Source organism: Oryx dammah, unplaced genomic scaffold, assembly GCF_014754425.2.
Source record: "Oryx dammah isolate SB20612 unplaced genomic scaffold, SCBI_Odam_1.1 HiC_scaffold_18, whole genome shotgun sequence".
NCBI classification, from domain to species: domain Eukaryota; kingdom Metazoa; phylum Chordata; class Mammalia; order Artiodactyla; family Bovidae; genus Oryx; species Oryx dammah.
Genome location: NW_024070202.1, coordinates 750,618 through 822,706, shown reverse-complemented (window position 1 = coordinate 822,706; position 72,089 = coordinate 750,618). Strand labels below are relative to the sequence as shown.

Here is a 72,089-nt window from a genome sequence, read left to right as displayed (position 1 = left end):
GGCCCTGTCCCATGTTGAGGGGGAACTCGGTGTCCTTTTGACCTGCAGCAGGAACCGCAGGGTTCCTCTAGAGTTTCAATAGGTGAGACAGGCCTGCTCTTGAGGTGCTAGGGGAAACTCGGGATTCCTCTCGAGTCTAGATAAGGAAATCGGCCCTCATCTCGCAATGAGGTGGGGAACAGGAGGCTCTTCTTGCATTGTGGCAGGAAACTCGGAGTTCCTCTCTAGAAACGATGGGTACCTTGGGGAACCTCTTGAGTTGCGTAAAGGTTATGAAGCCTCATTTCAAGTTTCAAGAGGGAACTCGGGATTGCTCTTGAGGTGCTTCAGGGGAAAAGGGCCTCTTCTCTCATTGAGGAGAGTGTTTTTTCTCGAGTTGCGGCGGGAAGCTTGGGGTTCCTCTCAAGTTGTGAGGGGGACCTCAGGGAACCTCTCCTGTTGCCTCAGGGAAGTCAAATCTCCTTTCAAGTTGCGAGAAGGATAGGGAATTGCTCTCAAGGCACTGCCAGGAAATTGACCCTCATCTCGCATTGAAGGAAGAATCTCGAGGTGCTTCTCAAGTTGCAGCGGGAAGCTTTGGGTTCATCTCGAGTTGCAACGGGGACCTCTGGAAAACTCTCATGTTGCTTCAGGTAAGTCAGGCCTCCTTTCAAGTTCTGAGAGTTACCTCGGGATTTCTCTCGAGTTGCTGCAGGGGAATCAGGCTTCATCTAGAGTTAAGGCGGGAAACTCAGGGCTCCTCTCAAGTTGAGACAGGAATCTCAGGATTCCTATCCAGTTTCAAAAGGGGAGTCAGTCCTCCTCTCATGTTTAGGCATGAAACTCTGCTTTCCGCTTGAGTTGTAAAAGGGGTGTCAGGCCTCCTGTCGAGTTGAGGCAGGGAACTTGGGCTTTTTTAGAGGTGTAACAGGGGAGTCAGACCTCCCTTCTTGTTGTGAGGAGATATGTGGGGTTCCATTCGAGTCAGTCCAGAGGAATCATGCCTTATTTCAAATTGAGACAGAATTTGGTGTCCTTTTGAATTGCAGCAGAAACTGCAGGATTCCTCTAGAGTTTCGATAGGTGAGACAGACCATCTCTCAAGGTGCTAGGAGACAGTTGGGATGATTCCTGTTAAGTCAAAGCAGGGGAATCGATCCTCATCTCGAGATGAAGTGGGGGACATGGGGCTCTTCTCGAGTTGTGGTGGAAAACTCGGGGTTGCTCTCATGTGCTGATGGGTATCTCTGGGAACCTCTTGAGTTGCATAAAGGGAGTCAAGCCTCCTTTCGAGTTTTGAGTGAGAACTCGGGGTTGCTCTTGAGGCATTGCAGGGTTAAAGGGCCTCACCTCGGGTTGATGGGGGAATCTCATGGTTTTTCTCTATTTGCAGAAGGAAGCTTCGTGTTCCTCTTGAGTTATGATGGGGATCTCAGGGAACCTCTCATGTTGCCTCAGGGAAGTCAGCCCTCATTTTAAGTTTTGAGTGTCACCTCAGGAAATCTCTCGAGTCTCTGCAGGGGAATTGGGCCTCATCTCGAGTTAAGGCGGGAAACTCAGGGCTCCTCTCCAGTTAAGACAGGGATCTTGGGGTTCCTATCGACTTTCAACAGGGGAGACAGGAATCGTCTCATGTTGAGGCATGGATCTCCACTTTCCTCTCGAGATGTAAATGGGATCTCAGGCCTCCTGTCGTGTTTAGGCTGGGAAGTCGGGCTTTTTTGTAGGTGCAACAGGGAGTCAGACATCCTTTCTTATTGTGAGGGGATACCAGGGTTCCATTTGAGTAGATGCAGGGGAAGAAGGACTTATCTCAAGCTGAGGGGAAAGTCGGTGCGCTTATAAGTTGTGGCAGGAACCTCAGGGTTCCTCTCAATTTGCAATATATGAGACAGGCCTGCTCTTGAGGTACTAGGGGAAAGTCAGGATTCCTCTTGAGATGAAGCAGGGGAATGGGCCCTCATCTCAAGATGAGGTGTGGAATATGGGGCTCTTCTCCAGTTGTTGCGGGAAACTCAGAGTTCCTCTCTAGTAGTGACCCATACCTTGAATTGCATAAAGGGAGTCAAGCTTCCTATTGAGTTTTTAGAGGGAACTTGGGATTGTTTTTGAGGTGCTGAAGGAGAAAGGAGGCTCATCTTGTGTTAACAGGGTAATCTCATGATTTTTCTCAAGTTGCAGCGGGAAGCATGGGATTCCTCTCGAGGAGTGACAGGGATTTCAGGAAACCTCTCATGTTGCCTCAGGGAAGTCAGGTCTCTTTTTGAGTTGTGAAGGGGAGCACGGGATTGCTCTCGACTCACTGCAGGGGAATGGGGCCTCATCTTGAAGTAAGGGGGGAATCTCGTGTTGTTTCTCAAGTTGTGGCAGGAAGCTTTTGATTAATCTCGAGTTGGGACAGGGAACTCAGGGAACCTCTCATGTTGCCTCAGGAAAGTCAAACCTCCTTTCCAGTTGCAAGGAGCACATCGGGATTCCTCTCGAGTCGTTGCAGGAGTTTAGGGACTCTTCTCAAATTGAGGTGGGAATTTCAGGGTTCCTCTCCAGTTGTGGCAAGGATCTCGGGGTTCCTATTGAGTTTCAACAGGGGAGTCAGGGTTCGTCTCATGTTGTGGAATGGAACTCGACTTTCTTCTTGAGTTGTAAAAGGGGGGTTCAAACCTCCTTTTGAGTTTCGAGGGGGAACTCAGGATTGACCTCCAGGTGCTGCAGGGGAAAATGGCCTCATCTAGCATTGAAGAGGGGAACCTCATGGTTTTTCTCGAGTCGTGGCAGGAACATTGGTGTTCCTCTCGAGTCATGACGAGGACCTCAGGGAACATCCCCTGTTACCTCAGGGAAGTCAAGTCTCTTTTCAGTTGCAAGAGGGAGAGCAGGATTGCACTCGAGTCACTGCAGGGTAATTGGGCCATATCTTGCATGAAGGGGGAATCTCCTGGTGTTTCTCAAGTTGCGGGTGGAAACTTGGGTTCCTATCAAGTTCCAACGGTGACCTCAGGGAACCTTTCATATTGTGTCAAGATAGTCAGGCCTTTCAAGTTGCAAGAGACACCTCGGAATTCCTCTCAAGTTGCTGCAAGTGAATAGACCTTATTTTGAGTTGAGGTTGGAAATTCAGGGTTCCTCTCCAGTTGTGACAGGGATCTTGGGGTTCCAATCTAGCTTCAACAGGGGAGTCATGCCTTGTCTCATGTTGAGACATGGAACTCCACTGTCCTGTCAAGTTGTAAAAGGGGAGTCAGGCCTCCTGTCCAGTTGAGGCGGGGAACTTGGGCTTTTTTGGAGGTGCATCAGGGGAGTCAGACCTCCTTTCCTATTGTGAGGGGATACTCTGTGTTCCATCCAAGTTGGTGCAGGGGAATTAGGCCTTATCTCGAGTTGAAGGAAAACTGGTTATCCTTTCACCTTGTGGCAGGAAAAGTGGGGTTCCTCTCTAGTTTGAACAGGTGAGACAGGCCTGCTCTTGAGGTGCGAGAGGAAAGTCAGGATTCCTCTTGAGTCAAAGCAGGGGAATCGTCCCTCCTCTCGAGATGAGGTGGGGAACACGGGGCTCTTCTCAAGCTGCAGCAGGAATCTAGGGATTCCTCTCGAGTTGCGATGGGTAATTCTGGGAACCTTTTGAATTGCATAAAGGGAGTCAAGCCTTCTTTCGCATTTCAGTGAGGAACTCTGGATTGCTTTCAAGCCTCTGCAGGGGAAAAAAGCCTCATCTAACTTTGAAGGGGGGATCTTGTGGTTTTTCTCGAGTTGCGGCCTGAAGCATGAGGTTCCTCTCAAGTTGCAATGTGGGCCTCAGGGAACCTCTCATCTTGCCTCAGGGAAATCAAGTCTCCTTTCGAGGTTTGACGGGTGGGTGGGATTGCTCTTGAGTCACTGCAAGAGAATTGGGCCTTATCTCGCATTCAGGGGGGGATTTCCTGATATTTCTTGAGTTGTGGCACAAAGCTTTGGGTTCCTCTCTCGTTGCGACATGGTCCTTTGGGTACCTCTCATGTTGCTCCAGGGAAGTCAGGCTTCCTTTCCAGTTGCAGGGGACACCTCATGATTCCTCTCGAGTCCCTTCAGGGGAATGGAGCCTCATCTCGAGTGGAGGTATGAAACTCAGAGTTCCTCTCTATTTGCGACAGGGATCTCAGAGTTCCTATCTCATTTCAACAAGTAAGTCGCCCTCATCTTGTTTTGAGGCATATAACTCCTCTTTCCTTTCGAGTTGTAAAAGGGATGTCAGGACTCCTGTCAGGCTCAGGTGGGGAATTTGGGCTTCCTCTAGATGTGCAGCAGGAGAGTCAGGCCTCCCTTCATGTTGTGAGGAGATAGTAGTGGTTCCATTTGAGTTGGTGCAGAGGAATCAGGCCTTGTCTTAAGCTGAGGGGGAACTCGGTGTCCTTTTGATTTGTGGCAGGAACCACGGAGTTCCTCTTGGGTTTCAGTAGGTGAGAAAGGCCTCCTCTTGATGTGCGAGTGGAAAGTTGTGTTTCCAATGAGTCGAAGCAGAGGAATCGGCCCTCATCTATAGATGAGGTGGGGAACACAGGGCCCTTCTTGAGTTGTGACAGGAGACTCAGTGTTCCTCTCGAGTGGTGACATAATCTCGGGGAACCTCTTTAGTTGCATAAATGGTGTAAAGCCCTCCTTTCGAGTTTTGAGAGAGAACTCAGTATTACTCTCGAGGCGCTGCTGGGGAAAAGGGACTGATCTTACGTTGAGGGAGGAATCTCTTTGTGTTTCTCAAATTGTGGTGGGAAGGTTTGGGATCCTCTCGAGTTGCAACGGGGATGTCAGGGAACCTCTCATGTTGCCTCAGAGACCTCAGACTTCCTTTTAAGTTGTGTGGGGCACCTCGGTATTCTTCTCGAGTCACTGCAGCTGAATAGGCCCTCATTTCGTGGTGAGGGGGGAATCTTCTGGTTTTTCTCAAGTTGAGATGGGAAGCTTAGGGTTGCTCTCGAGTTGCTCTCTAGCCTCCTTTCAAGCTGTGATGGGCACTTCAGGATTTCTCTCAAGTTGCTTCAGGGGAATTGGGTTTCATCTCAAGTTGAGGCGGGAAACTCAGGTCTCCTCTTCAATTGCACCAGGATCTCTTGGTTCCTATCGAGTTTCAACAAGGGAGTGAGGCCTCGTCTCGATGAGGCATGGATCTCTGCTTTCCTCCCAAGTTGTAAAATGGGTGTCAGGTCTCCTGTCACGTTGAGGTGGAGAACTTGGGCCTTTTTGTAGGTGCAACAGTGGAGTCAGACCTCTGTTTGTGTAGTGATGGCATACCTGGGGTTCCATTCTAGTTGCTGCAGGGGAATAGGGCCTCATCTCGAGTTAAGGGGTAATCTTGTGGTTTTTCCCAGTTATGGTGGGAAGCTTGGGGTTCCTCTCGAGTTGCGACAGGGACCTCAGGGAGCCTCTCATCTTGCCTTAGGTAAGTTAAGTCTCCTTTCACAATGCAAGAGGGAGCATAGGATTGCTTTCAAGTCATTGCCAGGGAATAGGGCCTCATCTCAAGTTGAAGCAGGAAACTCAGGATTCCTTTCCATTTGGGACAGGGATCTTGGGATTCCTATCAAGTTTCAACTGGGTGTCAAGCCTTGGCTCGTGTTCAGGCATGGAACTCTGCTTTCCTCTCGAGTTGTAAAAGGGGTGTCAGATCTCTTGTCCAATTGAGGTGGGAAGCTGAGGCTTTTTTTAAAGGTGCAACAAGGGAGTCAGACCTCCCTTCCTGTTGTGAGGGGTACTCAGTGTTCCATTCAAGTCAGTGCAGGGGAATCAGGCCTTATCTTGAGTTGAGGGGGAACTTGGTGTACTTTTGACTTATGGCAGGAATCTTGGGGTTCCTCTAGAGTTTCAATAGGTGAGAAAGGTCTCCTCTTGAGTTGTGAGGGGAAAGTCGGGATTCCCCTCGAGATGAAGCAGGGGAATCAGCCCTCATCTCATGATGAGGTGGGGAACACGGGGCTCTTCTCAAGTTGTGGTAGGAAACTCGTGGTTCTACTTGAGTGGTGATGGGTATCTCTACTCTTGAGTTTCATAAAGAGAGTCCTATTTAGGTTCAAGAAGGAACATGGGTTTGTTCTTGAGGCGTTGCAGGGGAAAAAGGCCTCATCTTGCATTAATGGAGGAATCTTGTGGTTTTTCTCGAGTTGCAGCTGTAAGTTTGGGGTTCCTCTCAAGTTGCAAGGGCGACTTCAGGGAACCTCTCGTGTTGCCTCAACGAAATCCTTCTCCTTTCGAGTTGGGGGCGGGGGGAGCATGGGAATGCTCCAGAGTCCCTGCAGGGGAATCAGGCCTCATCTTGTATTTAACAGGGAATGCCTGGTGTTTCTTGAGTTACAGAAGAAAACTCAGGGTTCCTTTCGAGTTTCGATGGGGACCTCATGTAGCCTCTCTCCTTGCCTCAGATAAGTCAAGTTTCCTTTTGAGTTACCTGGGGAGCTCAGTATTGGTCTCGAGTCCCTGCAGGGAAATTGGGCCTCATCACACACTGATGGGGGAATCTCGTGGTTTTTCTCGAGTTGCCACAGGACTCTAGGTGCGATGGGGACCTTAGAGAGCCTCCTGTCTTGCCTCGGGGAAGTCTAGTCTCATTTCGAGTTTGAGGGTGAGCTGGGGAGAGCTCTCAAGTCACTGCAGGGGAATCCCACCTCATCTCATTGATCAGGGAACCTTGTGGTGTTTGAGTTGTGGTAGGAAGGTTTGCGATCCTCTCGAGTTGTGACAGGGACCTCAGGGAACCTCTCATGTTGCCTCAGGGAAGTCAGGCCTCCTTTCAAGTTCCAATGGGCACCTCGGGATTCCTCTAGAGCTGCTGCACAGAAATAGGGCAACTTCTTGATTTAAGGTGGGAAACTCAAGGTTCCTTTCCAGTTTCAAGAGGAATCTCGGGGTTCCTATTGAGTTTCTTCAGGGGAGTCAGGGCTCATCTCTTTTTCAGGCATGGAATTCTGCTTTCCTTTCTAGTTGCAAAAGAGGTGTCAGGCCTCCTGTTGAGTTGAGGCAGGGAATGTCGACTTTTTCTAGGGTGCAACAGGGGAGTCAGACCTCCCTTCATGTTGTGAGGGGACACTTGGGGTTCCATTCAAGTCAGTGCATGGGAGTCGGTCCTTATCTTGAGTTGAGGGGAACTCGGTGTCCTGTCGACTTGTGGCAGGTACTGCAGGGTTCCTCTCGATTTTCAATTGTTGAGACAGGACTCCTCTTGAAATGAGGGGAAAACTGGGATTCCTGTCGAGTCCAAGTTGGGTAGTTGTCCCTCATCTGAAGATGAATTGGAGAACACAGGGCTCTTCTTGAGTTGTGTCGGGAGACTCAGGGTTCCACTCGAGTGAAGATGGTTATCTGGGGGAACCTCTTGAGTTGCATAAAGGGAGACAAGCCTTCTTTCAAGTTTCGGTAGGGAATTTGGGATTGCTCTGGATGTGCTGCAGGGGAAAAGGGCCTCATCTCGCATTGAGGAAGGAATCATGATTTTTCTCAAGTCGCGGCAGGAAGCCTGGGGTTACTCTCGAGTTGTGACAGAGACTTCAGGGAACATCTCATGTTGCCTCAGGAAAGTTAAGTCTCCTTTCAAGTTGGAGGAGGAACGTGGAATTGCTCTCAAATCACTGCAGGGGAATCGGAGCTCATTTTGCTTTGAGGCAGAAATCTCATGGTGTCTCTCAAGCTGTGGCGGGATGTTTTGAGTTCCTCTCGAGATGTGATGGGAACCTCAGGGAACTTCTCATGTTGCCTCAGGGCAGTCAGGCCTCCTTTCAAGTTGCATGGGCCACCTCATCCTCTCAAGTCCTTGCAGGGGAATAGGGCCTCATTTTGAGATGAGACGGGAAACTCAGGGTTCCTCTTCAGTTGCAACATGGATCTCGGGGTTCCTACTCAAGGGAACCCTCCCATGCTCCCCCCTCGCAACTCGAAAGGACACTTGACTTCCACTTTCCTGAGAGAAGTCAAGTCTCCTTTCAAGTTTAGAGGAGGAGCACGGGATTTCTCTCGAGTCACTGCAGGAGAATCGGGCCTCATTTCACACTGAGTGGGGAATCTAGTGATGTTTCTCGAGTTGCAGCGGAAGCCTTGGGTTTGTCTCAGGTTGCGATGGGAACCTCAGGGAACCTCTCATGTTCCATCAGGAAAAGTTAGGCCTCCTTTCAAGTTGCAAGTGGCACCTTGGGATTCCTTTTGAGTTGCCGCAGGGGTATAAGGCCTCATCTTGATTTGAGGCGAGAAATTCAGGTCTGCTCTCCAGTTGCAACAAGATCTCGGGGATCCTATCGAGTTTCATCAGAGGAAACATTTTGAAGCATGGAACTCGGTTTTTCTCTCAAGTTGTAAAAGGGGTGTCAGTCCTCCTATCAATTTGAGGTGGGGAACTTGGGCTTTTTCTAGAGGTGCAACAGGGGAGTCAGACCTCCCTTTGTGTTGTGAGAGGATACTCGGGGTTCCACTAGAGGCAGTGCAGGGGAATCAGGCCTTATCTCACGTTGAGGGGAACTCGGTGTCCTTTTGACTTGAGGCACGAACCTCGGGGTTCCTCTCAAGTTTCAATAGGTTATACAGGCCTCCTCTTGAGGTATGAGGGGAAAGTCAGAATTCCCTGCAGGGAATCTGGGCTTCATCTCGAGATTAGGTGGAGAATGCAAGGCTTTTCTCAAATTGTGGTGAGACACTCGAGGTTCCTCTCGAGTTGTGACAGGTATCTTAGGGAACCTCTTGTCTTGCATAAAGCGTGTCAAACTTCCTTTTGAGTTTTGAGTGGGAACTTGGGATTGCTCTCCAGGGAATGCAGGGGAAAGGCCTCATATTGCATTGAGGGGGGAATCTCGTGGTTTTTGTTGACTTGTGGTTTGAAGCTTGGGGTTCCTCTCAACTTGCAACAGGGACATCGGGGAACTTCTCATAGTGCCTCAGGGCAGTCAGGACTCCTTTCAAGTTGTGAAGGGCACCTCAGGATTCCTCTCGAGTCACTGCAGGGGAATAGGGCCTCATCTGGAGTTCAGGCAGAAACCTCATAATTCCTCCTCAGTTGGAACAGGGATATCTGGGTTCCTATTGAGTTTCAACAGGGGAGTCAGGCTTCATCTCGTATTGTGGCATGGAACTCAACTTTCCTCTCAAGTTGTAAAAGGGGTTCAAGCTTCCTTTCGAATTTCGAGGGGGAACTCAGGGTTGACCTTGTGGTGCTGCAGGGTAAAAGGGCCTCATTTTGAGTTGAGACGGGAAATTCAAGATTCCTCTTCAGTTATGACATGGATCTCAGGGTATATAACTTTGCTTTCATCTCGAGTTGTAAAAGCGGTGTCAGGCCACCTGTTGAGTTGAGATGGGAAACTGGGCCTTTTTCTAGATGTTGCAACAGGGGAGTCAGACTTCCCTTCGTGTTCTGAGGGGATACTCGGGTTTCCACTCTAGCCGGTGCAGGGGAATCAGGCCTTATCTCGAGTTGAGGGGGACCTCAATGTCCTTTCGAATTGCAGCACGAGCCTCGGGGCTCCTCTGAAGTTTCAATAGATGAGACAGACCTCCTCTTGAGGTGCGAGGAGAAAGTTGGAATTCCTCTTGAGATGAAGCATCGGATCTGGGCCTCATCTCTAGATGAGGTGGAGAACATGGAGCTCTTCTCAAGTTGTGGTGAGACACTCGAGGTTACTCTTGAGTTGCAACAGGTATCTTGGGGATGTCCACAGCCTCCAGGGTGACCCTACCTTCCAGTCATATACCTAGAGTCATATATCCACAGTCTCCTGGGTAGAACACTCTCCCCAGACTCTGAACATGGAGTCACAGGTCCACAGTCCCCGAGTGACCACAACTTGCATGCCCTGCACCTGGGTTCTCACATCCACAGTCTCCAGGGTGAAACCTTCTCATGCCCTGCACCTGAGAGAACATGCCCACAATCTCCAGGGTGACCTTACCTCCCAGTCATGTACCTGGGGTCACTTGTTCAGTCTCCTGGGTGAGAACCCTTCCCAGAATCTGCACATGGGGTCACATGTCACATTCCCCGAGTGACCCCAACTCCTAGACCCTGTACCTGGGGTCACATGTCCAGTCTCCAGGCTGACACCAGTTCTCCAAACCTTGTACCTGAGGTCAAACGTCCACTCTTTTCAGGGACACCACACTTCACATACCATACACCTGTGGTCATACCTTCACAATCTCCATGGTGACCCCCTCCCCATTCTGTACCTGGATCACATTACCACAGTCTATAGAGTGACACACCTCTCCAGACCATGTACCTGGAATCACACGTCCAGAGTCTCTGAGGTGGACCACTTTCAGAACCTGCACCTTGGGTAACATGTCCGGAGTCCAGGCTGACACCCCTCTCCAGACCCTGCACCTGGGGTCACATGGCCACAGTCTCTAAGGTGATGCAACCTGCTAGACCCTTCACCTGGGGTCACATGGCCACAATATTCAGTGTGACACCCTCCCGACCCTGGACCAGGGGATACATTTCCACAGTATCTAGTATGACACTCCTCTGCAAAAACTACCTGGGCTTTCATTTACAGAGTCTCCAGTGTGTCCCTGCCCACAAGACTAACAAGGATCACATGTTCACAGTCCATGGTAATCCCACCTCCCAGAACTTATGGTGACCCCCTCCCAGACCATGCACCTGGGATCACCAGTCCACAGTTTCAGGGTGATCCTACCTCCAACACTTTACACCTGGGGTCACAGGTCCATAGTCCTCAGGTTTACCCCTCCCAGTCCCTGTATTTGGGCTTACACATCCATAGTCTCCATGGTGACTGTCGAGTCCAGCTCAATGGCATAGGTTCCTGAAAGCACGGCATGGCAAAAGAATGAGAAACATTCAAAAAAGTTACAGTGGAGATCAGGGAATCAACACCACCATGAGGTGAAGGTGCCCAAATTTATCACATGTCTGCTTTATTATACTTTGGGAGACTACCTTGTACATGCTTACAGGAGCACAGCAGGTCAGACGGCCTTCAGTGATAATCTTATGCAGTTAATATTTAGCATGTTTGTATCCTGCTTTTCTGCCTCAAGGACAAAGACCTAGGTGTTGCAAAAGGGCAAACACACTGAAACCATAATCAAAGAAAACTAGTTAATCTAATCACACTAGGACCACAGTCTTGTCTAACTCAATGAAACTTAGCCATGCCCTGTGGGGCCACCCAAAACGGGCAGGCATGGTGGAGAGGTCTGACACAATGTGGTCCACTGGAGAAGGGAATGGCAAATCACTTCAGTATTCTTGCCTTGAGAACCCCATGAACAGTATAAAAAGGCAAAATGATAGGATACTGAAAGAGAACCTCCCTAGGTCGGTAGGTGCCAAATATGCTACTGGAGATCAGTGGAGAAATAACTCCAGAAAGAATGAAGGGATGGAGCCAAAGCAAAAACAATACCCCGTTGTGGATATGACTTGTGATAGAAGCAAGGTCTGATGCTATAAAGAACAATATTGCATAGGGACTTGGAATGTCAGGTCCATGAATCAAGGCAAATTGGGAGTTGTCAAACAGGAGATGGCAAAAGTGAACGTGACATTCTAGGAATCAGCGAACTAAAATGGACTGGAATGGGTGAATTTATCTCAGATGACCATTATATCTACTACTGCGGGCAGGAATCCCTCAGAAGAAATGGAGTAGCCATCATGGTCAAAAGAAGAGTCCGAAATGCAGTACTTGGATGCAATCTCAAAAATGACAGAATGATCTCTATTCATTTCCAAGGCAAACCATTCAATATCACAGTAATCCAAGCCTATGCCACAACAAGTAACGCTGAAGAAGCTGACATTGAACGGTTCTATGAAGACCTACAAGACATTTTAGAACTAACACCCCAAAAAGATGTCCTTTTCATTATAGGGGATTGGAATTCAAAAGTAGGAAGTCAAGAAACACCTGGAGTAACAGGCAAAATTGTCCTTGGAATATGAAATGAAGCAGGGCAAAGACTAATAGAGTTTTGCCAAGGAAATGCACTGGTCATAGCAAACAGCCTCTTCCAACAACACAAGAGAAGACTCTAAACAAGGACATCACCAGATGGTCACCACCAAAATCAGATTGATTATATTCTTGCAGCCAAAAATGGAGAAGCTCTATACAGGCAGTAAAAACAAGACCAGGAGCTGACTGTGGCTCAGATCATGAACTCCTTATTAGCAAATTCAGACTTAAACTGAAGAAAGTAGGGAATACCACTAGACCATTCAGGTATGACCTAAATCAAAGCTCTTATGATTATACAGTGGAAGGGAGAAATAGATTTAAGGGACTAGATGTGATAGAGTGCCTGATGAACTATGGAATGAGGTTCGTGACATTGTACAGGAGACAGGGATCAAGACCATCCCCATAGAAAATAAATGCAAAAAAAGCAAAATGGCTGTCTGAGGAAGCCTTACAAATAGCTGTGAAAAGAAGAGAAGCAAAAAGCAAAGAAGAAAAGGAAAGATACAAGCATCTGAAGGCAGAGTTTCAAAGAAGAGATAAGAAAGCCTTCCTCAGTGATCAATGCAAAGAAATAGAGGAAAACAACCGAATAAGACTAGATATCTCATCAAGAAAATTAGAGACACCAAGGGACTGTATCATGCAAAGATGGGCTCAATAAAAGACAGGAATAATATGGACCTAACAGAAGCAGAAGATATTAAGAAGAGGTGGCAAGGATACACAGAAGAACTATACAAAATAGATCTTCAAGACCAAGAGAATCACGATGGTGTGATCACTCACCTAGAGCCAGACATCCTGGAATGTGAAGTCAAGTGGGCCTTAGAAAGCATCACTAGGAATAAAGCTAGTGGAGATGATGGAATTCCAGTTGAGCTATTTCAAATCCTGAAAGATGATGCTGTGAAAGTGCTGCACTCAACATGCCAGCAAATTTCGAAAACTCAGCAGTGGCCACAGGACTGGAAAAGTTCAGTTTTCATTCCAATGCCAAAGAAAGCCAACGCCAAAGAATGCTCAAACTATGGCCCAATTGCACTCATCTCACACGCTAGTAAAGTAATGCTCAAAATTCTCCAAGCCAGGCTTCAGCAATATGTGAACCGTGAACTTCCAGATGTTCAAGCTGGTTTTAGAAAAGGCAGAGGAACCAGAGATCAAATTGCCAACATCCGCTGGATCATGGAAAAAGAAAGAGAGTTCTGGAAAAACATCTATTTCTGCTTTATTGACTATACCAAATCCTTTGACTGTGTGGATCACAATAAACTGTGGAAAATTCTGAAAGAGATGGGAATACCAGACTACTTGACCTGCCTCTTGAGAAACCTGTATGCAGGTCAGGAGCAACAGTTAGAACTGGACATGGAACAACAGACTGAGTCCAAATAGGAAAAGGAGTACATCAAGGCTGTATTTGTCACCCTGCTTATTTAACTTCTATGCAGAGTACATCATGAGAAATGCTGGGCTGGAAGAAGCATAAGCTGGAATCAAGATTGCCAGGAGAAATATCAGTAACCTCAGATAAGCAGATGATCCCACTCTTATGGCAGAAAGTGAAGAGGAACTAAAAAGCCTCTTGATGAAAATGAAAGTGGAGAGTGAAAAAGTTGTCTTAAAGCTCAACATTCAGAAAACGAAGATCATGGCATCTGATCCCATCATTTCATGGGAAATAGATTAGGAAACAGTGGAAACAGTGTCAGACTTTATTTTTTTGGACTCCAAAATCACTGCAGGTGGTGACTGCAGCCATGAAATTAAAAGACGCTTACTCTTTGGAAGAATATTTATGACAAACCTAGATAGCATATTGAAAAGCAGAGACATTACTTTGCCAACAAAAGTCCGTCTAGTCAAGGCTATGGTTTTTCCTGTGGTAATGTATGGATGTGAGAGTTGGACTGTGAAGAAAGCTGAGCACGAAAGAATTGATGCTTTTGAACTGTGGTGTTGGAGAAGACTCTTGAGAGCCCCTTGGACTGCAAGGAGACCCAGCCAGTCCATTCTGAAGATCAGCCCTGGGATTTCTTTGGAAGGAATGATGCTGAAGCTGAAACTCCAGTACTTTCGACACCTCATGCGAAGAATTGACTCATTGGAAAAGACTCCAATGCTGGGAGGGATTGGGTGCAGAAGGAGAAGTGGACGACAGAGGATGAGATGGCTGGATGGCATCACTGACCCGATGGATGTGAGTCTGAGTGAACTCAGGGAGTTGGTTATGGACAGGGTGGCTTGCCATGCTGCGATTCATGGGGTCTCAAAGAGTTGGACACGACTGAGCGACTGAACTGAACTTAACTGGAGACAGAAATAGAAACAGTTTGTTGATGGCTTTCCAACCCCAGGCATACATCCTGCATTCAAGATATTTTCTGTTCCTTCTTGGATTCCTTCAGGAGTGACATGCTGATTCATGTCCTCTCAGCAAGTTTGATTAACTCTCTTGCCAGGCCTTTAAGTAGGCCTGTCTCCTACACGTGACCCCCTCCCATATCCTGCATATTGGTAACAAGTCCAGAGTTTACAGGGTGACAAACCACCCCAGACACTTTACCTGGAGTCACATGTCCCAGTCTCCTGGATGAGCCCACCTTCAGGCCCTGTACCTTGGGTCACATGACCATAGTGTGTGAGGTGGCAGCACCTCCCACACCCTGCACCCTGGGTCACATGTCCACAGTCTCCAAGGTGACTCTATCCCAGACCATGCACCCAGGCTAACCTGTCAATAATCCCAAGAATGAGCCCACTTTTCATACCCTGCACCTGAGGTCACATGTCCAGTCTCCATGGTGACCCCATCCCAGACCATATACACTGGGATACACGTCCACACTTTCCATGGTCAGTCTCTTCCCCAGACACTGCACTTTGTGTCTCATGTGCACAGTCCCCAGGGTGACCCCACATCCCAGAATCTGTACTGGGGGACAAGCATACTAAGTCTCCAGGGATAGCCCACCTCACAGACCCTTCATCTAGGGTTGCATGTCCAAAGACACCAGGGTGTCCCCACTTCCTAGACCCTGCACTTGGGGTTATATGTCCACAGTATCCAGGGTGATCCCTTCGACCCTGGACCTGGGGACACATTTCCAGTGTCCAGGATGACACTCCTCCACAGATACTATACCTAGGGGTCACATGTCCACAGTTTCTAAGGTGATCCTGACCCCAGACCGAGCAGCTAGGATCACACATCCCACAGTCTAGGGTAACTCCATCTCCCAGACCATATACCTGGCGTCACACGTCCACAGTCTCCATGGTGACCCCTTCCCAGACCATTTCAGTTCAGTTCAGTTCAGTCGCTCAGTCAGTGTGGCTCAGATGGTAAACCGTCTGCCTGCAATGTAGGAGACTGGGTTCGATCCCTGGGTCAGGAAGATCTCCTGGAGAAGGAAACGGCAACCCACTCCAGTACTCTTGCCTGGAGAATTCCATGGACTGGGAAGCCTGATGGGCTACAGTCCATGGAGTCGCAAAGAGTTGGACACAACTTCACTTTCACTTTCACTTATCGAGGTAAAGCCCTCTTCCCAAACCCCACACTTTTAGTCACATGTCCACTGTCTCCAGGATGACCTCACCTCCAAGACCCAGTAACTGGAGTCACATGTCCACAGTCACCAGGGTGACCCCACCTCCCAGACCCTGTACCTGGAGTAACATGAACATAGTCTTCTGGGTTGCCCCCTCCCAGACCATATACATGTTGTTGCAAGTCCACAGTCTCCTGGGTCAGCCTCTTCCCCAGACACTGCACTTGTGTCACACGTCCACAGTCCCCAAAATGAACCCACCTCCCAGAACCTGTAACAGAGGACACGTGTACTCAATCTCCAGGGAGACCCCAGCTCACAGATCAAGCACCTGGGGCCCCATACCCAAAGTCTCCAGGGTGATGGCACCTCTATACCCTGCTCCTGGGGTCACATGTCCACAGTATCCAGGGTGACCTCCTTTCGACCCTGGACCTGGGGTCACATTTCTATAGTGCCCAGGGTGACACCCCTTCGCAAACACTGTACATGGGGTCACACTTCCACAGTCTCCAGGGTGATCTTGCCCCTAGACTGAGCAACTAGGATCACGTATCCACATTACAAGGTTACCCCACCTCCCAGAGCCTAAACCTGGAGTTGCACCTCCATAGTGTCCATGGTGACTCCCTCATAGACCATGCTCTGGGATCATACGACCACTGTTTCCAGGTTGACTCCCACCCAACCCTGCACCTGGAGTCACATTTCCAAAATCTCTAGGGGGACACTTCTCCCTAGATCCTATACCTGGGGTCACAGCTGCACAATCTCCAGAGTGACCCCACATCCCAAACCCTGCACCTGGAATCACATGTCCACAATCAGCAGTATAACCCCAAGTCCTACACACTATATCTGGATTCACAGGTCCACAGTCTCTATGGTGACCCCCTCCCATACCATGCACCTAGGATCACACATCCACAGTCTGCAGGGAGAACCCCCTCCCTAAACCGTGCAGTTTGAATCACACATCCACAGTCCTAAGGGGGACCACACCTCCCAGACCCTGTACCTAGGGTCACATGTACGGTCTCTGGGGGACACCACCTCACAGAACCTGCACTTGGGGTCACTTGTCCACAGTGTCCAGTGTGAACCCACCTCCCAGACGCTGTACCTGGGACACATGTCCACAGTCTTTAGGGTGACCCCCCCTCCCAGACCCTGTACTTGGGAAGAAATATCTTCAACCTCCCAAGTGACACCTTCCCAGACCCTGTACATGGGGGTCACACTTCCATAATGTCCTATGTGACAGCCCTGCCCAGATTCTGAACCTGGTGTCACATGTCCAGAGTCTCCAGCATGGCCTCCACCCCAGGTCCTGTACTTGGGGTTACATGTCCACAGTCTCCAGGGTAACAATACACCCCCATATTTTGTACAAGATGTTCACATCCACATTCTCCAGGGTGACCCAACCTCCCTGTCCTTGTACTAGGGTCTTGCAACCATAGTCTACAGGGAACTTACCCTCTCAGGCCCTACACCTGGTGTTACTTGTCCATTATCTCCAAGATGACCCCACACCCCAGACCATATGCCTGGGGCCATATGTCTAACAGTCTCCCAGGTAAGCTCCCTCCCCAGAGTCTGCACCTGGAGTCACATGTCAACAGTCTCCAAGGTGACCTGTCTCCATACACCCAGCACTTGAGGTTAAACATGCACACTCTCCAGGATAACAACCCTCCCAGACCTTGTTCCTGGGGTTATACATCCACAGTCTCCGTTGTGACACCCACCTACCAGACCCTGAACCTGTGGTCACCTAACCAGTCTCCAGGGTGACAATACCCCCCAGATTGTGTACATGGGGTCACACATCCACATTCTCTAGGGTGACCCAACCTCCCTGACCCTGTACTGGGGTATCACAATCAGTCTTCAGGATAACCATCCTCCCAGACCCTACACCTGACTTCTCACATCCACGGTCTCCAGGGTAAATCCTTCCCAGACCCTTCACCTGGGGTCACACTTCCACAGACTCCAGGTTGAACCTTCAGAAGTACCTGCACCTGGGGTCACATGTCCAGTCTCCTTGATGACACCCCTCCCTGACTGTGTACCTGGGATCACATTTCTAGTCTCCCCTCCCAGAACCTACATGTGGGGTCACACATACACAGTCTCTAGAGTGACCCCACCTCATCAGAACTTTTAGCTCTGGTCACATGTCCACAGTCTCCAGGGTGACACACCCCTAGACCCTGTACCTGTGGTCACATGTCCACAGATTTCAGGGTGACTGACCACACCTGTTTGAGCAGCTGGGATCACCTGTCCATAGTCTTTAGGGTAACCTCCCCTCACAAACCCTACACCTGATGTGATATGTCCACAGTTTCTGGTGTGACAAATTCTCAGACCTTGTACCTGAGCTCACACGTCTTCAGTCCCCAAGGTGACCCCTCCCAAGCACTGTCTTTGGGTTCACAGGTCCACAGTCTCTTCTGTGACCTTCCTCTCATATGCTGTACCCAGGGTCACATGCCACAGTCTCCAGGGTGATACCCTTTCCCAGACACTGTACATGGGTCACACATCCAGTCTCCAGGGTGACAACCCTCCCAGACCCTGTACATGTTGTCATACTTCCACAATATCCAGGGTGATTCCCTACCCAGATACAGCACCTGGTGTCACACATCCACAGTCTCCAGTGTGACCTACCTCACAGACTTTGCACCTAGCGTACCATATACACCATCTCCAGGTGACCTCACCTCCCAGATGATGTACCTAGGGTCAGATGTCACTGACTCCAGGGTGAGTAACTGCTCAAGTCCCTGCACCTGGGATTACACTTCCACACTCTTCAGAGTGACCCCACTTCCTAGACTGCCAGGGTCCAGCCCTGGTGGATCCAGGGAATTCAAAGTGGGGACGGAGTCAGCAAGGAGAGACTTATTTAATTAGAGATATAAAGAGAGATCAGAAAAGAATAGTGTAGTAGGAAAATTAGTGGAGAAAAGATGTTGAATAACTTGGTTTACGTGGAAAACCAATAAAACTCCGAGACAAGGAGTTTGCACCACCCACGTAGGCCACAGGCATCTTCCCGGAAGCCCAGGCAAAGTTAGTAGGCTTGGCGAGCCTCCACGCTCCAGATGGGAATTCAGCCAGAAAAGAAGAGAACGAGAAAAGACCACATGGGGGAAACCAGTCTTTCCAGGAACTGGTCCATTTATTTATTTTTCAGGTCCACTTTTATTCTTTTAGTTGTACATAGGGATAAATGTAAGAAACAGAGTCACACAGGGTCAGCTGCTCCGACCCTTAGCTAAAGACAGTGTTCTCAGCATATCTTTGTTCTTACAAAGGTCTTACATTTGTTTTACAATATCTTCTGGTCTGGAGACAGATTAGCATTTTATGGCCCCACCTTTCTTTCTATTGATAAAGGTTAATCGATCAGAAAACTTGTTTTCCCTTAAGATCTACTTAGTCTTAAGATAGTGATAAAGTTACATTTTTACATAGCAAGGACACAATGATTTATAACAAAGAAAGAGGAGTACAGTGATCTATAACAAAGAGAAAATTCGTTAACTCAAAAGTCTAGTATTGCTAACATCAAAACTACTATATTTCTTTTTCTACATTCCAATTACATCGATTAACATACTCCCAGGTGCCTAAGGATATGGAGGCCTGGCGGCAATCATTAACTCAGCAATGAAACCCTTTGCCAACATGATTTTTATCTTTAGAAAAAACCCTATGCTAACTAAGACTTTCAAAATACTCCAAACTCTCTGTGCTGTTTATGGTTGAGAGGTTGTAAACAATCATGTAGGTAGTAGCAAGAGTGTGGATAATCCTGTCACACAAGCTAGTCTGCCAGCACAGAGGTTTTTGGACTGAAACACCCTTGTCATGTCCAGGAGATTTATTAACTGGAGTCCTAAGTTAACTCCTTTTCAGAGAGAGGTGGTGGGGGATAGCCCCCCGTGTAATGTCAGAAGAGTAGGTGAAAAGCACAATGCAGTAAGGCAGGGAGACTCTGGTTTTGGGGCAGATGCACGAGCAGATCCAGCGAGGCTCCCTTAAGGCCCAACTCGCCTTTGCGTGTTGGTCCCCTTAACCTCATGACCTTTGCCATGGGCAGGACTCCTCGTGCTGGCTCCCGGCACTAGACCTTACACCTGGGCTCAAATGTCCACAGTCTCCAGGGTGACCCCACCTCCAAGACCCTGACCCTGGTGTCACATGTCCAGTCTCCAGGGCGAACCCACCTCCCAGACCATTTACCTGGAATTACATTTCCAGTTTCCAGAGTAAACCTGCCTCCCAGACCCTACACCTGGGGTCACATGTCCACAGTGTCCACGATGAAACCCTCCCAACCCTGCATCTGGGTCACACGTCCACAAGCTCCAGTGTGACATCCTCCCAGACCCTGGTCTGAGGTCACACATCTACGGTCTGAAGGGTAACCCCACCTTCCAGACCATGCACCTGTCTCACATTTAAACAGTCTCCATGTGACTGCTCCTGATCTTGCACCTGGGGTCACATTTCTACAGTCCCCTGGATGACACCTTTCCCAGGTCCTGTACCTGGGGTCCCATGTGCATCATCTCCATGGTGACCCCCCCTCCCAGACCCTGTCCCTGGGGTCAAATATCTGCAGTGTCAAGTGTAACTGCCCCCAGACCATAAACATGGGGTCACACCTCCACAGTTTCCAGGACGAGCCCAACTCCAGACCATCTACCAGGGGTCACATGTCCACAGTCTGCAGGGTAACTCCAACTCCTAGGCCCTATACCTGAAGTCACAAGTCCACAGTTTCCATGGTGACCCCCTTCCAGACCCCTTGGATCACACATCAGAGTCTCTAGGGAGAGCCCTCTTACCAAATTTGGCACTTTTAGTCACATGTCCACAATGACTCCACCTCACAGATTCTGTTCCTGGAGCCCAGGCACTACTGTGTGACCCCACGTTCAACACCCAATACCTGGGGTCAAACGTCTACTCTTAAATCCCTGCATATGTACACACTCCACAAAGTGACCCCACACACCAGAACCTACATCTGGGGTTAAAGGTCCAGTCTCTAGGGTGACCCCACCTCCAAGACCCTGACCCTGGCGTCACTCGTCCACAGTCTTCAGGGTGAACCCACCTCCAAGACCATGTACCTGGCATTACATTTCCAGTTTCCAGAGTAAACCCACCTCCCAGACCCTACACCTGGGGTCACATGTCCACAGACTTCGTGGTGAACCCCTCACAGAACCTACCCTGGGGTACATCCACAGCCTTCTGGGTAACCCCCCTTCCCAGACCCTGTACCAGGGATCAAACTTCCAGTCTCCAATGTGACCCCCCTCCACACACTCTGCACCTGGAATCACACGTCCAAAACTTCCAGGGTGACCCACCTCCCAGATCCTGCACCTGCAGTCACATGTCCACAGTCTCCATGGTGAAACCCTCCTGACCTTGCACCTGGGCCGCATGTCCACAAACTCCAGGGTGACACCCTCTCAGACACTGGACCAGGGTCACATGTCTACAGTCTGAAGGGTGATCCCATCTCCCAACCCTGTACCTGTGGTCACACTTAAGCAGTCCCCAGGGTAACTGCTTCTGATCCTGCACTTGGGGTCACATTTCTACAGTCCCCTGGATGATACCTCTCCCAGGTCCTGTACCTGGGGTCACATGTGTATAGTCTCCATGGTGACCCCTCCCCGGCAGATCCTGTCCCTGGGGTCAAATATCTGCAGTATCCAGAGTAACCCCCTACACCATAAACATGAGGTGACACCTCCAGTTTCCAGGATGAGCCCACATCCAGACCCTCTACCAGGGTCAGATGTTCACAGTCTTAGGGTAACCCTAACTCCTAGACTCTATACCTGGAGTCACAAGTCCACAGTCTCCATCGTGACCCCCTCCCAGACCATTAACCTTGGATCACAAGTCAGAGTCTCCGGGGAGACCTGCCTCACCAAATCCTTCACTTTTAGTCACACGTCCACAGTCCCTGAGGTGACCCCACCTTGTAGACTCTGTACCTGGGGTCACATGTCTACAGTCTACTGTGTGACCCCGCCTCCAACACCTAGTACCTGGGGTCCCACGTTCACAGTCTCCAGAGTGACCCCACCTCTCAGATCCTGCACCTGGAGTCACATACGTACAATATTCGGTGTGACACCCTCTAGACCCTGGGTCTGGGGTCATGTTTCCACAGTGTCTAGTGTGATACCCATCCACAAACTCTGTATCTGGGCTCACACATCCACAGTCTCCAGTGAACCCACCTCCCACACCGAGTCACTGGGATCATATGTCCACAGTCCAGGGTAACCCCACCTCCCAGGCCATACACCTGGAGTCATCCAGTCTCCATGGTGACCTCCTCCCAGGCCATGCACCTGAGATCACATGTCCACAGTCTCAAGGTGATGCCACCTCTGAGTCCCTACACCCGGAGTCACATGTCCACAGTCCTCAGGGTTTACCCTTCCCAGACCCTGTACCTGGGGTTACACGTCCACATTCTCCACGGTGACCCCCTCCCAGACCCTGCACGTTGGTAACATGTCCAGAGTCTACAGGGTGACAAACCACCCCAGACACTTTACCTGGGGTCACACGTCAACAGTAGCCTGGATAAACCCACCTCCAGACCCTGTACCCGGGGTCACATGACCACAGTTTTCAGGGTGATAGCACCTTCCTGACCCTGCACCTAAGAGTGCAAGTCCATGGTCTACAAGGTGACTCTTTCCCACACCAGGCACCTGAGGTAACCTGTCAGCAATCCCAGGAGTGATCCTACTTTCCAAACCCTGCACCTGGGCTTACACATCCACAATCTCCAGGGTGAACCCCTCCCAGACCCTATACCTGGGGTTACATGTCCACAGTCTTCATGGTGACACCCCCCAGACCCTGAACCTGGGGTCACACATCCACAGTCTTCAGGGAGAGGACTCCCAAACAGTGCACAGGGTTCATATATCCAAAGTCTCCTTTGTGAACCCCCTCCAGACTATGCACTTGAATTCACAAGTCCACAGTCTCCAGGGTGACATCCCTCCCAGGCCCTGCACCTGCGGTCGTCTGTCCATGGTCTCCATTGTAACACCCCCTGCCACAACCTACATCTGGGGTCACATGTCCACAGTCCACCGTGGACAGTCCTCAGATTTGTACATAGGGTCACACGCCCACATTCTCCAGATGACCCAACCTCCCTGACCCTGTACTGTGGTATCACGACCACAGTGACCAAACTTCACAGACCTAGCACCTGGGTTCTCAGGTCCACGGTCTCCATGGTAAACCACTCCCAGACCCTGCACCTGAGGTAACATGTTCACAGTCTCCAGGGTGATCCCACCTCCCAGACAAGGTCCCTGGGGACATATGTCCACAGTCTTTAGAATGAGCTCCCTCCCCAGACTCTGCACATGGGGTCGCACGTCCACAGTCCCTGTACCTGGGGTCACACTTCCACAGTCTCCAGGGATCTGGAGAGCCCCTCCCAAACCTGCACCTGGGTCATACTTCCACTGTCTCTATGGTGGCATCACTGCCCAAACACTGTACCTGTGGTCACATGTCCACTGTCTTCTCCCAATCACTGCAGCTGGGTTCACATATCCCAAAGTTTCCTACATGACCCCTATCCTGTCCCTGTACATGAGGTCACATGTACACAGTCTTCAGGGTGACCCCAACTTCCAAACCCTTTACCTGGATTACATGTCCACAGGCTCCAGGGTGAACCCACCTCATCAGAACTTTTAGCTGTGGTCACACATCCATAGTCTCCAGGGTAACACACCCCCAGGCCCTGTACCTGTGGTCACACATCCACAGAGTTCAGGGTGATCCCACCACATCAGTCTGAGCACCAGGGATCATATGTCTACAATCCATGGTAACCACTCCTAACAGACCTACACCTGGGGTCACATGTCCAGTTTCCAGGTTGACATCCTCCCAGAACCTTTTCCTGAGATCACAAATCTTCAAATCCCAGGGTGTCCTCTCCCAGGCACTGTACTTGAGGTCACATATCCAAAGTCTGTGACTGTCCTCCCAGACCCTGAAATTAGGTTCACATGTCCACAATTTCCAGGTTGACACCCTTTCCCAGACCCTGTACCTGGTTCACACATCCACAGCCTCCAGGTTGATGCCCTTTCCCAGACCCTGTACCTGGTGTCACACTTCCATAATATCCATGGTGACACCCCTGCCCAATCCTGCACCTGGTGTCACATGTCCACAGTCTCCAGCATTACCTCCCTCCCAGACACTGCACCTGGGATCATACTTCCACAGTGTGATCCCCCACCCAGACTCTACCTGGGGTCATATATCTGCAGTCTCCTGTGTGACACCCTTACAAACCCGGCACCGGCACCTGCAATCACACATCAACAGTCTCCAAGGTGACCCACCTCCAAACACAGTGCACCTGCGGTAAAACATGCATAGTTTCCAGGGTGACACCCCTCCCAGACCCTGAACCTGGGGTCACACATCGACAGTCCAGGGCAAGGACTCCCACACACAGCACCTGGGTTCCCATATCCAAAATCTCCTATGTGACCCCCCACCAAATCCTGCATTTGGGTTCACATGTCCATAGTTTCCCAAAACACACTCCCAGACCCTGTACCTGAAGTCACATGTCTTCAGTCCCCAGGGTGACCCCTCCCAGACCCTGTACTTGGGGGTCATATGTCCACAGTCCCCAAGTGACCCCACGTCCCAGACCCTGTTCATGGAGTCACAAGTCCACTGTCTCCAGGGAGACAACACCTCTCAAACCATGCACTTGGGGTCACATGTTCACAGTCTCCAGGGTGACCCCTTCCTGAACCTGCACCTGGGGTCACATTTCCACTGTTTATAGGGTGACACATGTACCCAGAGGCTGTACCTGGAATAAGATGTCCAGAATCTCCAGGGTGACCTTCAAGAACCTGCACCTGCGGTAACATGTCCAGCGTCTTCAGGCTGACACCCTACCCTAGACCCTGTGCTTGGGATCATATGGCCACAGTCACCACAGTGAACTCCCTCACAGAAGGAAGTCATATTTCCACCTGAGGTCATATTTCCACCATCTCGAGGGTGACCCCCTTCCAAGACCATGTACATGGTGTCTCATAACCAGTCTCCAGCCTGACTCCACCTCCCAGACTCTATACTAGGATTCAAAACTCCACAGTCTCCAGTGTGACCCCACCTCCCAGACACTATACCTGGGGTCACATATCTGCAGTTTCCAGGGTAAACCTCCTCTCTGTTTCTGCAACTGGGGTCACAAGTCCACAGTCAGCAAGGTTCCCCACATCAGCAAATCCTACACCTGGGGTCACATGTTAGTCTCCAGGGAGAAACTTCTAGCCAGATCCTAAACCTGAGGTCACACATTCACAGTTTCCAGGGTGACCCCACCTCCAAGACCCTTCACCTAAGGCAACAGGTCCACAGGCCCTAGGGTGACCCGCTTGAAATACCTGCACCTGGGTCATACATCCAGAGTGTACTTGGTGACACCCCACATGACCTGGGGTCAGATTTCTAGTTTCCACAGTAACCTCCCCTCTCAGACCCTGCACCTGAGGTCAAACCTCTAGAGTCTCTGGGGTGATAAACCTCCCAGACCCTGCACCTGGGGTCACACCACCACAGCCTCCAGGGTGACTGCACCTCACCAGTACTTGTACCTTGGGTTACATGTCCACAGTCTCTAGGGTGACCTCACCTCACCAGAACTTTTACCTGTGGTCACACCTCCACAGTCTTCTGAGTGACCACCACTCCCAGACGGTGAACATCTAGTCACACATCCATCATCTCCAGGGTGACACCACTCAGGACACTGAACCCATGGTCACATATCCACAGACTTCAGGGTGACCTTCCCTCACAGACACTACACCTGGGGTTACATTTCCACAGTCTACTGTGACCATCTTCCCAGGCCCTGTACCACATGACCACAGTCTCCAGGGTGACACAATCCAGGACACTGAACCTGTGGTCACATGTTCATAGACTTCAATGTGACCCCACAACTACAATTCAAGCATTTGGAATCACACATCCAGTCTCCAGGATAACCTTCCCTCACAGATACTACACATGGGGTCAAATTTCCAGTCTACTGTGACCATGCTCCCAGACCCTGTATGTGGGGTTACATGTCCAGTCTTCAGGGTGATAATCCTCCCCACATCCTGTATGGAGTGACACATCCACATTCTCCAGGCTGAGCCAACCTCCCTGACACTGTACTGGGATCACATCCACTGTCTCTAGGGTGACCAAAACTCTCAGACCCTGCACCTGTATTCTAACATCCATGATCACCAGGGTAAATTCCTCCCAGACCCTGCACCTGAGGTAACATGTCCACATTCTCCAGGGTGACCCCACCTCCAAGACCCTTTACCTGGGGTCACATGTCCACTATCTCCAGAGAGACCACACTTTGCAGACCATGCACCTGTGGTCACACCTTCACAGTCTTCAGGGTGACCCCCTCCCAAACATGCACCTGGGGTAACATTTCTACTGTCTATAGGGTGACACACATCCCCGGACACTGTTCCTGGAATTCCATGTCCAGAATCTCCAAGTTGACTCACTTCCAGATTCTGCTTCTGGGGTAACATGTCCAGAGTATCCAGGCTGACACCCCAGCCCAAACCCTGTACTTGGGGTCATATGGCCACAGTCTCCAGGGTAAACTCCCCCACAGACCGTGTACCTGAGGTCACATGTCCACCATATCCAGGGTGACACCCTTCCAAATCGATATACATAGGGTCACATGTCCCATCTCAAGTGTGAATCCATCTCACAAAACCTGTACCAGGTTTCAAAACTCCACAGTCTCCACGGTGATCCCACACATCAAACCCTTCACCTGATGTCACATATCCACAGGCTCCAGGATGACCCCTTCGAAATACCTGCACCTAGATCGCATGTCCAGAGTCTCCTTGGTGACTTCCCTCCAAGACTCTGTATCTCGGGTCACATTTTCAGTTTCAAGGGTAAACTCACTCCCAAACCCTGCACATGGGGTCACACGTCCATGTCTCCAAGCTGACCGCACTTCACCAGAACTTGTACCTTGGATCACATGTCCAGTCTCTAGGGTAACCCCACCTCACCAGAACTTTTACCTGTGGTCACACCTCCACAGTCTCCGGGGTTACCACCATTCCCAGACTCTGAACATCTGGTCACAGGTCCATAGTCTCCAGGGTGACACCACCAAAGACACTGAACCTGTAGTCACACATCTATAGGTTTCAGGGTGACCCCACAACACTGGTCCGAGCACCTGGGATCACAAGTCCACAGCCTCCAGGGTAACCTCCTGCTCAGTCACTACACATGGGGTCACATGTCTGCCATTTCCAGGATGACAGCCTCCCAGACTCTGTACCTGGATTCTCACATCCGTGGCCCAGGGTAAAACCCTCCCAGATCCTGAACCTGAGATAACATGTCTACAGTCTCCAGGGTGACCCCACCTCCCCGACTCTGCACTTGGGATCACAAGTCTACTGGCCCCAAGTGACCTCACCTCCCAGATCCTATTCCTGGGGTCACACATCCACAGTGTCCAGGGTAACCCCACCCACCAGACCCTGCACCTGAGATCACATGTCCACCATCCCCAGGGTAACCACAACTCCTAGACCCAATTACTGTAGTTGCAAGTCCACAGTCTCCTTGATGATCCCCTCTCAGATCATTCGCCTTGGAGCACATGTGCACAGTCTCCAAGGAGAGCCCCCTCCCCAAATTCTTCACTTTGAGTCACAGGTCCACAGTCCCCAGGGTGATCCCACCTCCCAGACCCGGCACTTGTGGTCACATACATAGTCTCCTGGGTTACCTTGCTTCCAAGACCCAGTACTGGGTTCACATGTCCTCAGTCTCCAGGGTGATCCCTTCTCAGACCCTGCATCTAGTGTCACATGTTGAAGTCTTTAGGGTGACCCCCTTCAAATGTTACATCTGGGATCACACATCCACAGTCCCCAGGATGACTATTCTCCCCAGACCTTGTACTTGGGTCACATTGTGACCCGCCTCACAGGCCCTATCAGTTCAGTTCAGTTCAGTCACTCAGTCGTGTCTGACTCTTTGCGACCCCACAAATCACAGCATGCCGGGCCTCCCTGTCTATCACCAACTCCTGGAGTTCACCTAAACTCATGTGCATCGAGTTGGTGATGCCATCCAGCCATTTCATCCTCTGTTGTCCCCTTCTCCTCCTGCCCCCAATCCCTCCCAGCATCAGGGTCTTTTCCAGTGAGTCAATACTTCACATGAGGTGGCCAAAGTATTTGAGTTTCAGCCTCAGCATCAGTTCTTCCAATGAACACCCAGGACTGGTCTCCTTTAGGATGAACTGGTTGGATCTCCTTGCAGTCTAAGGGACTCTCAAAAGCCTTCTCCAATACCACAGTTAGAAAGCATCAATTCTTCAGTGCTCAGCTTTCTTCACAGTCCAACTCTCATATCCATACATGACCACTGGAAAAACTATAGTCTTGACTAGATGGACATTTGTTGGCAAAGTAATATCTCTGCTTTTTAATATGCTATCTAGGTTGGTCATAACTTTCCTTCCAAGGAGTGTCTTTTAATTTCATGGCTGCAATCACCATCTGCACCTGGTGTTAAATGTCTGCAGTATCCACGATGACCTCCTCCCAGACCATATAAACGGGTCACATGTCCACATTATCCAGAGTCAGACCCTTCCCCAGACACTGCATTTTGGGTCACATGTCCACAGTCCCCAGGGTAACCCTACCACCGACACCCTGTACCTGAGTTCCCACATCCACAGTCTCCAGGCTTACCCCAGCTCTGAGGCCCAGCACCTGGGTTCACATCCACAGTCTCAAGGTGACCCCCCACCCAGACCCTACACCTGTGGTCACATGTACATAGTCTCCATGGTTACCCCCTTCCAGGCCATATACATGTTATCACAAGTCCACAGTCTCCAGGGTCAGCCTCTTCCCCAGACATTGCACTTTAAGCCACATGTTCACTGTCCTGGAAATGAACCCACCTACCAGAACCTGTACCAGGGGACACGTGTACACAGTCTCCTAAGATACCCCACTTCACAAACCCTGTATCTGGAGTCGCATATCCAAAGTCTCTAGGGTACCCCACCTCCTAGACCCTACATCTGGGGTCAACGTCCACAGTATCCAGGGTGACCCCCCTCGATCCTGGACCTTGGGTCACAGTTGCACAGTTTCTATTGGTGACACCCCTCTGTAGACGCTGTGCCTGGGGTCACATGTCCACAGTTTCCAGGGTGACCCCACCCACCAGACTGAGCAACTAGGATCACATATCCACAGTCCAGGGTAACCCCACCTCCCAGACCCTATACCTGGAGTCACACGTCAATAATCTCCATGTTGACTCCCTCCCAGACCATGCACCTGGGTTCACATGACTACTATTTCCAGCATGATCCCATCCTGACCCTGCACCTGGAGTCATATTTCCACAGTTTCTAGGGTGACACTTCTCTCCAGACTCTGTACCTTAGGTCACACGTGCACAGTCTCTGGGTGACACCACACCCCAGACCCTGCACCTGGGGTCACATGTTCCATTCGAGTTGCTGCAGAGGAATCAGGCCTTATCTCGAGTTGAGGGGAACTCATTGTTGTTTCAACTTGTGGCAGGAAACTCAATGTTCCTCTCGAGTTGTGATGGTAATCTCAGGATTCCTCTCAAGTGGTAACAGGGGAATCAGGACTCCTCTCGAGTTGAGGTAAGGAACTTGTGTTTCCTCTCAAGTTGCAGCAGGGGAGTTGGACTTCCTCTCGGACAGCAGAAGAAACACGGAGTTCCTCTCTAGTTGTTCCTGGAAACTCAGGGTTTCTTCTAGAGTTGCTGCAGGGGACTCAGAACTCCTCTCCAATTGCAGCTGGAAATCAGTGTTCCTCTGGATTTCCAGTGTGGGATGCAAGGTTCCACTGGAGTCATGGTGGGAAACTCGGGGTTCTTTTTGAGCTTGGTTGGTACTCGGGGTTCCTGGTGACTTGTGTTGAGGCCTCCTCTCGAGTTCTCTTGGGGCGATTCGTGTCTAGCAGGGATATGCGGGGGCAGGGGGCGGCTCCTGTTTTGTTGCAGTGATGGGTGACTGCTCCCTAGTTTTGGCAAGGGACTACTCTCTCCTTGTTGTCCGGGTTAACTCTGTAGTTTTGGGGTTTCAATTCTCTCCAATGGTGGTGGGCAAGCTTTTCTCTCCTTGTGGTGTGAAGTTCACCTGTATTAGCAGAAGAGGGGTTCCTCTCTGTGTGTGATGTCCAGTGGGTTCCTCTCAAGTTGTGGTGTAGGGCTCCTCTCTAGGGGTGAGGCTGTGTCCTCTCCAGTTAGGGTGTGTGTATCTCCACGGGGGAGGTCTTCTCTGCTTTTGGTGCTATGGGTTCCTCTTTAATATTAGTGGGATTACTGTTCTCTAGTTTTGAGGGCCTCAACTAGAGTTCTTTTAGGGAGCTTATCTCCATTGGACGAACAAGGTCTTCTTTCTCAGTGTGATATCCCGGGGGACACCACTCTAGTTGTGCCTGGGGAATCTGCTTCAGTTTTGGCTGGGGAGCCACTCCGTCATTTGGTCCAATGACCCCTTTTCTTGTTCCAGTCTAGGGATCCTGTGAAATTTCAGCGGGGAATTTGGGGTGCCTCTTGAGTGGCAGCATGTGATTCAGGGTTCCTTTAGAGTTGTGGTGGAGACTCCTCTGGAGCTGCAGTGGGACAGATCCTCTGAAGTAGTGATGTGCAGGCTAGTCCCTGTCTAAGTGACATGTGTAGGCTACACCCTAGATGCAGCATGGGTTCCATTCTAATTGCAGTGGGAGTGCGCTCTTTATTTGCTATGGGTCGGCTTGTCTCCTCGCTAGTTGTGGCAGGGGAACTTCTCTTTAATTGTGGTAGTTGGGCTCTTCTCTAGATGTGCTAGAGCACTCTTCTCAAATTGGGAGTTGGGTGACTCCTCTATGGTTGTAATGAGAAGGGGAGATTTTTCTTGTTGTGATGTGCAGAAAGCTCCTATCTATTTGTGGCAGGGTGTACCTTCTGCTTAGTTGTGATCTGAGGCTTCTTGTCTTGTGGCGGTAGAATGTTCCCCTCGAATTGTGGTGGGGTAAGCTCATATTGGGAATCCTCTGGAGTTGCATCAATGGGCTAGTGTCCCTACTAGTGTTGTGATGGGAAACTTGGGGTTCCTCTTGTGTCACTGCAGGTGAATCAGGCCTCATGTTGTGTTGAGATGGTGAAGTCAGGGTACTTCTTGAGTTGTGGTGGGAAACTTGGGGTTCTCTTGAGTTGCAACAGAGGAGTCAGGCCTCCTCTCGAGTTGAGGCAGGTAACTTGGGATTCCTCTTGAGTTGCGTCAGGGATCTTAGGGTTCCTCTCAAATTGCAGCTGGGGAATCAGGCCTCTTCTTGTGTTGCAGAGGGGAACTTGGGGTTCCTATTGAGTCACAGCAGGGACTCAGAGGTACTCTCGAGTTGCAGTGCAAAATCAGTGTTCCTCTTGAGTTGCAGTGTGGGACCTAGGGTTCCACTGGAGCCATGGCAGTGAACTCGCGGTTCCTCTCAACTTGGGGGTTACTTAGGGTTCCTCTCGACTTGCATTGGGGCCTCTTCTTGAGTTGTCTTGGAGTAACTTGTCTCTAGCAGGGATGTGCACGGGGGTGTCTCCTGTCTTGCTGCAATGTTGGGTGGCTACTCGCTAGTTTCAACATCATACTTCTCTACCATTGTGGTCAGGGTCAACTCTGTCATTGTGATGGTTTCGATTCTCTCTAGTTGTGGTGTCCAAGCTCCTCTGTACTTATGGTGTGAGGTTCATCTCTTTAGCAGCAGAGGGGTTCCTATTTATGTATTATGTCCAGCAGGCTCCTCTTGAGTTGTGGTGGTGGGCTCCTCTCCAGGTGCAGGGCTGTGTCCTCTCTGGTTGGGGGGGTGGCCATTTCCATGGGGGAGCTCCCCTCTACTTTTGGTACCAGGGGTTCTTCACCAATATTAATGGAATTGCTGCTCTAGGTGTGAGGGACTCCACTCAACTTACTTCATGAAGCTCATCTCCATTGGAGGCAGAAGGCCTAGGTGTGATATCCTGGGGGACACCACTCTAGTTTATCTGGGGCAATCCGCTTCAGTTTTGACCAGGGAGTCCCTCTGTCACATTGGCCAGAGGCACCTTTTATTCCTACAGCCTTGGTCTCCTGTCAAATTGCCTCATGTGTAGTAGCAGGTGACTCAGGGTTCCTTTAGAATTATGGTGGAGCCTCCTCTCGAGCTACAGTGGGGCAGATCCTTTATAGTGGTGATGTGCAGGCTGGTCCCTGTCTGGTTGCAATGTGCTGGAGGCTACTTTCTAGTTGTGGCATGAGGCTCCACGCTAGTTGCAGTGAGGGTCCACTCTTTACTCATGGTGGGATGGCTATTCTCTAATTGTCGTTTGCAGACTCCTCTCTACTTGGGGTGGGGGGGGCTCCTTTTAGTTGTGGTAGTGTGATGGTGTGGCTCCTCTCTAGTAGCAAGGTTCAGGGTGGCTTCAGTTTAGTTGTGATGCATGGGTGACTAAGCAACCTGTGGCATAGTGCTCCTCTCTAGTTGGTGTGGGGGGTAAACTCTTACTTGTGTTGGATGAGTTCCCCCATAGTTGTGGTGTGCAGTATCCTCTTGAGTTTTTAGGGGACTCTTCTCTAGTTACAGTGTGTGACTGGCACCTCTAGAGTTGCAGTGAAGTGTTCCTCTCAAATTGTGGAGGGGATTTCCTCTCTGGTAGCAATGTGCACAGGCACTCTTTCCAGGTGCGATATTTGTGAGCCTTCTCTCTAATTTTTGCACAGCCCCTCGTCTTTAGTTGTGGCATGGAAGCCTCCTCTCTAGTTGAGGAAGGAGGCTTCTGTGTCAGTTCAGTTCGGTCGCTCAGTCGTGTCCGACTCTTTGTGACCCCTGCAGAGTACATCATGAGAAACACTGGACTGGAAGAAACGCAAGCTGGAATCAAGATTGCCAGGAGAAATAGCAATAACCTCAGATATGCAGATGACACCACCTTTATGGCAGAAAGTGAAGAGGAGCTAAAAAGCCTCTTGATGAAAGTGAAAGAGGAGAGCGAAAAAGTTGGCTTAAAGCTCAACATTCAGAAAACGAAGATCATGGCATCCGGTCCCATCACTTCATGGGAAATAGTGGAAACAGTGTCAGACTTTATTTTTTTGGACTCCAAAATCACTGCAGATGGTGACTGCAGCCATGAAATTAAAAGACTCTTACTCCTTGGAAGAAAAGTTATGACCAACCTAGATAGTATATTCAAAAGCAGAGACTAAGGCCCGCCTAGTCAAGGCTATGGTTTTTCCTGTGGTCATGTATGGATGTGAGAGTCGGACTGTGAAGAAGGCTGAGCGCCGAAGAATTGATGCTTTTGAACTCTGGTGTTGGAGAAGACTCTTGAGGGTCCCTTGGACTGCAAGGAGATCCAACCAGTCCATTCTGAAGGAGATCAACCCTGGTATTTCTTTGGAAGGAATGATGCTAAAGCTGAAGCTCCAGTACTTTGGACACATCATGCAAAGAGTTAACTCATTGGAAAAGGCTCTGATGCTGGCAGAGATTGGGGGCAGGAGAAGGGACGACCCAGGATGAGATAGCTGGATGGCATCATGGACTCAATGGACATGAGTCTGAGTGAACTCTGGGAGATGGTGATGGACAGGGAGGCCTGGCATGCTGCGATTCATGGCTTCTGTATAATTGTGTTGTATGGGAATGCTCCTTTCAAGTGGTGATGTTCAAGGGGCTGCTCTATACTTGTGCTGAGGTTACTCTTCTCTGATGCTAGTAGGGGGGTCTACTTGACTGGTACAGGTGGTGCATCTTTATTTGGGGTGGAGGGGACCCTTTTGAGGTGCAATGTCCAGGATCTCCTCTCCAGTTGTGGTGGTGCGTCACTCTCCAGTTGTCAGGTGGGCTCCTCACTCGTGGCCATGGGCTTCTCTTGAGTTGTGGCATAAGCCTCCTCTCAAGTTCAGGAGGGGACTTATGGCTCCTTTCTAGTTGCTGTCCTGCCTCATCTGGAGGTTCTCTGTGGGGAGGATGTTCTCTCTATATGTGGCATTTGGGTCTCCTCACTAGTTTTCATGGCTCCACTATAGTTGTGAGAGTCTCATCTTATGTTACTTCAAAATTTTAGAGAACACCAAAGAATGGAAAGAGAAAATTGCTCATCCTTAACTCAATTCATATTTAGGTGAATTACTAATAAGTCTGGGATTAAAGTGACCTTATTTATCATGTTTTTTTTTTTGTTTTGTTTATCTTGTTAACATTCTGTCAAATCTTGGAATGATTATTTTAATTAGGATGGATCCGTAGCTGCATATACCCTTGTACTTTTTCCTCAGTCACCTCTCCTTCTCTGACCTCTGCTATTCCACAGCCATTGGCCCCATCATGATGGTGGACCTATTTGTCAGTTCAATTCAGTTCAGTCACTCAGTCATGTCCATCTCTGCGACCCCATGGACTGCAGCACACCAGGCCTCCCTGTCCATCACCAACTCCCAAACACATGACCATCGAGTCAGTGGTGCCATTCAAACATCTTATCCTCTGTCATCTCTTCTCCTCCTGCCCTCAATCTTTCCCAGCATCAGAGTCCTTTCCAATGAGTCAGTTCTTCACATCATGTGGCCAAAGTATTGGAATTTCAGCTTCAGCATCAGTCCTTCAATGAACACTCAGGACTGATTTCCTTTAGGACGGACTGGTTGGATCTCTTTGCAGTCCAAGAGACTCTCAAGAGTCTTTTCCAACACCACAGTTAAAACCATCAGTGCTTTGGTGTCAGCTTTCTTTATAGTCCAACTCTCACATCCATACATGACTACAGGAAAAACCATAGCCTTGACTAGACAGAACTTTGTTGGCAAAATAATGTCTGCTTTTTAATATGCTGTGTAGGTTGGTCATCATTTTTCTTCCATGGAGCAAGGGCCTTTTAATTTCTTGGCTGCAGTCACCATCTGCAGTGACTTTGGAGCCCAAGAAAATAGTCAGCCACTGCTACCATTGTTTCCCTATCTATTTGCCATGAAGTGATGGGGCTGGATGTCATGATCTTGGTTTTCTGAATGTTGAGCTTTAAGCCAACTTTTTCACTCTTTTCTTTCACTTCCCTCAAGAGGCTCTTTACTTCTTCTTCACTTTCTGTCATAAGGGTTGTGTCATGTGTATATCTGAGGTTATTGATATTTCTCCCTACTTTCCAAGAACAAGTTAATCTCTTTCCATGGCTGTGCTCTGCAATTCTTGGTCTTCTGTGTCTTTGCCGATTCTGAGTGTCTCCTACTGGCAGTGATGGCCTATAACCAGTAAAAAGCCATCAGCACCCCCTTGCTCTATGTGGTCAGCATATTCAGCAAGATGTGCTCCCTGCTCATGCCTGTGGTTTACCTGGTGGGGATGGCAGATGCTCTGATACACACAGCATTAGCATTCCATTTATGCTTCCATGGGTCAAATGTGATTAATCATTTTTTTTCTGTGATTTACCTTTTTTTTTTTTCCCTGTCCTGCTCAGATACACAGGTCAATGAGTTAGTGATATTCACTGCTTTGGGTTCTATTGAACTGAGTACTATTTTAGGAGTCCTTACTCTTATTTTTATATCATCCTTCCAGTCTTGAAAATCCATTCTGCTGAGGGGAGAGTCAAAGGTTTTACCATCTGTACCTTCCACTTAACTGCAGTGTCAATTTTTCAGGGAGCTATGCTCCTTATGTATTTCAGGCCAAGTTCATCCTACTCTCTAGAAGAAGACAAAATGACTTCTTTGTTTTACATCCTTGTGATTCTCCTGCTAAATCCTCTGATATTTAGCCTATGGAACAAGGATGTAAAAGAGGCCTTAATAAAATTGAAAGCTAAACTATATTTAAAAATATTTGTTTTATGCATATGTGCACACAACCACACACATATAGTAATTGTGTAATTAAAATTATATGGCATGACGCATGAAAAACAATTTTATCAAGTTCCTAAGTGAATAATTAATTGTGTTAAACTCCACTGTTAAGAGTGGAAGAGGAAATGGCAACCCACTCCAGTATTCTTGCCTGGAGAATCCCTATAGAGAGAAGAGGCTGGTGGGCTACAATCCATGGGGTTGCAAAGAGTCAGACATGACTGAGTGACTAAGCACAGCTTCACTGCTAAGAAATATTGCAGGTTTCCTCAGATATCATGCTTATTATGTGGGCAGGGTTTATATATAGCACTTACCATTTTTGAAAAACGTTTTGACTTTTCTACTTATGCTAATTTTTGTTCATTTGTCATTCAAACATTATTTCAGTCTTACTAAAACATTATGCAATGTCTTAAAGGTTTTGTCGTTGAAGATTTACTGAGCGATCTTTCAGAACTCAGGCTTTTTATATTTTATAGTACATCTTATGGATTCTATACTCATGAATTTAAGCTGATACTGCTGCTGCTAAGTCACTTCAGTTGTGTCCGACTCTGTGCGACCCAATAGATGGCAGCCCACCAGGCTTTGCCGTCCCTGGGATTCTCCAGGCAAGAACACTGGAGTTGGTTTCCATTTCCTTCTCCAACGCATGAAAGTGAAAAGTGAAAGTGAAGTCAGTGAGTCGTGTCCAACTCTCAGTGATCCCAGAGACTAGTAGTAGACATTAATGAACTAAGCAGTTTAGTAATAAGTGAGCCTCAAAATCATAATGAGATAAAAATTTAAGGGCATTTTTGAGACATTATGGCATATTAGGAAAACTTTTCATTGTGGAAAAAGCTACAAACTTATAAAATTCTTATTTTATATAAAAGATGTATAGGTTTCTATTTCTACCATATTTTATCAATTCACCAAACTTTTGGAATTGTTGTTCATAAAAGTCAGCCTAACTGAAAATATTGTCTGAAAATTAAAGTCTAAGATAAATAGGGCATCAGTGGATTGGCAAGTATTGTGCAGTAAATAAGCATGTAATCTTGTTAATTTGTCTCTATTCAAATATCAGATGTATATTACAGCATCTAAAGACTGATTTGGCGTACATATTCGTCCATTTTATTGGATCTAATAAATATGATAAGGAAAAAAAATTTAAAAAAAAATTAAGCCCACTAAATGGAAGTCAAAAATAGTATTGCAGGAGACATTTGATTAAAATAGGCTTCCTTGTCTGGAATTGGATAACTTAAAGAAGAACTAAGTGTTTTTTAGAAAATTCACGATTCAAATCCAAGTTGTGGCAATGGCATGGAGATACCCTTCTATTCCAGGAAAATTCTTGACATTCCACAAAAATAGGGAACAGCATATGAAAAGACTCTGATGTATTCTAGGCTGTCTACTTCAGTCCTCATCACTAACTTTCCTTCTTCTTTCTATAGCACATACCTCTTGCACATCATTGATGACTGATGGAAAATATCTGTAATGTCAGTTGTTACTTCTCATCTTTCATTTCTAATTTTATTGACTTGAGTCTTCTCTTTGCTTCTCTTGATGAGTCTGACTGAAGGATTATCAACTTCATATTCTCAAAGAACCAGCTTTTAGTTTCACTGATCTTTGTTGTTATTTTCTTTATATTTTTCATTTATTTATGCTCTAATCTTTAGGTTTTGGTTCCTTCTATTAACTTCAAGTTTTGTTTATTCTTTCTCTAAAGAAGAGAGTGAAAAAGTTGGCTTAAGGCTCAACGTTCAGAAAACTAAGATCATGGTATCCGGTCCCATCACTTCTTGGCAAATAGATAGGGAAACAGTGGACATAGTGGCTGACTTTATTTTGGGGGGCTCCAAAATCACTGCAGATGGAGATTGCAGCCATGAGACTAAAAGATGCTTGCTCCTTGGAAGGCAAGTTATGACCAACCTAGACAGTATATTAAAAAGCAGAGACATTACTTTGCCAACAAAGGTCCACCAAGTCAAGGCTATGGTTTTTCCAGTAGTCATGTATGGATGTGAGAGTTGGACTATAAAGAAAGCTGCGTACCAAAGAATTGATGCTTTTGAACTGTGGTGTTGGAGAAGACTCTTAGGGGTCCCTTGGACTGCAGGGAGATCCAACCAGTCCATCCTAAAGGAGATCAATCCTGGGTGTTCATTGGAAGGACTGATGTTGAAGCTGAAACTCCAATACTTTTGCCACCTGATGTGAAGAGCTGACTCATTTGGAAAAGACCCTGATGCTGGGAAAGATTGAGGGCAGGAGGAGAAGGGGACGACAGAGGATGAGATGGTTGGATGGCATCACCGACTCAGTGGACATGGGTTTGTGTGGACTCTGGGAGTTGGTGATGGACAGGGAGGCTTGGTGTGCTGCAGTTCATGGGGTTGCAAAGAATCGGACACGACTGACCGACTGAACCGAATTGCTTTAGGTGTAATGTAAAGTTGTTTATTTGTGATTTTTCTTGTTTCCTGAGGTAATATTGTATGGCAATAAGCTTCCTTCTTAGAACTGCTTTTGCTGAGCACCTTAGGATTTAGATTGTCATGTTTTTGTTGTCATTTGTCTCTAGGTATTTTTTTATTTCCTTTTTGTTTTCTTCAGTGATATTGGTTGTTTAGTCACATATTGTTTAGCCTTCATATGTTTGTGTTTTTTACAGCTTTATCTTGTAATGGATTTCTCATATTGTCGTTGGAAACAGATGCTTGTTACTATTTCAGTTTTTAAAAATTTACCAAGTCTTGGTTTGTGGTCCATGATATGATCTACTGTGGAAAGTGGTCCATGTTTACTTGATATGAAAATGTATTCTGCTTCTTTCAGATGGAATGTCTTATAAATATCAAATCTATCAGGTCTATTGTGTCATTTAAGAGTTGGTTTACTTATTAATTTTCTGCCTGGGTGATACATCCGTTGGTATAATTTCAGTGTTAAAGTTCCCCACTGTTGTGTTACTGCCAATTTCCCCTTTTATAGATATTAGCACTTGCCTTATGTATTGAGGTGTTCCTGTGTCGGGTGCATATATATTTACAACTGTTATGTCTTCTTCATGGATTGATCCCTAGGTCATTGAGTAATGTCTTTCCTTGTCTCTTTTAACATTTGTAATTTAAAAGTCTATCTTGTCTGATATGAGTATTACTTTTCCAGCTTTCTTTTGATATTTATTTGCGTGGAATATCTTCTTACATCCCCTCATTTTCAGTCTGTATGTGTCTCTAGGTCTGAAGTGGGTTTCTTTGTATATATCTTCTTTTTAAATATATTTTATTATTATTATTTATTTTTTTACTTTACAATATTGTATTGGTTTAGCCATACATCAACATGAATCTGCCACAGGTGTACACCTGTTCTCAGTCCTGAACCCTCCTCCCACCTCCTTCCCCATAACATCCCTCTGGGTCATCCCAGTGCACCAGCCACAAGCATCCTGTATCATGCATCAAACCTAGACTGGAGATTCATTTCTTATATGATATAAATGTTTCAATACCATTCTCCCATATCATCCCACCCTCGCCCTCTCCCACAGAGTCCAAAAGACTGTTCTATACATCTGTGTCACTTTTGCTGTATCATATACAGGGTTATCATTACCATCTTTTTAAATTCCATATATATGCGTTAATATACTATATTGGTGTTTTTCTTTCTGGCTTACTTCACTCTCTATAATTGGCTCCAGTTCTATCCACCTCATTAGAACTGGTTTAAATGTACTGTTTTTAATGGCTGGGTAATACTCCATTGTGTATATGTACCAGAGCTTTCTTTTCCATTCATCTGCTGATGGATATCTAGGTTGCTTCCATGTCCTGGCTATTATAAACAGTGCTGTGATGAACATTGGGGTGCACGTGTCTCTTTCAATTCTGGTTTCCTCGGTGTCTATGCCCAGCAGTGGGATTGCTGGGTCATAAGGAAGTTCTATTTCCAGTTTTTTTTTTTTTTTTTTTTTTTTAAGGAATCCCCACACTGTTCTCCACAGTGGCTGTGCTAGTTTGCATTCCCACCAACAGTGTAAGAGGGTTCATTTCTCTCCACAGCCTCTCCAGCATTTATTGCTTGTAGACTTTTGGATAGCAGCCATTCTGACAGGCGTGAAATGGTACCTCATTGTGGTTTTGATTTGCGTTTCTCTGATAATGAGTGATGTTGAGCATCTTTTCATGTGTTTGTTAGCCATCCATATGTCTTCTTTGGAGAAATGTCTATTTAGTTATTTGGCCCATTTTTTGATTGGGTCATTTATTTTTCTGGAATTGAGCAGCAAGAGTTGCTTGTATATATTTGAGATTACTTGTTTGTCAGTTGCTTCATTTGTTATTATTTTCTCCCATTCCAAAGGCTGCCTTGTCATCTAGCTTATAGTTTCCTTTGTTGTGCAGAAGCTTTTAAGTTTAATTAGATCCCATTTGTTTATTTTTGCTTTTATTTCCAGTATTCTAGGAGGTGGGTCATAGAGGATCCTGCTGTGATTTATGTCAGACAGTGTTTTGCCTATGTTCTCCTCTAGGAGTTTTATAGTTTCTGGTCTTACATCCATTACAGATCTTTAATCCATTTTGAGTTTATTTTACGTATGGTCTTAGAAAGTGTTCTAGTTTCATTCTTTTACAAGTGGTTGACCAGTTTTCCCAGCACCACTTGTTAAAGAGATTGTTTTTAATCTATTGTATATTCTTGTCCCCTTTGTCGAAGATAAGGTGTCCATAGGTGTGTGGATTTACCTCTGAGCTTTCTATTTTGTTCCATTGATCCATATTTCTGTCTTTGTGCCAGTACCATACTGTTTTGATGACTGTGGCTTTGTAGTAGAGCCTGAAGTCAGACAGGTTGATTCTTCCAGTTCCATTCTTCTTTCTGAATATTGCTTTGGCTATTCGAGGTTTTTTGTATTTCCATAGAAATAGTGAAATTATTTGTTCTATCTCTGTGCAAAATACCACTGATAGCTTGATAGGGATTGCATTGAATCTATAGATTGCTTTGGGTAGTATACTCATTTTCACTATATTGATTCTTCCAATCCAAAACCGAGGTATATTTCTCCATCTGTTAGTGTCCTCTTTGATTTCTTTCACCAGTGTTTTATAGTTTTCTATGTATAGGTCTTTAGTTTCTTTAGGTAGATATATCCCTAAGTATTTTATTCTTTTCATTGCAATGGTGAATGGAACTGTTTCCTTAATTTCTTTTTCTATTTTCTCATTATTAGTGTATAGGAATGCAAAGGATTTCTGTGTGTTGATTTTATATCCTACAACTTTACTATATTCATTGATTAGCTCTAGTAATTTTCTGGTGGAGTCTTTATGGTTTTCAATGCAGAGGATCATATCATCTGCAAACAGTGAAATTTTTACTTCCTCTTTTCCAATTTGGATTTCTTTTATTTCTTTTTCTGCTCTGATTGTTTTGGCCAAAACTTTCAGAACTATGTTGAATAGTAGTGGTGAAAATGGGCACCCTTGTCTTGTTCCTGACTTTAGGGGAAATGCTTTCAATTTTTCACCATTGAGGATAATGTTTGCTGTGGGTTTGTCATATATAGGTTTTATGATGTTGAGGTATGTTCCATCTATTCCTCCTTTTTGGAGAGTTTTTGTCATAAATGGATGTTGTATTTTGTCAAAGCCTTTCTCTGCATCTATTGAGATAATCATATGCCTTTTATTTTTCATTTTGTTAATGTGGTGAATTACATTAATTTATTTGTGGATATTGAAGAATCCTTGCATCACTGGGATAGAGCCCACTTGGTCATGGTGTGTAATCTTTTTAATGTGTTGTTGGATTCTGATTGCTAGAATTTTGTTAAGGGTTTTTGCATCTATATACATCAGTGATATTGGCCTGTAGTTTTCTTTTTTTGTGGCATCTTTGTCAGGTTTTGATATTAGGGTGATGGTGGCCTCGTAGAATGAGTTTGGAAGTTTACCTTCCTCTGCAATTTTCTGAAAGAGTTTGAGTAGGATAGGTGTTAGCTCTTCTCTAAATTTTTGGTAGAATTCAGCTGTGAAGCCGTCTGGACATGGGCTTTTGTTTGCTGGAAGATTTCTGATTACAGTTTCAATTTCCATGCTTGTGATGGGTCTGTTAAGATTTTCTATTTCTTCCTGGTTCAGTTTTGGAAAGTTGTACTTTTCTAAGAATTTGTCCATTTCTTCCACGTTGTCCATTTTATTGGCATATAATTGCTGATAGTAGTCTCTTATGATCCTTTGTATTTCTGTGTTGTCTGTTGTGATCTCTCCATTTTCATTTCTAATTTTATTGATTTGATTTTTCTCCCTTTGTTTTTTCATGAGTCTGGGTAATGTTTTGTCAATTTTATTTATCCTTTCAAAGAACCAGCTTTTGGCTTTGTTGATTTTTGCTATGGTCTCTTTTGTTTCTTTTGCATTTATTTCTGCCCTAATTTTTAAGATTTCTTTCCTTCTACTAACTCTGGGGTTCTTCATTTCTTCCTTTTCTAGTTGCTTTATGTGTAAATTTAGGTTATTTATTTGACTTTTTTCTTGTTTCTTGAAGTATGCCTCTGTTGCTATGAACTTTTGCCTTTGCACTGCTTGTACAGTGTCCTACAGGTTTTGGAGAGGAGCCATCCCATGTTGAAGGTCAGGAAGGGCGGCAGTGAGGAGATACCCCTCATCCAAGGTAAGGAGCAGTGGCTGCACCTTGCTGGAGCAGCCGTGAAGAGATACCCCACGCCCAAGGTAAGAGAAACCCAAGTAAGATGGTAGGTGTTACAAGAGGGCATCAGAGGGCAGACACACTGAAACCATACTCACAGAAAACTAGTCAATTTAATCACACTAGGACCACAGCCTTGTCAAACTCAATGAAACTAAGCCAGGCCCATGGGGCAACCCAAGACAGGCGGGTCATGGTGGAGAGGTCTGACAGAATGTTGTCCACTGGAGAAGGGAATGGCAAACCACTTCATTATTCTTGCCTTGAGAACCCCATGAACAGTATGAAAGGCAAAATGATAGGATACTAAAAAACGAACTCCCCGGGCCAGTAGGTGCCCAATATGTTACTGGAGATCAGTGGAGAAATAACTCTAGAAAGAATGAAGAGATGGAGCAAAAGCAAAAACAATACCCACCTGTAGATGTGACTGGTGAGAGAAGCAAGATTTGATGCTGTAAAGAGCAATATTCAATAGGAATCTGGAATGTCAGCTCCATGAATTAAGGCAAATTGGAAGTGGCCAAACAAGAGATGACAAGAGTGAACGTTGACATTCTAGAAATCAGCAAACTAAAATGGACTGGAATGGGTGAATTTAACTGAGATGACCATTATATCTACTACTGTTGGCAGGAATCCCTCAGAAAATGGAGTAGCCATCGTGGTCATCAAAAGAGTTCGAGATGCCGTACTTGGATGCAATCTCAAAAACGACAGAATGATCTCTGTTAATCTCCAAGGCAAACCATTCAATATAACAGTAATTCAAGTCTATACCCCAACCACTAACACTGAAGAAGCTGACGTTGAACGGTTCTATGAAGACCTACAAGACTTTTTAGAACTAACACCTAAAAAAGGTGTCCTTTTCATTATAGGGGACTGGAATGCAAAAGTAGGAAGTCAAGAAACACCTGGAGTAACAGGCAAATTTGGCCTTGGAATGCCGAATGAAGCAGGGCAAAGACGAATAAAGTTTTGCCAAGAAAATGCACTGGGCATAACAAACACCCTCTTCCAACAACACAAGAGAAGACTCTACACATGGACATCACCAGATGGTCAACACCGAAATCATATTGATTATATTCTTTGCAGATAAAAAGATGGAGAAGCTCTATACAGTCAACTAAAACAAGACCAGGAGCTGACTGTGGCTCAGATCATGAACTCCTTATTGCAAAATTCACACTTAAACTGAAGAAAGAAAACTGCTAGATCATTCAGGTATGACCTAAATCAAATCCCTTATGATTATACAGTGGAAGTGAGAAATAGATTTAAGGGCCTAGATCTGATAAAGAGAGTGCCTGATGAACTACGGAATTTGATTCGTGACATTGCACAGGAGACAGGGATCAAGACCATCCCCATAGAAAAGAAATGCAAAAAAGCAAAATGGCTGTCTGGGGAGGCCTTACTAATAGCTGAGAAAAGAAGAGAAGCAAAAAGGAAACTAGAAAAGGAAAGATAAAAGCATCTGAATGCAGAGTTCCAAAGAATAGTAAGAGATAAGAAAGCCTTCAATGATCAATGAAAAGAAATAGAGGAAAAGAACAGAATAGGAAAGACTAGAGATCACTTCAAGAAAATTAGAGATACAAAAGGAACATTTCATGCAAAGAAGGGCTTGATAAAGGACAGAAATGGTATGGACCTAACAGAAGCAGAAGATATTAAGAAGTGGTAGCAAGAATATAGAGAAGAACTGTACAAAAAAGATCTTCGTCACCCAGATAATCACAACGGTGTGATCACTCATCTAGAGCCAGACATCCTGGAATATGAAGTCAAGTGGGCCTACGAACAAAGCTAATGGAGGTGATGGAATTCCAGTGGAGTTATTTCAAATCCTGAAAGATGATGCTGTGAAAATAGAGCACTCAACATGCCAGCAAATTTGGAAAACTCAGCAGTGGCCATAGGATTGGAAAAGGTCAGTTTTCATTCCAATCCCAAAGAAAGGCAATGCCAAAGAATGCTCAGACTACCGCACAATTGCACTCATCTCACATGCTAGTAAAGTAATGCTCAAAATTATCCAAGCCAGGCTTCAGCAAAACGTGAACTGTGAACTTCCTGATGTTCAAGCTGGTTTTAGAAAAGGTAGAGGAACCAGAGATAAAATTGCCAACATCCACTGGATCATGGAAAAAGCAAGAGAGTTCCAGAAAAACATCTATTTCTGCTTATTGACTATGCCAAAGCCTTTGACTGTGTGGATCACAATAAACTTTAGAAGATTATGAGAGAGATGGGAATATCAGACCCCCTGGCCTGCCTCTTGAGAAATCTGTATGAAGGTCAGGAAGCAACAGTTGGAACTGGACATGGAACAATAGACTGGTTCCAAATAGGAAAAGGAGTACGTTAAGGCTGTATATTGTCACCCTGCTTATTTAACTTCTATGCAGGGTACATCATGAGAAACGCTGGACTGGAAGAATCACAAGCTGGAATCAAGATTGCCGGGAGAAATATCAGTAACCTCAGATATACAGATGACACCACCCTTATGGCAGAAATTGAAGAGGAACTAAAAAGCTTCTTGATGAAAGTGAAAGAGGAGAGTGAAAAAGTTGGCTTAAAGCTCAACATTCAGAAAACAAAGATCATGGCATCTGGTCCCATCACTTCATGGGAAACAGATGGGGAAACAGTGGAAACAGTGTCAGACTTTATCTTTTTGTGCTCCAAAAATCACTGCAGATGTTGACTGCAGCCATGAAATTAAAAGACGCTTACTCCTTGGAAGAAAAGTTATGACCAACCTAGATAGCATATTCAAAAGCAGAGACATTACTTTGCCAAATAAGGTCCGTCTAGTCAAGGCTATGGTTTTTCCAGTAGTCATGTATGGATGCGAGAGCTGGACTCTGAAGAAAGCTGAGCGCTGAAGAATTGATGCTTTTGAACTGTGGTGTTGGAGAAGACTCTTGAGAGTCCCTTGGACTGCAAGGAGATCCAACCAGTCCATTCTGAAGGAGACCAGATTTCTTTGGAAGGACTGATGCTAAAGCTGAAACTCCAGTACTTTGGCCACCTCATGAGAAGAGCTGACTCATTGAAAAAGACTTTGATGCTGGGAGGGATTGGGTGCAGGAGGAGAAGGGGACGACAGAGGTTAAGATGGCTGGATGGCATCACGGACTCGATGGACGTGAGTCTGAGTGAACTCCGGGAGATGGTGATGGACAGGGAGGCCTAGCGTGCTGCGATTCATGTGGTTGCAAAGAGTTGGACATGACTGAGAGACTGTACTGAACTGAACTGAACAGGTTTTTGGTTGTTGTATTTTCATTTTCACTCGTTTCTATGCATATTTTGATTTTTTTTAATTTATTCTGTGATTTGTTGGTTATTCATAACCGTGTTGTTCAGCTTCCTTATGTTGGAATTTTTACAGTTTTTCTTATGTAATTGAGATCTAATCTTACTGCATTATGGTCAGGAAAGATACTTAGAATGATTTCAATTTTTTTTTTTAATCTACCAAGGCTAGGTTTATGGCCCAGGATGTGATCTATCCTGGAGAAGGTTACATGTGCACTTGAGAAAAAGTTGAAATTCATTGTTTTGGAGTGAAATGTCCTATAGATATCAATTAGGTCTAACCAGCGTATTATATCATTTAAAGTTTGTGTTTCTTTGTTAATTTTCTGTTTAGTTGATCTATCCAAATTTGTGATTGGGGTATTAAAGTCTCCCACTATTATTGTGTTATTGTTAATTTCCCCTTTAATACTTGTTAGCATTTGTCTCACATATTGCAGTGCTCCTATGTTGGGTGTGTATCTGTTTATAATTTTTTTTTAATTTTTTTATCTATAATTGTTATATCTTCTTTTTGGATTGATCCTTTGATCATTGTGTAGTGTCCTTCTTTGTCTCTTTTCACAGCCTCTGTTTTAAAGTCTATTTTATCTGATATGAGTATTGCTACTCCTGCTTTCTTTTGGTCTCTATTTGCATGGAATATCTTTTTCCAGCCCTTCACTTTCAGTCTGTATGTGTCCCTTGTTTTGAGGTGGGTCTCTTGTAGACAACATATATAGAGGTCTTGTTTTCATATCCAGTCAGCCTTTTTGTGTTTCCTGTCTAGGGAGTATCCTTTAGCATTTGTTGGAGAGCTGGTTTGGTGGTGCTGAATTCTCTCAGCTTTTGCTTGTCTGTAAAGCTTTTGATTTCTACTTCATATTTGAATGAGATCCTTGCTGGGTACAGTAATCTGGGCTGTAGGTTATTTTCTTTCATCACTTTAAGTATGTCTTGCCATTCCCTCCTGGCCTGAAGAGTTTCTATTGAATGATCAGCTGTTATCCTTATGGGAATCCCCTTGTGTGTTATTTGTTGTTTTCCCTTGCTGGTTTTTAATATTTGTTCTTTGTGTTTGATCTTTGTTAATTTGATTAATATATGTCTTGGGGTGTTTCACCTTGGGTTTATCCTGTTTGGGACTCTCTGGGTTTCTTGGACTTGAGTGATTATTTCCTTCCCCATGTTAGGGAAGTTTTCAACTATTATCTCCTCAAGTATTCTCATGGTCTTTCTTTTTGTCTTCTTCTTCTGGGACTCCTATGATTCGAATGTTGGAGCATTTAATATTGTCCTGGAGGTCTCTGAGATTGTCCTCATTTCTTTTAATTCATTTTTCTTTTTTCCTTTCTGATTAATTTACTTCTACCATTATATCTTCTACTTCACTAATCCTATCTTCTGCCTCTGTTATTCTACTATTTGTTGCCTCCCTCTGTTTTTTATCTCATTTATTGCATTATTCGCTTCAGTCGTGTCTGATTCTGTGCAACCCCAGAGACGACAGCCCACTAGGCTCCCCCATCCCTGGGATTGCCTGGATTGCCTGGAGAATCCCAGGGAAGGGGGAGCCTGGTGGGCTGCCATCTCTGGGGTTGCACAGAGTTGGACAAGACTGAAGCAACTTAGCAGAAGCATTGCATTGCATTATTCATTATATATTGACTCTTTTTTATGTCTTCTAGGTCCTGTTAAACCTTTTTTGCATCTTCTCAATTCTTGTCTCCAGGCTATTTATCTGTGATTCCATTTTTATTTGAGGATTTTGGATCATTTTCATTATCATTATTCAGAATTCTTTATCAGGCAGATTCCCTATCTCTTCCTCTTGGTTTGGTGGGCATTTATCCTGTTCCTTTACCTGCTGGGTATTCCTCTGTCTCTTCATCTTGTTTATATTGCTGCCTTTCCAGTGGCCTTTCTGTTTTCTGGCAGTTTGTGGAGTTCTCTTTATTGTGGAATTTCCCCACTGTGGGTGTGGTTGTATCAGTGGCTTGTCAAGGTTTCTTGGCTAGGGAAGCTTGTGTCAGTGTTTTGGCGGCTGGAGCTGGATTTCTTCTCTCTGGAGTCCAGTGAGGTGTCCAGTAATGAATTATGAGATGTCAATGGTTTTGGGGTAACTTTGGGCAGCCTGTATATTGAAGCTCAGGGCTGTGTTCCTATGTTGCTGGATAATTTGCATGGTATGTCTTACTCTGGAACTTGTTGGCCCTTGGGTGGTGCTTGGTTTTAGTGTAGGTATGAAGGCGTTTCCTGAAGTCAGGAGTTCTCTGATGTTCTCAGGATTTGGACTTAAGTCTCCTGCTTCTGGTTTTCAGACTTATTTTTACAGTAGTCTCAAGACTTCTCCTTCTATACAGCACCATTGATAAAATATCTAGGTTAAAGATGAAAAGTTTCTCCATGGTGAGGGACACCCAAAGAGGTTCACAGAGTTACATGGAGAAGAGAAAAGGGAGGAGGGAGTTAGAGGTGACCCGAATGAGATGAGGTGGAGTCAAAAGAGGAGAGAGCAAGCTAGCCAGTAATCATTTCCTTATGTGTGTTCCACAGTCTGGACCACTCAGAGATGTTCACGGAGTTATACAGAGAAGAGAAGAGGGAGGAAGGAGACAGAGGTGGCCAGGAGGATAAAAGGGGGAAATGAAAAGGAGAGAGACAGATCCAGCCAGCCAGTAATCAGTTCCCTAAGTGTTCTCCACCGTCTGGAACACACAGAGATTCACAGAATTGGGTAGAGAAGAGAAGGGGTAGGGAGGAGACAGAGGCAACATGGTGGAGAAAAAGGAGAATCCAAAGGAGGTGAGAGCAATCAAGCCAGTAATCTCACTCCCAAGTAAAAATGGGTACTTAAGATTGGGTTTTTAAAGGTACAAAATTGATAACAAATACCAAAAAGCAAAGATTAAAAATCTAGAGTAGAGGTTGGATTTTCAAAAATGCAATATTAAAGAAAAGAAGAAGAAGAAAAAAAAGTCACAAAAATTATGAAAAAAATATATATGAAGTTTGCTTTAAAAATAGAGTCTTTTTTGAAAAGTAACAGTAGGTTATAAAAATACAAATTAAAGGCGTAATAGAGGACTTAAATTTTTAAAAAAGGTTAAAAAAGAAGAAGAAGAAGAAGAAGAAGAAGAAAGAATGATCGTGAAAATAGTAAATATATATCTAGGACTTTCTCTGATGTTGCTGTGGGCAGTGTGGGGTCAGTTCATTTTTGGATAGTTCCTTGGTCCGGCTTATATTTCTCAAGATCTATAGGTCCCTTCCTATGCAGTCGGTACTAATGACAGGGTTTTAATCTATTACACTTGTCACTTCCAAGGCAGTTCCCTCTGTTTTATATTCTTCTGTTTGCTGGTCTCTTCAGTGTCTGATTTCCACCCTGACACAAGGGGGGCGTTGGTGGACACTTTTTTTAGGCTTACTTGTTCAGTGCTGTGGGGAGGGAGAGATGCTGCAAACAAATAACACTGGCATGTGTTTGCGGTGTCTCAACCACACTGAGCCTGCCCCTGCTTGCAGCGCACACAGCTCAGGCTCTAGGTTGCTCCGCCAGGAACCGTCTGAGGCTGGCCCTGGGCTGCATGCACCTCCCAGGTCTAAGCAGCTCAGCTTCAGGTACTCAGGTAGTCCTCAGAGGTGCAGACTCGATTGGACCTGCATTTTGTGCCCTTCCGAGGTCCGAGTAGCTCAGGTGTTTGGTGAGCCCTGTCCCTGAGATTTATCACCTCTCCTATCCCTGCTGCTCAGTTTTCTGCGTGTACAACTGGTGCACCTTCTCACGCGGATGATGACTGTCCAGAAGCCCAAGAAGTCTTAGTTAGTGAAGAAGCCTGCTTGCAGTTTGGTAGATAATGTCTTTCTGGGATTGCGATTGCCCCCTTCTGGCCCTTCTGGCTCTGGTTGCCTGTCACCGGAGGGAGATGGTCTGCAGCTGGCTAATTCTGTTCCATCCTTTGTTCTGTGCACGGTCTTGGCAGTGTCTCATGTTAGAGCTTTAGGCGTGGTCCCACAGTCTGGTTTGCTAGCCCAAGTTAGTTCGCTCTGATTACACTCGGGGCATTCGGGCCTGATCCTTACTCTAAGCAATGCAGCCTGTGCCTCCCTGCCCAGCCCCCGCTTGCCAGTGGTGGATGTAGGTGTCTGCGCTGCTTCTCCACTGGGGGAGTTACCGTTGGGCTCGTAGTCTGTGGGTTTTAGTTATTTATTTATTTTTCCTCCCTGTTATGTTGCCCTCTGCACTTCCAAGGCTCACCACAGACTCGGCAGTGAGAGTATTTCCTGGTGTTTGGAAACTTCTCTCTTTTTAAGACTCCCTTCCCGGGATGGAGCTCCATCCCTACCTCTTTTGTCTCTTTTGTTTCTTTTATATATTTTCCTACCTCTTTTCGAAGACAATGATCTGCGTTTCTGGATGCCTGATGTCCTCTGCCAGCATTCAGAAATTGTTCTGTGGCATTTACTCAGCATTTAAATGTTCTTTTGATGAATTTGTGGGGGAGAAAGGGGTCTCCCCATCCTATTCCTCCACCATCTTAGGATCGCCCATGTATATATCTTCTTGATGAGACTTAATTTGTTCAAATTCTTTGTTCAATTTTTATTAGGTTGTTTGTTGTCTTACTGTCTGTGAGGATACTTCATATACTTTGGCTACAAGTTCTTTGTCATATCTATATCTATCTGTCTATCTATCTATCTCTCTATATATGGTTTTCAAACATTTTTCCTCAATCTTTGAATATACATGCATATATATACATATATATATATTCAAAAGCTTGCTTCTCTGATTTATTTTTGCACACTGTTCCACTTATGTCTTGCTACATAAACTGCATTTCATAACTAGATAACTTAAGCAAATAACCACTGACCATGCTTTCTCAGTCATGTCTGACTCTTTGTGATCCCATGGATGGTAATCTGCTAGGCTCCTCTGCCCAAGAAATTTTCCAGGCAAGAATACTGAAGTGGGTTGCCATTTCCTACTCCAGGAGCTCTTCTCAACCCAGGGATTGAACAGGCATCTCCTGCATTGATAGGCAATTTTCTTTACCATTGAGCCACCAGAAAAGCCTATATGAGGTAATAGATCTGTTTATTAACCTTATAGCTATTATCATTTCACATATTATTATCAAACTATACATTATCCCCCTTAAGGAAAATGATGGTGTCAATTACATCTTAATAAAACTGGAAAAAGAAGGAAAAAAAAAGTGCAAATGGTTAGATTATAAAGAACAATGAAAAGTGCCTTGAAAATATATATCATTGTGCTTTAATTATCAATAATCAACACTTCTATCATCCCTTCATGTTGAATAATGTCTTTATTCACCTACAAGCCCTTCTAATATTTCCTATAGCAGCAAGGAAACAGTGTACTTGGGGAAAATGGAACTAAAATCTGTGTCATAATATTGAACATTTTAGGAACAGATGGCTATTCTAAGAATGTGACCTTTTGGGTGGACACTTGCTTCGGTACTATTGTTTCAGTGTTATCAGTTGGTGTTGTGTTAGTCACTCAGTTGTGTCTGCTCTTTGCATCCCTATGGACTGTAACTCACCAGGCTCTGCTATTCATGGAACTCTCCAGGCAAGAATACTGGAGTCGGTAGCCATTCCTTTCTCCAGGACGTTTTTCCAACCCAGGGATCAAACTCCAGTCTCCTGCATTGCACAGGTTTTCTTTATCACCTTAACTACCACAGAAGACATCAGGGGTACCTAGAAATCCATAAATATAGAAGAATTATTGTTGCTTGCTTGAATCTGTTGTATAGAATTTCTCCTAAAAATATTTTTTCTAGTTATTAAAGGACACCATTCTTAATGAGACCAGAAATACATTGAGAGCTAAACTAGATTACATAATTTGTAATAATAGTGTAGCTGCAATGACTCAGTTTTAAATCATTGAAGGGAAGATAGTCTACATGATCTGAAGGAGAAGACTTGTTTAAGGAGCTAAAGTTATGTCTTAGCTAAACAAAATGTAACCAGAGGACTTTTGTATCCCTGAAGACTCAGAAAAACCTGATAGAATAACTAATTTGAAAGGAATCAGGACAGGAACAAGGAAAACTTGACATCTTCAAAATGTGTACCAGAAAAGTCAACAGTGGTATTAAAGAACTTGAGTAATAGAAATGCATGTTTCTTGAATTTAATTCATGCATAGTGATTAGCAATTAGTTACATGGTTTGAGCTTTGCCCCAAGAATATCCCCCACAAGAATGCACTTTGCTATCTTAGTACTGGGATCATCGTACAAATGAAATATAGAATCCATCAAAATTCATCAGTAGGAATCCCTTTTTTCAAATTTAGAAATGTACCAATTTCAGTGACTTTAGTCTTATAAGCATTCTATCTTTATGGAAAGCAATGGGGGAAGACAACAGCAAACCAGCAAGTGGAAGAAACAGACAATGAAAGCAAACAAATGTAAAGAAATCCTGTATACCTCCAAATTGCCAGGTGAGATTTCTGAATAAATAGGAAAGTGCCTGAAGTCTTTCAAGCATAATCTAGTATATACCTGACACATATTGTTTAACATCTTTACAATTAATTAGATAACATACTAGATATGTGGTATTTTATACTAGTAACATAGATAGTATATAAAAATTCCAAAATGTTTTTTTTTTTGTTGTTGTTGTCCCTCAAGTCCACTTCTAAAGATTTCCATAAAGAGACCCTAGATATGAGAAATTATGTAAGCACACAATCATTCATTTTGAGTTTATGATATAAATAATTAAATATACATTTTTTTATATAAACAATACCTCTTTCCACTAAATTAACATTGAAAATAGCAACATAAATATGAATGACTGTATATAAACCAGTAGATGAATGCATAAATGAATATACATCAAAAGAAAGGAATATAATGCCTCTGTTCAGAATATTTTACATGTAAATGTATTTATTAAGGTCTTTTTTATGTTTAAAATCTGACTTTATACAAGAATACATGGTCCTCTCTGAGCAATGTGAGTCCAGTTGGGTTTTCCTATATTTATATAGAAATTTTAATTGTCACAATAAATTTAATGGATGTGCATATGTGTGTATTGTGCATCTCTGTGTTTGCATTATTATGGAATTACAACAGTGTGCCTTTATTGGAGTTGGTTAAGCATATGTGATAAAAGTTGGATGAGTGGGAATATTGAATCAATTATAGGGACTGAACTCTGAAGAGACAGGGACAAAAGAATAATAGGAAAAATCTATATTTCGGTCTCAATAATCCCACATATGAAACCAGGTTGTGCTCAGTCATTCAGTCGTTTCATAATCTTTGTGATCCCATTGACTGCAAGCCACCAGGCTCCTCTGTCCATGGGATTTCTTAGGCAAGAATACAGGATTTGTTGCCATTTCCTCCTCCAGGAGATCTTTACCACACAAGGATCATTCCCGCATCTCTTGTACCTTCTGTATTGGCAGGTGGATTATTTACCACTAGCTTATTTGTCACATATTTCTGAGAACAAAATAATTGAAAAATCCAGAGCTCAGACACAGACATAGAAATATGCCCTAAATTATTCCAGAGACAACACTAAATGTGCTGTAAGATAGAACCACACCCAAGAAAACTTCATGAGTTTAGTCACAGGTACTAATATTTTGCAGTATGAGTTTCTTAGATATATTTTACTTTTTCTCAGTTTTTTTTTTTTTTCTTTTCACTAACATAAAAATGTTCACCTCTAGTAAACAAAGTTGCATCATGTATTTTGGAGAAAATCTTAATTCAGTTCAGTTCAGTCCTTCAGTCGTGTCTGACTATTTGCGACTCCATGAATTGAAGTACACCAGGCCTCCATGTCCATCACCAATTCCCGGAGTTCACCCAAACTCACTGACATTGAGTCAGTGATGCTATCTTATAATCTGTCTTCCCCTTCTCCTCCTGCCCTCAACCTTTCCCAGCATCAGAGTCATTTCAAGTGAGTCAGCTCTTCGCATCAATTGGCCAAAGTATTGGAGCCTCAGCTTCAACATCTGTCCTTTCAATGAACACCCAGGACTGATCTTCTTTAGGATGAACTGGTTGGATCTCCAAGGGGCTCTCAAGAGTCTTCTCCAACACCACAGTTCAAAAGCATCAATTTTTTTGGCGCTCAGCTTTCTTTACGAAAAGGCAATGGCAACCCCCTCCAGCACTCTTGCCTGGAAAAACCCATGGATGGAGGGGACTGGTAAGCTGCAGTCCATGGGGTTGCTAAGAGTCAGACATGACTGAGTGACTTCACTTTCACTTTTCACTTTCATGCGTTGGAGAAGGAAATGGCAAACCACTCCATTGTGCTTGCTTGGAGAAACCTAGAGATGGAGGAGCCTGGTGGGCTGCCATCTATGGGGTCTCACAGAGTTGGACACAACTGCAGCGACTTAGCAGCAGCCGTAGCAGCAGCTTTCTTTACAATCCAAATCTTACATCCAAACAAGACTACTGGAAAAACCATAGCCTTGACTAGATGGCCTTTATCAACAAAGTAATGTCTCTGCTTTTTAATATGCTGTCTAGGTTGGTCATAGCTTTTCTTCCAAGGCACAAGCATCTTTTAATTTCATGGCTCTAGTCATCTGCAGTGATTTTGAAGCCTAAGAGGACTTAAATGCATCATCAATTTTGTGTAATACACATTTCTTGTTTTTGCCTCTCTAATAAGAGAGGAAATTATGAGTCATAAAGAGGCTTTAACACCTGAGTCAATCTTTGTTCTAAAAAGATATAGTGTGGGTATAAAATAAGGGCATTTTCCCCACTTTTCATTTCTAATGTTTGTTAGTAGAATCCAAGTATTCCCACAAATCATCAAATTATTGCATTAATCAAAAAGAATTGATTTTAGATACTGATTATTTGAATCTGTTGGATTTTCATGAATTGCTTTGACATTTCTTCATATCCTTTTATTACTGTAAATATTCCTAAATGATATAGGTAAGGTGACTATTTCAAAAAGGAAGAAACAAAATGAATAATAGGAAGTTGTGGATCACTAAGTGGGGAAATCTTGCAATTCATCTTATCTCTACTTTGACTAGGTAAGGAGGATTTAGATTCAGGGTAACTGCAGGTTGAAATAAACATAATCTGTATTTTTCTTACTGTCAGATCAATATGTTGACAATAGTGAAGAAATAAACCTTAATTTTTGCAAAGATTGTTACTGTTTTCACAGGAGAAAATACAGAGCAGAAAATATAATTAACCAAATGTTAGCAAACACTGAGCCAGACGGTGGACGCTTCAGAGACTTAAGTCCAAGTGCTACCTGGCAAAATAAAAGGTTGCTGCTGTTACTGCTGCTAAGTCACTTCAGTCGTGTCCGACTCTGTGCGACCCCATAGACGGCATCCCACCAGGCTCCACCGTCCCTGAGATTCTCTAGGCAAGAACACTGGAGTGGGTTGTCATTTCCTTCTCCAATGTATGAAAGTGAAAAGTGAAAGGAAAGTCTCTCAGTCGTGTTCGACTCTTCGCGACCCCACGGACTGCAGCCCAGGCTCCTCCGTCCATGGGACTTTTCAGGCAAGAGTACTGGAGTGGTGTGCCATTACCTTCTCCAAAAATAAAAGGTAAACTATTTATTTTTTAGAAATTAGTAGCAAGGACAGAAAGACCTGCTCATTCCAGATGTGTTCTTGAGTCTCCTGATTTAAGAATATAGGACAAAAACTTAGGATTAAAAAAAATGAGAGATTTATCAATTAATTACTTATGCCTACCAATTCAATATAACAAACTCATGAATTTAAAAGTCAGAAACTATTTTCTTCTCAGAACTGGAAGAATCTGTCTCTAGCATCTATAAAAAGATTGTTTAATTATTTTCTTTTAATTTAGATTCACAAGAAAGCCTTTACTCTTTGTCATTGAGGAAATATATACATACATTTTAGGTTTTTTTATTTTATTTCAAAAATAATATAGGTAGAACACTGTAAATATCAATATGTGCAAAATTAACTCCAAGTAAATTATATGCCAATATATACTTAAGGAAAATCTGTCACTAATATGCTAATTCTTATATCAACAGACATGCATACATGCAGACACAACACATGCAAATACATACACACAAGGAGGAGACTCTATATATCAGAAGTGTTTATTATACCTTATCTCATTTTCTTTTTTTCAATATAAAAGTCAATTAAAATCTAGGAGACACAAATGTGTGTGCTAAGTTATGTTGTTTTCACTTCTTTGTATCATTTTTCTTTGGCTAGTCAAGGGATCCATCCTCTGGCACCAGGGTGCTGCAGAGATAGGTAATGAGAACTGTGGCAAAGCAGCAACACATTTCTGTAGTAAAGGCCAACAATACTTATTTTATGTCTACCAAATGCTGAAGGTAACTTAGACCAGGATGGTAACATAATAATTTCTGTTATGAATAGTTGCTGATGTGCTCTAGAATGTATAGAAAATAATTTTAAACCAACATTACCTGAGCTGTTTTTTTGAGAAACATAACAATGGTAACAAATTTTTGTGTCCAAGTGACTATTTCCAGAGATGGACAATGCTTAATCCTATAACTGACAGCCAGGCCTCAAACACTGGTGTCTCTTCTATGGTATTTTGAACATAAAATAAGACATTAATTCTTCCATTTATACCTCCAGAGGTAAGAAAGCAAAAACCTAGGAAAATGAAAAACTCATAGAGTTTTATATACATCATAATGGCATGCAGACTTAGATAAAACTTTTTCAATGTGTATTACAGGTTTTTTTTTGTTTGTTTGTTTTTACTTTTCCAGGTAGGTAACAATGTTCCTTCAAAAAGTACGTACATGATTGAGTAATTTTCTGAGTATAAAACGACATTTACACAAAGAGACTGTGCTCTGCTTTACAGATATTTTGCAGATGTCCATATATTTATCTATACTTTTCCTGATCATTTTGTCAAAATTTTAGATAAGAAAAATTAAAGAATGGAGAAATAAAATTGCTCCTCTGTGACTGAATTCATTTTCTTGGGGATTACCAGTGATCTGGAAGTGAAAGTGACCTTATTTGCCATGTTGCTACTTGTTTATTACATTAATCTTCTGGGAAATCTTGGGATGATAATTTTGATTAGAATGGATCCCCAGCTTCAAACACCAGTGTTCTTTTTCCTCAGCTACCTTTCCTTGTGTGACGTCTGCTATTTCACAGGAATTGGGTCCAAGATGCTGGTTGACCTTTTGGCCAAGAACAAACCAACCCCCTTCTATGGCTGTGCCCTACAGTTCTTGATTGCCTGTACCTTTTGCAGATTCTGAGTGTCTCCTGCTGGCAGTGATGGCCTATGACTGGTACAAGGCCATTAGCACCCCCTTGCTTTATGAGGTCATCATGTCCAGTAGGGTGTGCTCCCTGCTCAAGGCTGAGGTTTACATGATGGGGATGGTAGATGTTCTGATACACACAACATTAGCATTCCACTTATGCTTTTGTGAGTCAAATGAGATTAACCACTTCTTTTGTGACTTACCTCCACTCTACCTTCTTTCCTGCTCTGATACACAGGTCAATGAATTGACAGTATTTATTGTTTTTGGAGTTATTGAATTGAGCTCGATTTCAGGAGTTCTTGTCTCTTATTGTTATATCATTCCTGTAATCTCAAAGATCCATTATGCTGAGGGGAGGTTCAAAGCTTTCTCCACCTGCACCTCCCACCTAACTGCTGTGGCAGTTTTCCAGGGGACTCTGCTTTTCATGTACTTTAGGCGAAGTTCAATCTACTCTTTAGATCAAGACAAAATGACCTCATTTTTTTACACCCTTATGATTCCAATGTTAAATTCTCTGATTTATATCATATGGGACAAGGATGTGAAAAATGTCCTAGGAAAACAAAAATGAAAGATAACTTCAAAGATTTATATCACACACATACACACACATATAGTAATTACTTTTGCAAAATTATACGGTATAACACATGAGAAATATAATTTTATCAAATTATTTAATAAATGAGTAGATATACTAAAGTTCAGCTATAGGAAATTGTTTCACTTTTCAAAAATTATCATGCTTCATTATATGTCTTGACCTTATCTATGAAACTTTTCCTGTGCAAAACTTCCTGGCTCTTCAAATTCTATCATATTTTTTGTGTATATCCATTTATTCAAACATTATTATTTCAAGTATATTAATATTTATCAACTATGTAATTATTCTTTCCCTGCCTCTAAGTGCTTTACATTTCTTGAAAAACTGATTAGTTTGTATAAAAAAGAACCTTATAATCTAGATGAATAAAGAAACAATTATTAACTAACGACACATACAATTCATAATAAAGTTTAAGACTTTCATTAATTGAAAAAAAAAAAAACAACTTTGGGCTAAAAATCTAGGAACAAATGTCAAAACACAGTGTGCAGAAGAAATGTTTTCTTGAATGGAGATATTAATTGTCAGATTGAAAAATAAATTTGGGAAGGAAATGATTTTAGGAAGATGATTTGACACTTACAGAGGTCTTGAGTTGAGCAGCTGTATACCTTTTTAGGGAATTTCCAGTGGCTCAGTGGTAAACAATCTGCCTGCCAATGCAGGAGACTTGGATTCAATCCTTGTGTCAGATAGAGCCCCTGGAGTAGGAAATAGCAACTTGCTCCGGTATTCCTGCTTGGAAAGTTCCATGTACAGAGGAGACTGGCAGACTGTTGTCCCTGGGGTCGCAAAGAGTTGAATGTGACTAAACACCCACACGCACACATACACACACCTTTTTAGAATTAAGAAATCCAAAACTGAAAGCAATTTAAAATGCCTTGGTAAATTGCATAGTTTTCTTTAATAATTAGCTATCAACTCCTTCCCTTCTTCATTCTGATTAAATGTTCCTTTTTATAGTTCATAGACAACCATTTCCTTCAATCATTCTATTTTATATCGTCCTGTTTGTGAAATTATGGCCTACAGTATGAGATTGTGAAAAATCTTTGCTAAAGGATTCTGCATTCCATCTGTATTATCAAAAGCACTTATCTAATGTTTGGGACACAAATGGAGAAAGAGAGAGAGAGAATGAAGCAAAGAAAAAGGAAGGAATAAAAAGAGTAGATAATATTTTTGAGTGTTTATTAGACATCAATAATTAACAAAATAAAAATTAACTGAAGATATTGTATGTGGCTTGAATACATATATATATAATACATTTTAACAAAGAATATAAAATGGCTGTGAATACTATGGTGCTGATCTATAAAGAAGATACATATCACACTAGAAGTAAAGAGCATTCATCTGTGTACATTCTTAATGTGTATCTATTTTGTGGGTTTCTGCTCTAGAATCTGATGCTAAAGCACTGAATCAGCATGTCTAAACAATACAGATGTATTTGAAGAAACATGTAAAATTCATGTAATTATTGATTACAGTTTCAAAGTTAAAAAACCACTGTTTCTTAGATTTTTCTATCTTTGTAGAGTGTCTTTGTGCAAAAACATTTCAGAATGAGATTAAAGCCCAAGAAGATTCTCTGGCTTCCACAGGGGGCATTTGTGAGAAACTGACCTCCTACACAGAATCATACTGGAAAGAACTTATGAAGATTTTTTTTTTAATAAAAGACTTCAGGGGTTTTCACCTGTGCTATGTTTTCTCAATTTACACACAATATTTTCAAACTGTTATTTATGAGCAGAAACATAGTAGAAATCATTTTTTGAGATATATTGTCCAAGAAAAATGAAGTGTTGGTGGATTGTTGTTAATTTAGAGAATATAAATGTGTGATCTGGTAAGGTAATCTCTCTCTTTTTGACTGCCCTGTATCAGAGCATCTAAAGATTCATTTGATCTACATACTAGCTGTTATTATGAGGTCTAGTGGATGTGAACTAAAGGTAAGAATATTTTAAGTCCTATAAATGGAATTATAAAATTAAAATAGACTTATTCAATTATCTGTGGGCCTCCCATCCCAATTTACCAGTATCTCCCTGGAAGGAACTTGCACACATAGATATACCTCAGCTTTTGTGACTAACCGAGGGATATGGTAAAGAATCTGTCTGGAATATGGGAGACCTGGGTTTGATCCCTGGGTCAGAAAAATCCCTTGGAGAAGGGAATGGCTACCCACTTCAGTATTCTTGTCTGGAGAATTTCATGGACATAGGTTCCTTGTGGATTACAGTCCATGAGGTCACAAAGAGTCTGACACGACTGAGTGACTAACACCTTAAGGGTCGACATGTCTCCAGATTATCTGACTCTGACAGACAGTAAGACCTTCACTGAAGAATGTCACAGAAAATTTAAACCATATCAAATATCTGGTCCCATCACTTCATGAGAAAAAGATGGGGAAACAGTGGAAACAGTGTCAGACTATTTTGGGGGGGCTCCAAAACCACTGCTGATGGTGACTGCAGCCATGAAATTAAAAGTCGCTTACTCCTTGGAAGAAAAGTTATGACCAACCTAGATAGCATATTCAAAAGCAGAGACATTACTTTGCCAACAAAGGTCCATCTAGTCAAGGCTATGGTTTTCCCAATGGTCATGTATCGGTGTGAGAGTTGGACTGTGAAGAAAGCTGAGCACTGAAGAATTGATGCTTTTGAACTGTGGTGTTGGAGAGGACTCTTGAGAGTCCCTTGGACTGCAAGGAAATCCAACCAGTCCATTTTAAAGGAGATCAGTCCTAGGTGTTCTTTAGAAGGACTGATGCTAAAGCTGAAACTCCAGTACTTTGGGCACCTCATGGGAAAAGTTGAATCATTGGAAAAGACTCTGATGCTAGGCAGGATTGGGGGCAGGAGGAGAAGGGGACAACATAGGATGAGATGGCTGGATGGCATCACCGACTCGATGGACGTGAGTTTGAGTGAACTCCAGGAGATGGAGATGGACAGGGAGGCCTCAGTTCAGTTCAGTTCAGTTTAGTTGCTCAGTCGTGTCTGACTCTTTGCAACCCCATGAATTGCAACACGCCAGGCCTCCCTGTCCATCAGAAACTCCCAGAGTTCACTCAAACTCATGTCCATCGAGTCATTGATGCCATCCAGCCATCTCATCCTCTGTCGCCCCCTTCTCCTCCTGCACCTTATCCTTCCCAGCATTAGAGTCTTTTCCAATGAGTCAACTCTTTGCATGAGGTGGCCAAAGTACTGGAGTTTCAGCTTTAGCATCATTCCTTCCAAAGAACACCCAGAACTGATCTCCTCTAGAATGGACTGGTTGGATTTCCTTGCACAATGCTTCCATGTTGGCTCAGAAGTTGAAAAATCTCCCTGAAATGCAGGAAACCCAGGTTTAATCCCTGGGTCAGGAAGATCCCCTGGAGAAGGCAATGGCTACCCACTCCATTATTCTTTCCTGGAGACTTCCATGGACAGAAGAACCTGGCAGGCTACAGTCCATGGGGTGGCAAAGAGTCAGACATGACTGAACAACTCACAGTTTCACTTTTCATTCACCCACAACACACACCATTTTATAGCACACACACACACATGATATACAGCTATTTTTTTGACATTGAACTGAACAAAAACTAAGAGATCAAACAGCCAATATATGACTCTAAATTTATGGTCTAGTGAATTGACTATATAATTTGAGTCATCATTTCTACAAGAAGGTTTAATCAACACTATATAATAGATCACATTTCTTTTGGAAATATATATCTTCAACCAAATTGTATTAAGTGATTCATTAATTTCCTGACACTCTCTTTCACATCTTTGTTCCTGAGGCTACAGATCAGAGGGTTCAGCATGGGACTCATGACTGTATAAAACACAGAAACTACTTTGACCATGAGCCATGAGTTTTTGGAGCTGGGTACACAGTAAAGGAACAGGACAGTCCCATGAAACATGGTGATGGTGGTCAGATGGGAGGCACAAGTAGAGAAGGCTTTTCGGTAAATCCCACCTGAGGGCATTTTTATGACAGTGGCAAAATTGGAAATATAAGTAGTGAGGATAATTACCAGGCTGCTCACCTCATTGAATATGGCCATAGCAAAAGAGAGCACTTGGCTGATGAAGGGGTCAGAGCAAGAGACGGAGACAATGGCAGAGTGCTCACAGAGAAAATATATTTATGATGTTAGACCCAGAGGATAATGTCTGGAGAGAACAGGTAAGTACCAGGGAGGTGACTACACCCCACATGTAGTGACAGGCCACTAACGATGCACAGAGCTCTGGGTACATGACCACTGTGTACAGTAGAGGCTTACAAATGGCCACAAATCAGTCATAGGCCATCACTGCCAACATGAATGCCTCTACAACTGCAAACATACAAGCCAAGAAGAATTGCATGATGCACCCCGTGAAAGAGATGTTTCTTTCTTCCACAATCAAATTCTCCAAGAGTTTGCGTGTAACTGTGGTGGAATACCAGAAATCAACAAACTACAAGTGACTGAGAAAAAAGTACATGGGGGTGTGGAGTTTGGGACTGATCCTGATGATGGTGATCATGCCCAGGTTCCCCACCACAATGACTGCATAGATGGTGAGAAAAACCAGGAACAAGGGGAGCTGGAGGTCGAAACATTTTGAGAAGCCCAAGAGGGTGAACGTGACCCTGGCACTCTGATTTCCTTCAGCAAACCACGTATTGTTGTTGGAGAAAATCTGAGACAGTGATAATAAAATGATAACAATGATAATGATGACAATCCATGGATATTACATTTATTGTGTGGCAGGCATTGTGTTAAAATATTGGTACATTAGTTTTGACCACTAAATAAAATTTTGAATTTCAAAACAACCAGTCTCATATTTTGCAAAAGGAAATGGAAGCATATATGAGTTAAGACACTTGTTTGAATTAACACAGCCTGCTAGTGATGAGTTAGGTTTGAAGTTGATCATGAGTGACAGAAATTGAATTTAGTGTAGAGTGAGAGAGAAATATTTTCTATAGTGTTGTAGGAAAACATGGTTTTCATAGTTCCATCATTCTGAAGGTCTGTGCTGTTTAGTGGGAGTAACATAACAATAAATGAAAACCTAACACTCAATTAAAAAAAAAAAAAGCAGGAGTAATATTTTTAGAGGCCGTAGTACTTCTATCATTATGTTCAAACTGAAGATCATCGAAAAGGAAGAGGTCATGAGTCACCACAAGAATTTTCACATTTTGGAAAACATAAATGAACATTACAGGAAATAAAGCTCTATCTTCAAGTTTTCCAAAGATTCCAGTTTGATGCTGAAATTATCGGCTTTGTGTCAGTGCAGTGACCTGGTGAAGCAATGATGCCGCGTTATAGTTTGTAGCACCCTCACTATTGTTTTCTTTCCTGTTTGATTGTTTATCGTTTTTCTCACATAGTGCCACTGATGCTTTCAATATAGTCTTTTAAATTCTTTGATCAATATCTCTTAACTTGCTATCAATATTTTTAATAAATTTATTAAGAACATTATAGCATTAAATGCTTATAGAAAATCTGAATTACAGAGTAACTGAAAATATATTTTGCTCAACTCTTTCACATTCTATCCTGTTTCTCAAGAAAATCAGAGAATACAGTAATAAACAGAAGTGGTTGCATTATCACTCTCAAAATTTCTGGTGACAGGAATATTGAGTTTGATTAAAACTAAAGATGATAATCTTGCTTTGAGTCATATAATCATTATTTGTAAACATTATTTTGAGAAAGCAAAAGCATCTGTACTGGTAGGCAGTTTATAACAACAGAAATATATTTATTTAGCAAAGATTTTTAAATAAGTTAACCAATAACAAGCACATATCTGAAATATTCATTAATAAATATACTATTAGTTCGACTCTCATAAACACAGATGCAATTTTAGTTTTATATGACCATGTGAAGGGAGAAATAATTCATTATTTCTTGAATAGCTTTATGGTACTTTTGACACTCAAAAAATGTATTTCTGATATGCAGAAAAGGGAATGGGTGGGAAGTGAAAAAGAGTTAGTGACAGACTGACACAATGAAAGAAGCAAGGAGTTGGAAACACAGATTTAAATTCAGTTTCAAGCTTTGGCATTTACTATATGATCTTTGGTGAATCACTTAGATTTTATGAGCCTCAGCTTCTTTATCAGTAATAATGACATGATAATATATATTTTATAGGTGTATAAGTATTAAGTTAGGAAATGACATTAATATAATTAGCCCAAAGTCTGACAGTTATTTGGTTCAAAATATATAGGTTTTCCCACCCTCATCCATTTTAATTCTTAATACTCTGAATAATTGGTATTATTTTTAAACACATATTATTTTAAACAATCTAAGAAACAGATCAAGGTTCAAAGTTGGCAGCAACAAAACTGCAGGAACAATTTGTGATGTCAAAGAGTAGCTCAACTCTTTTTCTGAATTGCTTCTTGGCCCTGTTCATGTTAATTCATCGATCTCCATCCTTCATTAAATTGTCTCTGTTTCCCCTGTGTTTTCTCATTATTATCTGACTCTTATTAATCATCCCTTTTTAATCTCATGGTCACCTAGGCTCAGCCAACTTCCCCGTGATGCTGCTAACCTGCACTGTGAGAAAATCAGTTTCTTCTTTTTTTGATTGCTGTGGTTATTATGACAGTTTCTGACTCTTAAAAACTTTAATTTCTCCCTACTAACTAATTTATCAAATCTAAATTTCTCTGCTCCAGTTTTACCTAAACCCTTATCATAGCTATATTCTCTAGTTTTCAACCTTCTCTGCTCATGTCAGTAATCTCAGAATATAATGCCTGTAATTTCCTCTTTTTTTTTTACATACTGATGAAGCACTTGAACAATATATAAAGCATTTCATGAAAATTACTATCACGAGGACACTTTTCGTTTTCACTTCAGCCATATTTTCCACACCCTTGACATACCTGCAGACATTACTGTCAGAAAAATGGGATTGTATATTATGGTGTTTATTATTATTTTATACTTATGATTCTTATCTTCTTTTGACTCAATTTTAAGGTGTTGAGGAATCACCAGGCATTATAATATTCTTTTTAAAAATTTCATTGGGACTACTCTGCTAAGCACAGTGTGGATATCATCAGAGCAAAAATCAGGAGGATACCCCAGTGGAGGGGGAGGTTATCAAAGCTCACCCCTCAGGGAAATGGACTCAGGAGGCATTATCACACAAAGACTGACAAAGAGTGTCCAATGCTTTAAGGTTTCAGGATCTCAGAGTTCCCCAAAGGAGAGAAAGGAAAGAAGATAGATCATCCCACCTGAAACCAACTCACCCGAAGATCCCATTTCTACTGTTAATTGTCTCCAGGGCAGTTCCCACTTAGAATTCAAACATCATGTAAAACATTAAGGAGCTAATCAATATAGCAGGAGCCCACAAAAATTTAATGTGACTGGAATATACTTCTTTCTTAATATCCAGAAAAACTCAGAGAAAGGAAGAAGCAGAGAGATTTGGAAGCTGAATCTGATTTCTATGGACAAAATGTAGAGCTTATGTATGCTTCCATGACCTTAGGGATTTAAACCCCAGAGAATTTCTTGAGCTACTTGTTTTTATATCACATATCAAGAAATTATCTTGAATGCTTTTTTATGCAAAATGGTAGTTTTTTTTTTTTTTTTGAATCACTGGAGATGACACCTCAAATAGTCTATTTCATGAATTTCTTTTAAAAATAATTATAAAAAATACATGAACTGAATAAGAAAACTTGATGACTACAGTAAAACCCAAAACGAAAGATAAATAAGCTAAAATGAAACCTTTCAGAGATATTAACTGCTATTATATATATTTACTGTGCGATTTTTCTTTCCCATTCTGTGTATGAAGTGCATGTGTTTTGAGATGTATAAGCAATATACCTTGGTCTCTGATTTTGTTGCTTAACCTAAGTAAATATTATTGTCTTCAGAAACAGTGATGTTCTTTGCTGAAACTAAATTGTGTTTTCTTCTAAAAATAAGCAATGCACACTTCCTAGCTTATATTAATACAATTAAATAATACAGCCTCTTAAAAATTGCAAATGCATTTTGGAAACATGTTTAAGTCTCTAAAACCTCGGATTGTCAATCAATCTACTGGTTCTACTACAGTACAAAATTAGACCACTGACTTGCCTGGAGGTTCGGTGGTTTAAAAAAAAAATTCATCTGCAGTGCAGGAGACGTAGGTTCTATCCTTGCCTGGAGTTGGGAATAACACTTGGTGAAGGAAATGGCCACCCACTCCAGTATTCTTGCCTGGGATATCTGTTGGACAGAGGAGCCTGGTGGGATGCAGTCTATAGATACACAAAAGATTTGGACACAATTTAGAGACTAAACAGTAGCAATGAATGCTTCCCCTAGGCTCCTGACAACCTAACACTTGCCAAACTCTACCAGGAAGCCATAACACACTAAAGGCTGTTTCCCACCAGGAACAGAATTTTTGTACACAGTATGGTGTTGATCCAAAATCCCACAAGTCTGCATGGTTATTCTCTCACTGAGATAGGCTTGAGTTCCACAATACATCTTCCTCCCATTGCTGACACCTCTGTACTCTGGACTAACTTTGGAGCCAGTATCTACACCTTAGTCACCCAGAGCTAGCAACCTTGTTGGATATTAGTTTTCCATGCTGCACAACAAATTGCCACCAACTTCGAGGCTTAAACTGCTATCACAGTTTCTGTAGCATAATAGTCTTGGAAGTGCCTGTGTAACTTCATAAGATACTGGTAAACTATTTTCAAAGTTATTTAACCCTGTACTCTTATCTGAAATGCATAAGCATTTAACTTGCTACACATTTTCACCAGTATTTGAAACTCTTATTCATTTTAGCTATTCTAAATGGAGTACAGTAGTTTCTCCTTGTGGTTTAAGTTTTAATTTTAAAAAGAATGTCATTGATGACTAGCTATACTTGCTATTTTTTCATGTGTTTCTTTGTGTGTTCTCTTTTGTCAAATGTGTGCTCAGATAGTTCATCAAAACTTTAAGTAGGCTTTTTTCTTGTATTGAGTATAAAGACTTCCTCTGTATGTTTTACGTTGAAATCATTTATCAAATATAAGTTTTGCAAATACTTACTCACAATCTATGGCTTGTATTTTCACTTTATTAATGGTGTCATTTATGCTTAAGAAACTTTTACCAAACATTTTTAATGGCAATGAAGCTCCTTTTATTGTTTTTTAAAGATCCATCCTTTTTATGTTCATTCAAAGAATTATCATCATAACTTTTGAAATATTTTTTCTGTTTTATGCTAAATATTTTTCAGTTTTCATTTTTATGTTTACATCTATGATTCATTCATCTATGATTCCTTGGAAAGAAAGCTATGGCAATCCTAGACAGTGTATTAAAAAGCAGAGGCATCACTTGTTGAAAAAGGTCCATATAGTCAAAGTTATGTTTTTTTCCAATAGTCATGTATAGATGTGAGTGTTGGACCATAAAGGAGGCTGAGTGCCAAATTGTTGCTGTCAAATTGTGGTGCTGGAGAAAACTCTTGAGAGTCCCTTGAACAGCAAGGACACCAAACCAGGTCAGTCCTACAGGAGATCAACCCTGAATTCTCATTGGAAGGACTGAGGCTGAAGCTGAAGCTCCAACAGTTTGGCCACCAGTTGAGAAGAGTTGACTCATTGGAAAAGACTCTGATGCTGGGAAAGGTTGAGGGCAGGCAGAGAAGTGGGCAACAGAGGATGAGATAGTTGGATAGCTTCACTGACTTAATGGACATGAGTATGAGCAAATTCTGTGATATAGTGAAGAAGAGATTGCTGTCATGCATGCCTAAACACTTTAGTCTAAGACAATACTTGGTCATTGTATGATTGGAATAATTGTGTTGTTGATTGGTTACTCATATTTTATTGTTACTGTGTGTTTGATTGATTAGTTCTTGGAGTCCATGTTGCCCTCCTGTCTAATTTTCCCAGACTTGTGTTTTTAAGAGTATGTCATAAACAGTTTTATGCCTTCTTTGTATGAAGCTTGAACTTTCTCCTTAATCATTTTTCTTATGATGTACATGCCAACTGGCCAAAGTAGGAAAAAATAGCTTATTTCATGATATACCCATAAACTTTTAATACATTTGAATTCACTCAAAAATAATTTATAAATACTACAAAAAGCAGTCATTAAAAAAAATTTGATTTACATATGGTTAACAGCTGTTTTCAGAGAAGGCAATGGCACCCCACTCCAGTACTCTTGCCTGGAAAATCCCATGGATGCAGGAGCCTGGTAGGCTGCAGTCCATGGGGTCGATAAGAGTCGGACACAATTGAGTGACTTCACTTTCACTTTTCACTTTCATGCATTGGAGAAGGAAATGACAACCCACTCCAGTGTTCTTGCCTGGAGAATCCCAGGGACGGGAGAGCCTGGTGGGCTGCTGTCTATGGGGTCGCACAGAGTCGGACACGACTGAAGCGACTTAGCAGCAGCAGCAGCACAGCTATTTTACTAAACGTTGATGTATGCAAAAATCAGTAATCATCAATAAAATTCTATCCTGCCATAGATATATTAACTTAAAGCTTTATATTTATCAAAAGATTTGAATCATCAATTATATCACAAGAACTGAGCAATCTGTAGCATAGGATATCAATTTTTTTCAGAAATAAAATAATGAATTTAAAAATATTATGTGGAGTGACAAAGTGGTTTTGTGAAAACTAACCTTGTGAATGTATTTGTTACTGCTTTGTTCCTCAAGCTGTAGGTCAAGGGGTTCAGCATAGGAATCGCTACTGTGTAAAACACAGAAGTCACTTTGACTGTGAGCCAAGAAGTTTTTGGATTAGGAATGCAGTAAAGGAAAAGGATGGTTCCATGGAAGATGCTGATGGCTGTCAGGTGGGAAGCACAGGTGGAAAAGGTTTTCCAGTGCTCACTTGCAGAAAGCATCCTCATAACAGTGATAAAAATGAATATATAGAACATCAGAATAATCACCAGGCTGCTTGCCTCATTAAATATGGCAATAATAAAACTTAACATCTGACTGATATAGGGATCTGAGCAGAAGACAGAAACAATTACAGAATGGTCACAGATAAAATTATTTATGGGGCTAGACTTGCAATAGGATAATGCAAAAAGGAAATATGTGAGTGTCATGGAGCACACTACACCGCATGAGTAAGACCCAGCCACCAAGAGAGCACAACACTTCAGAGACATCGCAGAGGTAGAGAGCAAAGGGTTTCAAACTGCCACAAAGTGGGCATAGGCCATTGCTGCTAACATGAAAGTTTCTGCTACACCAAATAGGCAAGTGAAACAAAATTGCACAATGCAATCAAAGAAAGAGTTGGTTCTGTCCTCCACAATCAAATTCTCAAACAGTTTGGGTGTAACTACAGTAGAAAAACAGAAATCAACAAAGGACAAGTGACTAAGGAAAAAGTACATGATCGTGTAGAGTTTTGAATTGACCTTGATGATTATGATCATGCCTAAATTCCCCACCACAGTGACTGTGTAGATAGACAAGAAAACAAGGAAAAGTGGGACCCAGAGTTCTGGATATTCTGAGAAAACCAGGAGAATAAGTGTGGGTATGGTATTCTGATTTCCTTCTGATAGCAGCATGATTCCTGTTGAACAAAGGGCCAAGCATTATTCCTAAAAAATAGAAATGAATAAAACAGAGAAACAGAGAAGGCAGAAGTTTCATATGTCTCTATGGAGTTGGTATATATTCCCCAGGTATGGTCCTCAAACCAGCAGCAGCAGGGACACCTAAGAATATGTTAGGGATGCAAATTCTAAACTACCATCTCCAACTTCCTGAATCAAAAACTCTGGAATGTAGCCCACAATTTGTGATTTATCCAACCCTCCAGGTGATTTCTGATGCATGATAAATTATGAGAACCACTAAAATACAGACTATTCATGCTATCATTTAAAATCCAGCCCTTAGTATTTTTAATATACAACTGAAATATAAATTTGGAACACAAAAGAAATTGGAAATCTCAAAATTTTGAGATGCCAAAAAGAAGAAGAGTACTGTGTTATGTTTCTAACAGTTACACTAAGGATCAAGGAGATCACATGATGTGTAAAAGTGACATATAAATCTTAGTATAATATTTTTATATTCTAGTCATATTAAAGAATTAAGCACCCACAAAGTTTGTAAACTGGCATAAATCTTAAGTTGTAACTAGTTCATGCCTTCTATCTTGTGCTTAAATTAATTATGGTATCCTATTCATGAAATAATCATGTACCTTCCGTCAAAGCCTCCATTAAGTTTACACTGCCTTCTGGGATAATGTTTGGGTTTTTATATTGGCATTTATATTGACATTTCATTCATTAATTGATTCTAATTAACTTACATTAATTATTTGTAAATGTAATTTTAGATCATCTATTTTAATATAAAAGAATTCCGCAGTTGCTTAATGGTAAAGAATCCACCTTCAATGTAGGAGACACAGGAGACACAGGTTCGATTCCTGGGTGGGGAAGATTCCCTGGTGAAGGAAATGGCAACCCACCCCAGTATTGCTGTGGTCCTCCCTGATGCCTGAGTCAGTAAATAATCCACCTGCAATACAGGAGACCACCTGCAATGCAGCAGAACTGAGTTCAATCCTTAGGTCAGGAAGATCCCCTGGAGGAGATGGCAACCCACTCCAGTATGACTTAGCAGCTAAACCTTTTCGATATATATCTAAAATTACAAGTGAGTGTTAGTTGCTTTCTCAAGTATGACTCTGAGAAACCATGGACTGTAGGCCACCAGCTTTCTCTGTGATTCTCTAGGTAAGAATACTGGAGTGGATTGTCATTCCCTTCTCCAGGGGATATTCCCAACTCAGAGACCAAAGCCAGGTCTACTGCAGACAGATCCTTTACTGTCTCAGCCACCAATATATAACATAAAGTATATATAATGTTACAAGAAACAAAGTGATAAAATTTATATTTATAAATTATATATCACTTCAGTTCAGTTCAGTCGCTCAGTTGTATCTGACTCTTTGCAATCCCATGAATCACAGCACGCCAGGCCTCCCTGTCCATTACCATCTCCCGGAATTGACTCAGACTAACGTCCATCAAGTCCACGATGCCATCCATCCATCTCATCCTCAGTCGTCCTCTTCTCCTCCTGCCCCCAATCCCTCCCAGCATCAGAGTATTTTCCAATGAATCAACTCTTCACATGAGGTGGCCAAAGAACTGGAGTTTCAGCTTTACCATCGTTTCTTCCAAAGTAATCCCAAGGTTGATCTCATTCAGAATGGACTGGTTGGATCTCCTTGCAGTTCAAGGGACTCTCAAGAGTCTTCTCCAACACCACAGTTCAAAAGTATCAATTATTCAGCGCTCAGCCTTTTTCATAGTCCAACTCTCACATCCATACATGACCACAGGAAAACCCATAGCCTTGAGTAGACGGTCCTTAGTAGGCAAAGTAATGTCTCTGCTTTTGAACATACTATTTAGGTTGGTCATAACTTTTCTTCCAAAGAGTAAACATCTTTTAATTTCATGGCTGCAGTCACCATCTGCAGTGATTTTGGAGCCCCCCAAAAATAAAGTCTGTCACTGTTTCTACTGTTTCCCCATCTATTTCCCATGAAGTGATGGGACCAGATGCCATGAACTTCATTTCCTGAATGTTGAGCTTTAAGCCAACTTTTTCACTCTCCTCTTTCACTTTCATCAAGAGGCTTTTTAGCTCCTCTTCAATTTCTGCCATAAGGGTGGTGACATCTGCATAGCTGAGGTTATTGATATTTCTCCCAGCATTCTTGATTCTAGCTTGCATTTCTTCCAGTCCAGCATTTCTCATGATGTACTCCGCATATAAATTAAATAACCACTGTGACAGTATACAGCCTTGACGTACTCCTTTTCTTATTTGGAACCAGTCTGTTGTTCCATGTCCAGTCTAACTGTTGCTTCCTGACCTGAATACAGATTTCTCAAGAGGCAGGTTAGGTGGTCTGGTATTCCCATCTGTTTCAGAATTTTCCACAGTTTATTGTGATCCACACAGTCAAAGGCTTTGGCATAGTCAATAAAGCAGAAATAGATGTTTTTTTCTGGAACTCTCTTGCTTTTTCCATGATCCAGCAGATGTTGGCAATTTGATCTCTGGTTCCTCTGCCATTTCTAAAACCAGCTTGAACATCAGGAAGTTCACAGTTCAAGCATTGCTGAAGCGTGGCTTGGAGAATTTTGAGCATTACTTTACTAGCATGTGAGATGAGTGCAATTGTGTGTTAGTTTGAGCATTCTTTGGCATTGCCTTTCTTTGGGATTGGAATGAAAATGGACATTTTCCAGTCCTGTGACCACTGCTGAGTTTTCCAAATTTGCTGGCATATTGAGTGCAGCACTTTCACAGCATCATCTTTCAGGATTTGAAACAGCTCAACTGGAATTCCATCACTTCCACTATCTTTGTTCATAGTGATGCTTTCTAAGGCCCACTTGACTTCACATTCCAAGATGTCTGGCTCTAGATTAGTGATCACAT

General features: G+C 43.6%; 1 protein-coding gene and 3 pseudogenes across 1 annotated transcript; 2 read left to right on the top strand and 2 right to left on the bottom strand.

Annotated features, from left to right (window-relative positions):
* Positions 1-33,746: 33,746 nt before the first annotated feature.
* Positions 33,747-35,537, top strand: LOC120878260 (annotated as a pseudogene).
* A 21,009-nt stretch (positions 35,538-56,546) lies between these two features.
* LOC120877813 lies at positions 56,547-57,530 on the top strand (annotated as a pseudogene).
* A 3,734-nt stretch (positions 57,531-61,264) lies between these two features.
* LOC120878259 lies at positions 61,265-64,442 on the bottom strand (annotated as a pseudogene).
* A 3,782-nt stretch (positions 64,443-68,224) lies between these two features.
* On the bottom strand, positions 68,225-69,175 carry LOC120878258 (olfactory receptor 5D13-like). The gene is given in 1 exon segment (XM_040260938.1): positions 68,225-69,175. A coding segment is annotated over 1 exon segment (951 nt).
* Between the last annotated feature and the right edge of the window lie 2,914 nt (positions 69,176-72,089).